The following is a 71,431-nucleotide window of genomic DNA, read 5'->3' on the forward strand; positions in this document are numbered from 1 at the left end:
GGCAAATTTAGCATTTTCAATGTGCAGATTTTTGTAATAAATACAAGAGGTTTCTGCCTTACTTTTGTTGAATGTCCCAGTCACAATTGTGAGTCAAAAATAAACTGGCAATCCACTCCTCTTGTCTCTCTTTCGGCTCGGTCCTTGTTCTCCCATTATTCCCAGCTGAATCGTTACTGGACGCTCTGCGTCGTCAGCCGACATCCAGAAGGGAATCGTTTAGAGCAAAATTCAGATGTTTCCTTTCCAAGCACGATGAGAGACCCGCATCCTCCACCAATTCTGTCGAAGTTTAGTCTATACAGACTGCGAGAGGCGAAGATCGTTCTCAAGTTCTTTATTTGAGGAAAACAGGGAAAAACAGGCAAAACAGCGGCATGTTGTTCGTCTTGCAGCTGAGATTCGACCCGTCACAAGAATTAGCTGTGTTTTATATCGCTGTTGCTTGGGTCTGATAAACATGGCCTGACCTTCGCTATGACGTCCGCTTTAAGATTGTTTAGACTAGTCCACAGATGATTAGAAAATACACAGAATAGTTAAAATACACAGACTAGTTCATTGTGACCCATATGCAGCAAGATCGTCTTGACTCATGATAAATAGGACACAGACTTGACAATAATTTGATCAATATCCACATAACACGAGACGAAGTATAAAAATAATCTCCCTTTTAATAAAGAAAAATAAGAAATGTAACTTAAAATAAAGAGTAAATTAGTTTCCCCAGCACACACACAGAAATGCACAGCAAACACAACTGCACACAACTAAGGTTGATATGAATCACAAATAATAAAGTCCTAATGCCGGCATCTAAATACACCCTACGTTGCAGGCCTGTATCGATGCTTGTGTGCGGTGTGACCAAAAACTCGTGGCCACTTCACTCTGGGAGCAAAATAAAATAAAAGCAGAGTACCTCGTGTAAACGTGTTAATTCCACCAGAATCGACCGGTCCGTTCCAGCGTAGTCCTCGTCTCGTTCTCCGTCAATGCGGCTCGGTGCACCGGGCACAGCGTGGCTCCAATGGCGCTGCAGGTGCGTGGCCCGCACCTGTTCCAATGTGTCTCGCTCGTGCTTCCAACATGGCCAGAGGTACTCTGAGCGTCGCGGGCACTCAGAGTGCTGTCTGGATCTGTCTCACGTTGTCCAGTTCGGCAACGAGTCACTGTCCACTCGTGGTCCCGCGTGGTCAGCGAAACAGTCTTTAATGAGGTCGTTTTCCACGAGCTCACTTACCTAAACACGAGTGATGAAAACACTGTCCACTTGCTCCGTGTTGAAACTACAACAGTGTTCTCAAACACACATCACACACTTGTCTTAACGGTGGTTTCTCTTATGGACAAAACACGGTGTAAAACATTACAAAAGTCACGAAACTAGAGCGTTTTCTTAAACCTCGTGTATTCCGGGCAACTTCCCCGCATCTCCTCTCTTTTTTCTCTCCCCGCCTCACGCAGGAACCACGTGACATTCACAGACAACTCAAAAAATAGGAAAAACACTTTACAATCTATAGAGTATTGCAAATTAAATATTAATGAATATTACCTGGTTTATAACTTGCAAATATGTTTTAAACAATTAACTTTATCTATATTCAAAAAGGTTTTAAATGAACATGGATTTTCATCCGGGTTACACACAGATCCGGGAAATACATATTTTCTGTTGACAACAGCCTCATGCTGCTCAAAAATGTGTGAAATCCCCCATAAAGAGCTATCTTGATTGTCTTAAAAAATGGTCAAAGGTGTAAATCCAAAATGAGTGTCCATTCCAGTAAGTAATTTCACAAGATACAAGCTCATCTGAGCTGTTGCGGACAAAGACATGTATTCAGCTTCACATGTGGATAAAGCGACTGTAGGTTGTTTCTTTGACATCCAGGAAATAACAGGCCCATTATCAGACAAGCTAATGGGCTTGTCAGATAATGGGACTGGCTATCATTTTGGTCAGCCACCCAGTCTGCATCACTATATGCCACAAGTTTTAGATTTACGTGTTTCTTGTAACACAATTCCTGCACAGTGCACTTTAAATACCTCAACACATTGAGATATACACATGACAATTTACTGACGATAAAACTTAAGTCTGGGTGTGTAGATGTTGTTACATAGATTAAACTACCAATCCCTTCACGTTACATCATTGGATCAGCAGATTCGCCTTCATTGACACATTTCATTTTCAATTCACATGGGGTTGACCTAGGTTTGTGGTGGGTAATGTCAAATCTTTCAATTTGAATTTGTGTGATTTATTTTTTTGGATTCATTTTGACTTCCCTTTCTGTTTGGGTAAAATCAATACCAAGGAAATGTCTTAGTTTTTCAAGATCTTTAATTTTGAATGATGTCCTCAACATTTCCTTTACCTCATTGAGCATTCGACCATCACTCGCAGCAATAATGATATAAACCCAAATAATTAACATGACTCTTTCATATCCATTTGTTTTACTGTAAACACAATAGTCCAGCAGTATTTTGAACAAAACCATTTGCTAAAAGAAAATCATGAAGCATCCTACCATACAGTGACTGATTTGAGTTTACACCAGTGACATGCATTCAGGGGAAGCGGGGGAGGCAGAACCTCACTTGTCAATCTTGGGAGAAAAAATATTGTTCTTATAAAATATAATAATTGTTAATATTTGTCATCTGGTATGTATTTTAAACCCCCTTTCCCTTTAATCCAATATGGAACAATAATTTTCAATGTATTAGAATTTTACATGCTAACAAAGAATTCTTAAAAGAGATGTATAGCATAACTCATTGTCTGCTGTCAATTAAATTATGTTTAAGGTACTCTTTTGGGTTCATTCGCATTTGTAATTCTTATTAGTCCGGCAGCGCAGAGCGGCCCGCGGCCCAAGGCGCAGCGTGGACACCGGGCACGTTCAATAGACAACTGGCGTGTCACTATTGTGTAAATGAGACTTTCTTAGCCAGACCTGACTCACGAGTCATCATTATCTGGACCATATTTCTGTGTAAATATCTCATTTCACAACGTAACACTCACTCGATGAGTACGAGCTCAGGAGCAGATGATCCAGATGTGAAGACACAGGTAAATCAGCTCACACAGAGTCATCAAGGACAGAAGGGACACTAGAGACAGCTGTGATTTGTTCTAAAGCGGGTCTAAAGCAGGACTAAAGCGGACCGCGGGTGCGCCACGAGACCCCCGGTTTAAAAGACGCATAAAAACTGCGTTTATTTCTGTGTAAATATCTCATGTTACAACGTGGGCACCTGCGGTTTATGACAGGTGCAGCCCTGTTAGTTTATGAATAATATCATCTAGAAATGGTCTTGAAGTGGCACATTTTGGAAGGGTTGACGAGCATAAAGTCACATCAAGAAGCAAACGAAGCATCAACCTGGACAAAGTGTCCAACCACTGGAGAAGTGAGAAGGACAGAAGTGCAAAAATGTAACATTAAAGTCAAAATGTTTGCATATTCTGGTGACATTTATTAAGATTTTTTATTTATGGATATTAATCATTCCATGCTGTTACTACTAGATCATTTATGGGTAGAAGAAATGCTAATAAAAAAAACGGTACAACACTCTTAAACTTAACGACTTTTATGCTTCACTGAAAACAAAACCTCTGGAGGACGTACAGAAGATGCTGGTCTTGTTTGGCTCGACCTACATATGTGAGCAGACATTCAGTGTCATGAACATTAACAAAGCCAGTCACAGATCCAGCTTCACTGATCAACACCAAAAGATCGATCCTGAGAATTGCCACAACAAAACTTACACCAGACTTTGATGCAAAACAGGGAGATCAACAACACTGTTCCCACTGAAATTGGAGGTCAATTTTCCTGCTGTGTTTATTCAACTGAAATGTGATTAAATTAATCATTATTTAATGCATTTGGAAAACAATTTGTACATTGAGCCTTGCATTTGTTGCTTTGTTACAAGTTACAGGTCAAATCTTGCGTGTAATTTATAGTAATTCGTCATTCACACACCATATTTTCCTGGCCCGGCCCCTCGGTCAAATTTTAGAACCCAATGTGGCCCTTGAGTCAAAAAGTTTGGGGACCACTGATCTAGAGACATTGCAATTGAATAAATATTCCCAAAAAAATTGATATTCCTTACGGTCTCCGTGTAACACACCCTCGAAAAAGGCTCATTTTCCTGTTTTTTCAAGGACAAGTCACGCCTAATGGAATTGATCTAAGGAGCTCATATTTCACTATTTCACTAAACTTCGACATCACTAATGCGTTTTTATGGTCTGATTGGAAACAATTATACCCATGTAATAAATTTACTCTATAGCGACCCCTACCCATTGTGTGAAAAACTTAGAATTATTATTCTTTAGACTTTATTCTTTAGAATTTATTCTTTCTGCCACAACTCGGGTATTTTTGACCCCCTGAACATCAATGAAAAGTCACTGAGGCTCTCTCTTTCGCCCTGCTCAGGTCTGCGTTCAGCACGATCTTGCATTTTGTCACGATCTTGCTATTTGAATCGCGTCGTTTGGTATGCCGCAAAACGCAGCAGAAAACATGGACGGGCGGGAAGGCAGTCGCGCGGGAGGCGAGAGCCATCATCGCCGCTACCGCGGCTTTAATTTATATTGTGTTTTTTTTTTTTTGTAGTCTGATAGTGCTGTAACATTGTTTACTTAATTTGATGTGCATTTTTTGTTCTTCGAATTTATTGTTTAATATGAAGTGGAAATAAACTTAAGAATGTGCAAATATTTTGCTTGGTTTTGTTTCACCAAGAATAACGTTGATCTCACTCTCTTTATGAATCATCTCCTAAGGACATAGTCAATTCTGAGGGACAGACTTCAGTTCATTTTAATGAGGCAGCAAAATAAAAACATGATTTTTTTCATTTTGTCCACATCTTATAAAAAGGAACTCTCAAGCTGCTAGATATGGTGTACATAACAAAGCTGTAACCCATTTTTTCTATAAAATCAATCATTCCAAGAAGAATCAGGGTCAGTTTGTTACAAAAATATGTAATTTAATCAATTTTTTTTCCAAACCCACAAATAGAAAATTACCTTAAAAAGAAACTTTTATATAGATATACAGACTTTTATATAGATTCCGTGTGGTCAATAAATAGGCAAAATTTTAAATCTGAATCTCCTCTGTGCAAAACTTGTTTCTACTTATTCAATTCAATTCAATTTAATTTTGTAACGCCCAAAATCACAACAACAGGTGCCTCTGAGGGCGACAGTAAAAAAAATGAATCAAGCAATATCTGTGGTGGCCAGGGCCGGCCCAGCCTATAAGCGAACTAAGCAGCCGCGTAGGGCCCCGAGGCGTTAATAGGGTCCCCAATCTGGCAACCCGTCTTATGAGAAGTGCAAGCGCAGCGTGCGCCACTAGTGTAGAAGCGCTGCTGGCGCGGCAGCGCACACAGTGGTAACATATAACGCACAAACCGAATTTATTTGTAATGACAATCTGGCAACCAAGACACCAAACCTGCGCTGATTGGGCAACTTCATTGTGCGCGAGCAGAAGAGCAAAACATAAACACAACAGAACGTGGTCCCTGCGTGGCCCTCATGTCCAGAGGAATATATCTCCCGGTGCCGAAAAACGAAAGAAGAAACTTCTTGACGATGTAAAGAAACTGCAAACTCAACAACACTCTCCAGGTATTGAACTTCTCTTACAAAGAGACGGTTAATGCTGCTGTTTGAAACAACACGAGTCTGTCACGTTAGTTCGCTCAGACTGGAGGCGACGAGAGCTCTGCACCGCGCACAATAATGTGTCTGAATAAAAGATAATAAGCTTAACATTTACACCAGCCCCGTAGTGTCAGCTGCAGGTCAGGCCGGTGAGGGGCGTCTATGGCCCGGGTCACTAAGAGGCGGAGATCCGGTCCGGACCAGAACCTCTGACGTGAAACTTTGGAGTGAGCCCCTGTCCCGGGCCCCTGTCCCGGGCCCCTGTGCAGCCTCAGTCAGAGATGAGCGGGTTTGAGTTTGCGTCCCTCTCTCTCACATCACCATGTGTGAGATCAATCGTGACTCGTGATGTCTGTTTTACTTTGACTTCTTAACGTGGAATAAGAGGAACGTAAAGGTGCAGGAGTCCAGTGTGTGATGTTCTGATCAGAACAAACATTTATATTGTAATTAACTTTTAATAGAGCATTAAAACATTTCAATTTATTTAAAAAGCATCATTAGACTATTAGTTATAAATTATAATAAATTGATAGTGAAAAATAACCAGACATATTATGATTGCGTCTGTTATAGAATAATACTATATATTTTTATACAAAAGTGGCAAAGTTGCAGAAACGCAGTCTCTTCACTATAGCTAGGTTTGGACCTTCACTTCTAGCTCTGGTCATTCTCTGGGAATAACATGTTTGCACTGTTTTATCAGTGTTAATTGTTAATCAAGCAATGCTTATGCCATTTGTTTAATTTAATATAACTTGTGTTGTCACTTTGGCAAGAAAGAACAGTTGGGAGCAGTAAAAGATAAATTAGTAAGGATAACTATTACTTTTACATTTTCAGTTAAAATGAATCAATTTGACCATAATTATTTTTCATAGCCAATATTGTATTGAGTAATTAAGTACCATAATGTATTAATAACTGGCTTTAATCATTTTCTCCTGGCACAGTTTCATCACATCATCATTTTATAGCATTACAACCTCAACATTTTACTCTTACTTTAGCGGCTGGACCACATTAAAATGCAGCAGAAGACCCAAAAAAGGTCTGAAAATTTCTGGGGGAGGGCCCCCAGACCCCCCCTGTTCATTAATTTAAACTAATGTGCTAATGTGGCTGTCGACCCTTAACGCTCACAAATACGCCCAAAAACATATCTGGGACGTGTGTTATTTGTACAGGGAGTAGAGGTGATGTCAGCGGAATACCAAGTTGCATTGTGGGATTTAAGTTAGCAATATTTGAGTTTGTGAGGTGTTGAGAATAAACTAACTGGCAAACAGATGCCCTGGAGTTTTGGTGTGCTTCGTTTGCGTTGAAGAAATTTCCCATATGTGAATTGTTTACTGACAATGGCAATAAAACTGATTCTGATGACGTGGTGAGGGGCCCCCAAAAATGTTTTCGCTTAGGGCCCCCTGAAGGCTTGGGCCGGCCCTGGTGGTGGCGAGGGACGATGTTCCACAGTCCTCTGTCCTTAGACCCTCCTTCTCGGCCAGTAAAAACTACAAAAAACCTCCTTGGGAAAAAGTAGAAATCTGAAGGAGTTCCAGAGTGAAGGAGGGATCTGACTCTCACAGACGGACAGACGGACACGAGAGAGACTGGAACTGGACCCACTCTTCAGGCAGATGAGGGACCGTCGAAGTCAAGCTGGAACCACTCTTCAGGCGGATGAGGGACCGTCGGAGTCGAGCTGGACCCACTCTTCAGGCAGATGAGGGGCCGTCCATATGGGGCAGGGACCGCTTCACCAGGAGAGGAGCATCTGTGTCTACAGGTCCTCAGGAGTGAGAAAAAGAAAAAGAAAAGGCAATGAACAGTTTGCAAGTGGAATTAAATACTAAATATTGTTTGATGGAATAAGTAGTCAGAAGAAGAGGATATTGCTCCAGCATAGTTGCTCCTAGGGCAGCGTAGCTGAAACTGTAGGTTTTTATTTCTGTTCCTAACTGGCCTGACCATAAGCGATTTCAAAGACGAACGTTTTAAGCCTGGTCTTAAATGAAGAGACAGTGTCGGCATCTTTAACATGGACCGGGAGCTGATTCCATAACACAGGAGCTTGGTAGCTAAACGCTATACCCCCTACTGTGCTTTTAGGGACCACCAGAAGGCCGGCATTTTGAGAGTGAAGAGCTCTGTTTGGATGATATGGTACTATAGCATCTTTGAGGTAGGATGGGGCCATGTCGTTGGCTTTGTAGGTCACGAGTAGAATTTAAAATTTTATTCTAAACTCGACAGGGAGCCAGTGAAGGGACTTGAGCACCGGCGTAATGTGTTCTCTTCTTTTAGTTCCTGTTAGTAATCTTGCTGCTGCATTTTGGACCAGTTGAAAGCTTTTTATGGAGCTTTTAGGACACGCTGAGAGCAGGGAGTTACAGTAGTCCAATCTAGACGTTACAAATGCATGGATAAGTTTTTCAGCATCCCTTTTGGGCAGGATTCTTCTGATTTTGCGCAAATGGAAATAGGCTGTTTTACAGGCTAGGTTTATATGTGCTTTAAATGAGAGCTCCTGGTCAAATAAGACTCAGAGGTTTCTTACAGTAGAACTGGAGGCTACACTGACATTGTCCAGTGTGACTATCTGCTCAGATAGAGCGTCTCGTAGATGTTTAGGGCCCAGCACAATGACTTTTTCAGGGTTAAGAAGCAGATAGTTAAGTGTCATCCAGGTTTTTATATCCTTCACACAAGCACTAAGTCTGTCTACTTGATCGCGCTGATCAGGTTTCGTTGATAAATACAGCTGAGTGTCATCTGCATAGCAGTGGAAGTTAATGCCATGCTTTCTGATAATGTTGCCAAACGGCAGCATATAAAGAGTAAACAGAATTGGACCGAGTACTGATTCCTGTGGCACACCGTACTACTTTAGAGCAAGGTGAGGAGCTCTGGTTTACATTAACAAATTGGTACCTATCAGATAAATAGGATTTAAACCAGCTGAGGGCTGTTCCGCCGACACCTACATCACATTCTAACCTCTGCAGTAGAATGTTGTGGTCGATGCGCTGAGGTCCAACAGGACCAGGATTGAGACCAGTCCATCATCAGCAGCTAATAACAAATCATTTGTGACTTTAACTACACAGTTTCAGTGCTGTGGTGGGCTCCGAACCCTGACGGGAAAACTTAAAATAAGTGATTGTCCTGTAGATGGCGACAACGCTGTTTAACTACAACTTTTTCAAGGATTTTAGAGAGATTTGAAATAGGTCTGTAGTTTACCAATAGGTCAAGATCAAGTTTAGGCTTTTTCAAAAGAGGTTTAATGCCTGCATGTTTGAAGGACTGTGGAACATAGCCACTTTCTAAGCGAAGTATTTATTATATTAAGAATAGAGTCTATAATTAGGGGAGAATGTTTTTGAGGAGTCTGCTTGGAATCGGGTCTAGGACACAAGTTGAGGTTTTAGAGGACATAATGGCTGAAGAAGTTATCTCTGCTTGATCAACAGCTGTGAACCTTTCTAAGTTTACTGATGGATTTATATGGGAAATTAGTTTTACAGCTTCGGCTGTCAGGGTTAATGGCGGGAGTAAGTTCATCTAATTTATCTCTGATTGTTTTCATTTTATAGTTAAAAAATAGGAGGAAATCATCAGAGCTGAGAGAAGCTGGGATTGAGGGCTCTACTGCACTGTGACAGTTTGTTAGCCTGGTCACATTGCTGGAAAAAAATTTAGTGTTACTTTTGTTGACTTCTATTAGATTTGAATAGTATCTGGTTTGGGCCTTACTTTTGGGCCTGCTTATAGGACAGTAGGAAACTTTTCCATGCTTTTAGGGATTCTTCTGTGTGGGAGCGACAAAATGATCCTTCTAACTTTCTAACTCTTTGTTTATGTGAACGCAGTTCTTCGTTGTACCAGGGGGAGGCGGGCTTTGGCCTAATGACTTTCTGTTTTAACAGAGCTGCAACATCAAGAGCAGACTTCAGAGAATTCATGGTCAGGTCGACAAATTGATCATTTATACTGGGACTAAAGCTGTTCTATTATTGGCTCTATTATTTCTTTGAATTTTGAGATAGATTTTATAACTTTATTCTGTGGGGCTGGATGATCTTTAAGAATAAACTGAAAGGTAATTAGGAAATTGTAGGGGTCTCAAGCTACAGATATTCAGTTTAATGATTAAGGAGGATTTTTAGCAGAAACGAGACGACGGGGCACCAGGATAAAATCCAAAGCTAAAATTAGGTCCTTAATCGCGCTCGTTAAAAAGGTCTGAAGGGTGACTTCTCGGTTCAGGGACTTACGACAGTCTAATCAAACAAACAATAGTCAATCAAATCTTTCGTGTGGTTTATTTACCAAAACAATCAAGATGGCACCGCTACAGCTGATTCATGCAGGTAAATCACAGGTGATGTTCGTATCAGATTTAAACAGCAGATTCATGCAGGTATTCAGTTAAACCAGGGTTTTTGCCTTGAATAATCAAACGTGTCTATGCTAATCTATATCAAAAGAGGGAAAAAAATGAGCTTACGCTAGTGAGGAGGGGGTAGGGAGACCAGCCAGGTTTACCAAAATCTCGCCAATACTGCAAATTAAGACCACACGCTGTGATCGGCTTACGGTTTGTAGAATAGGTCCGAGGTCTGGTTGTTGTCCTCCGGACGGGATCCGTGGGGAAGAGGCGGCGGGACCGACGACCCGTCTCAGGTGTGTGTCAGCAGGGGGAATCCGCGTCGGAGGCGGAGGCTTCGGTGGCGCAGGGCGCGTAGCTTGAAACTGGTTTCAGCGTCCCTCTCGACCGATGGAACGTTTCCTCAGGGTTAGCGGCGTTTTAGCTCCTCACGCGGCACTTTACTCAGATGAGAACGTAGCGCTGATCCACGCAAACGTTGTAGGTTGCTTCAAAAATAAAATAAACGAGGTAGAAAAGAAAAAAAGAATCTCAATCCGGTTAGCGCTTAGCTTAATTCCAGGTGTTTTTCAGGGTTCAGAGGGCAACGCGGCTTGGCCTAGCTTCGTTTGACCCACGTGTCGGACCTTTGTTGAGAAGAGAAAGGGAGGTCAAAGCTTACGTCCTCCAGGACGTGTTTCAAAGAGAAGAAGGAAGAACAAAAGAGAGCGTCTTGCCCCGGAGCGTGTGTTTTCTTCCAACGCGCGCCGGAGCGCTGAGAGCGGAAGGGGCGGGCGCTACTGCGACTACTTCCTGTTTAACGTAGCTCTGGCCGAGAAAATAAAACCGCTTTAACGTAATTTTGTCAAAAATTTAAACCCTGTTTTAACATTTACACGTTAAACACTTTTAGCAGTTTGTGCACATTATTTCTTGAGGTAGATACATTTTACATCTTCTTTCACCTTTGATGGGCATACTCGAATTAAAGCGTTGAAAACATAAAACCTTAAACAGTGGAAAATGCATAACACAAGGTAAAACATGCAGTGTGTGGAGCAGATACAGACAGACATTCATGACATTATCACATAATCCATAATTTCATCGATGGCAGTCTCCCTGTAATACAATGTTCGTGAGAGGAGAATGTTATCACCAGAGCCATCCTGTGGTGAGAAGGGAAAAAAAAAACATTGTTCAGAGAGAGATTTTCTGTTATCTTGCAGTTGAGGAATGTCACATCTTCATTCCCCTACAAAATTATCTGACAATATAGGGTTTTGAGGGTAGACAATGAGGTCACTAATCTCTATTTCATATGTTAGGACAAGATCCAGAGTGTGCTTATGACTGTGAGTAGTTGTATTTACATTTTGAGTGAAACCGATGCTATCTAGCAGGGTGCTGAAGGCATTACTGAGAGAGTTATCACTCACGTTCATATGGCCTTGCCCCCTCCGAACTGTCACAAATTGGTCCCTATTCTGTTCCTGGTCTAGTCCCGGCTGCAGGGGAGAGGCTGAGGGACTGGGCTCGACCTTTCTGCTACTGCTAGTGCTAATGCTACACCCTGTAGCGCGGTCCAGGAAAACTTGATGCTACAACCTGGCTATAGCTAGACTTTAGCTCCTCTAAACAGCGGATCCGCGCTTCTAACTCCGAAACCCTGGCCTCCAAAGCTACCACTACACTGCACTTCATGCACCTATCGTCAGAGAGAGAGCCAGGGTTCTGAATCGACAACTTGAGCAGGCTAGGCTAGGCTAGTTCAGGCTGGAGCTAGAGAGCGAGGGGGGCTTTTAATCCACGAAATACTGAAAAGTGAGCTCTATGAGGCTCCGGATTGTTGGTGGAGCAATCAAACTTTCACTATTGTGTATATGATGCGAAAATAGTGTGTATAATTCGTGGATTAACGATAGAAAGTAGAGAACAAACAACTCTGAAAGCGCGATACACTCACCCTGGAGTGACGTCACATGTATAATTTATATAAAGTATAGTTAATATAGATAAAAGTATAGTTAATATAGATAAAATATAGTTATATAATAAAATATAACTTATAATTAGAGTAAATCAGACATCAGCATACAAAACAGAGTATCAGAGTCTCAAAAAGTCCAGCCATTTGTTTGTACTCCAAGGGTTCAGAAACAGCTTCAGTTTGAATTGAGGCTCATTTTATTCAAGCGGTCGAGGAAAAATATGCCCACAGCACAAGGGGGGCGTCTTAAAGGCGGTATGGACGATTTTTCGGCGATTTCGGCGCTGCCGGACTAATAAGACTAATTTCTCAGTGAATATGATTCTTATTCATATTCACCTCCACCGCCTCCAGCAAAGGAACAATCTTCAAAGGCCTTGGACCCATCTGTGACAAGCCCAACAACATCCCTGTCATCGCCCCTGCCTTCACACCAGCCCTGGGTTCCCCCTGCAACATCTACTCCCACTAAAGATTCATCATTCTCCTTCTCATCTCCACTCTCACCCATGGGCCTTCCCAGCCATTTTGAAAGTCTGATCAAATCAGGCATTAAGATGGCTCCACTCACGCCCAATATAGCAAGGGCTATGTCAATACTTATCAACTCTTCCCTGCACAAGCCGACTACACCAACAAAAGCCCCACCACCCATCCCCCCTCTCACCTGGTCCCAAACTCTCCTTGGCTACAAAAGACCCACCACCCATCCAACCTCGCCTTTCACCTGGTATCTCCCATAGCTAGGATGCACTGGGTCTCAGCGTTGCCGGGACTTATTGTCACATTAAAAATCAAACCAACACGGGGCCCTATGTAAAAAGAGCCCCCCCTAGTGCTATTTCTGTAGTCACATCATCACACAGATGGAAAAACAAAATGCGAGTCAGGCCCAATCTGAGAAATATGATTCATATTCCCTGTGAAAAGATAAAGCCCAGTCTCACTGAAACTAGTCTGAAACTTGCTGTGCTAAATGTCAGATCCTTATGTAACAAATCTCTCTTAATTAATCATTTTATTTCTTCTTATAATCTTGATTTTATGTTTTTAACTGAAACATGGCTTGACAAAAACACAGGAAATGTAGTTCTGATAGAATCTGCTCCACCCAACTTTAAGTTTGAATCTGAAACACGAGAAAACAAAAAAGGGGGTGGAGTCTGTGCTGTCTTTAGAGATGAAATAATTACCCGCAGGTTGTCTTTTGGGGTGTTTTCATCATTTGAGTATGTATCCTTTAAAATGGAGCTAAAACGGTCTCCATCCATTCTCTTCATTGTTTTACACAAGCCTCCCCAGCACTGCCAAAGTTTTATTGATGATTTTACTGAGATGCTTTCAGTCGTATGCACAGACTTTGATGGTTTGGTCATTACAGGTGATTTCAATGTGCATGTTGATAATATTTGTGACAGAAACGCTAAAGAGCTTGATGCTGTCCTTGAAACCTTCAGTCTTACTCAGCATGTGAGAGGCCCCACCCACAGCAAAGGACTCTAGATCTCATAATTACAAAGGGGGTAAATATTTCAAATGTTAATGTGATCGATGTTGCTCTGTGATCATTTCTGTGTCTTCTTTGACCTGTCTGTTTCTCCCAAACCACCGGTTGGTCCTGCAGTTGTTCAGAGGAGACACATAAGTGATGGCACAGGTGCACTGTTTATGAAAATGATAAACTTTGAAAATGTCTCATGTTCTAATGTAAATGATTTGTTGAACTCTGTTACATCTAGTGTTTTGAATGTTCTGGACACCATCGCCCCTATAAAGGCTAAAATGGTTAAAAATAAGCAGAAGGCGCCATGGAGAAATGGTGATTCGGTCAGGGCACAGAAAAGGGAGTGCCGTAGGGCCGAACGGAAATGGCGCAAGTTAAAGCTCCAGGTTCAAAAAGAGATTTACAAAGAGAAGCTGAACATGTACAACCTAATCTTATGAAGAACTAGGGAAAGATATTTTTCTGAAATAATTGGAAGCTGCAGTAACAACTCGCGTGTCCTGTTTGCCACAGTAAACAGATTAACAAACCCTCCAGCTCAGCTGCCGTTAGAACTCATTTCCACATCCAAGTGTAATGAGTTTGCATTATTCTTTAATGACAAAGTTCAGGGCATTAAAACTGCTATAAATCCCACAATGCAAAAAATTACCCTAAAACCACCTAGACTCTTAGAGCTAACTCACTTTGCACCAGTAACTGACAAAACTGTCCATGAGATCATCACCAGTCGAGTTCATCTACCTCGATGTGTTACCCACCAGATTTCTAAAGTCTGTGCTGAACAGTTTGTTAGCACCATTCACCCACATAGTTAACATGTCGCTTCAATCTGGAACATTCCCAATGTCTTTGAAAACTGCGGTCATAAAGCCTCTCCTAAAGAAGAGCAGTCTTGATGCCGCAGTACTGAGTCATTACCGGCCCATCTCTAATCTGCCATTTTGGGGCAAAGTCCTTGAAAAGGTTGTTTACCACCAGCTCACAGATTTCCTCTTAATAAACAACTCATTTGATGTTTTTTCAGTCAGGTTTTAGACCTCATCACAGCACTGAGACTGCTCTTGTCAAGGTGACAAATGACATCCGCCTGAACACTGACACGGGCAAAGCCTCAGTCTTAATTCTGTTAGATCTGAGTGCTGCTTTTGACACTGTCAATCATGGGATCCTCTTACAGAGACTAGAGGACTGGGTGGGCATCACTGGCACTGCCCTAAACTGGTTAAGGTCCTATCTGGAAGACAGGAAGTACTTTGTTGAAATTGGTAGCTGTGTCTCAGACCACATGACCCTGACCTGTGGAGTGCCCCAAGGGTCAGTCCTGGGTCCCCTTCTGTTCAACCTATACATGCTGCCGTTAGGTCAGTTGATACGCAGTGAAAATGTGTCCTATCACAATTATGCAGACGACACTCAGATCTATGTTTCACTATCGGCAGGTGACTATGGACCAGTAGATTCACTCTGTCACTGCATCCAACAGATCAGTTTGTGGATGCAAAACAACTTTCTCCAGCTGAACTCAGACAAGACTGAAATAATCGTTTTTGGCCCACAGAAACAAAGAGAAAGTGTTAGCGGTCACCTCCAGAGTCTCGCTCTAAAACCTACAAACCAAATTAGAAATCTGGGGGTAATAATGGACTCAGACTTGAACTTAAATAGCCACGTCAAATCAATAACATCAGCAGCTTTTTACCATCTAAAAAACATTGCCAAAATCAAAAATATAGTGTCAAAACCAGATTTAGAGAGACTTATCCATGCGTTTGTCTCCAGGAGATTAGACTACTGTAACGGCCTGCTCACTGGCCTCTCCAAACGAGCTGTAAAACAGCTGCAGTACATCCAGAACGCTGCTGCTCGGGTCCTGACTAGAACCAGGAAGTACGATCACATTAGTCCTGTTCTCAGGTCTCTGCACTGGCTCCCTGTGGCTCAGATAATAGACTTTAAAGCAGCTCTGCTTGTGTACAAGTCTCTCCATGGCCTAGCACCAAAGTACATCTTGGATATGTTAGTGCCATATGAACCATCTCGGACTCTGAGGACCTCAGGGACCGGCCTCCTGCTGGTGCCCAGTCAGGACAAAACATGGGGAATCTGCGTTTCAGTTTTATGCAGCTAAAATCTGGAACAGTCTTCCTGAAGATGTGAGACAGGCTTCTACTCTGACAATGTTCAAATCTAAGCTAAAAACAGTTTTGTTTAGCTGCGCATATGACTGAAAGGATTTTTTCTTTGCACTCTTCTCTTTTGTTTGTGATTTTATTAGTTTAGACAATCAGTTGGATTGATAATTTTTAATTTAGTTAATTTTATTGTATTTCTGTTTCTGTAATTTCTTTGTGATTTTAATGCATTTTTCCTGCTGTGAAAGCACTTTGAATTGCCTTGTGTATGAAATGTGCTCTACAAATAAACTTGCCTTGCCTTGCCTTGCCTTGATTGTAATAAAACACACAGCGTTTTGAATCTATAAATGTAGAGAACACGACGTGTCCCCTGGACAGTGCTTCTACTGTCCACCAGATCTACAGTGTGTCAAACACTTGTGCTTCCTGCTTGATTGGCCCCAGTGGCCGTTTGTGGTGAATTTTATTTTCTGCGCGCCATAGATCTTATGTGCGAGCAGTGCGCAATTGCGCAGGCGCAGCTTAGAGGGAACAGTGTCATCTCTTGGAGAAATGTGGGCATTACAGGCAAAAGGTAAAATAAACGGCCAGCCACAGTATCGTGAGTTTGACTCCGACATTTGCTAAAATATATATATATATATATATATATATATACATATATATTTGTATATATATTTTTTAAATTATTTTTTAATATAACTTGGACAAGCTTGGCGGGCCGGATTGAAAGGCCCAGCGGGCCGGATGCGGCCCGCGGGCCGTAGTTTGGGGACCACTGCTCTAGATGCAAAAAGTGTTGTTTTGAGCTCGATCAGACAAAAAAGTACAATTAAAAAAAAAAAAAAGTCAAACGTGGCGTTGCCACTTTGATTCAACATGGCTGACTTCCTGTTTATCATACAGCGATGCTGCCAGGTGTGTTTTACTCATCAAAGGTAGCTCTATCACTGTTCCATGTGTCATGTGCCTAGGCCAAAGATTAAGTATTTCATGTTTTTTCTTTTTTGAACTAGTTGGTACTGTTGCGACGGGCATTTTCGCAAGCTCCATTTTGTTCGAGCCGATCGCGTCTATGTCCCCATGTGTGACTTTTCATTGATATTAGGGCGATGACCCGTGCGACCTCCTTCCTGTGCGACCGCCTTCCCACGCGACCGCCTTCCCTTTGACGGGAACGTAATTTTGACGGGAACCATGAATAATAATTATAATAATAATAATAAGAAGAAACCAGGCAAGAACAAAGACTCGTCAGATTCCATTCCATGGAATGGCTCGAGCCAATAATCAAACATTAAGTTAGTTCATAGGTTTCATTCAGTTTACATAAACAAACGTTAACAAAATTGTTAATCTACAACAAACTTCAGAAAAGCTTTTTGTAAATAGCTAATTTAAAGGAATTGTTTGTTTGAACACTTTACAAGAAACATGAGAGGCCCTGAAGCATTTGGGGCCTGTACTACGAAGCTCTTTCATTTCAATTAAATTTATTCTCGTAGCGCCTGAACTCACAACAGCAGCTGCCACGAAGGGCGACAGTGAAAAGCAGATTAAACAATGTTCATAGGAACAGAACCGCCTTCTCTGGAAGGAAAAACTACAAAACCATCAGATTATAAACCTTGAGAAGACCCACGGTGAAGAAGAGATATGACTCCCACAGACGGGCAGGCGTACACGCTCCAATTACACGCTTCAACCTGGATACGTTTCACCAACCGAGACGTGAGCTCCTCTAGATACTACGCAGGTTCATAGCTCGCTCTCTCAACTCAAGATTTTTGGAATGAAGCTGAGCGGTTTCACAGAGCAGGGGGCGGGGTTAGCGCCAGCCGACCAATCAGAACAATGGAGAAGGTCATAATCAATCAATCAATCAATATACGAGGAAATAAGAAATAAATTAAAAAGCCAAAGGAATTCATGTGGAGTTCATGTGGAGTCGGAAGTACAAGTGGCCAAGCATGCCCATAATTTGAATATCATTCATCTGTATCACGTTTTTTCATAACATCATGTCAAAGTGCTCATTTTTCACAAGGAAATTCCAACTGCTGAAGAAACTGTGGCAGCCAGGAGGCAAACAATTACCATGTTTTTTGGGACCCTGTTGCTCAAGAAGTACTGGACTGAGATGAAAAAAGTGCTGCAGACCATTTTAGACATCAACATCCCACTGGATTTTAGAACTATGTACTATGGCCTCAAGAATAAAGAGTTACCTCTGAAATATACTACTGGCTGGGGCAAAAATGTCCTCTCTAAAAAAGGCCTGACATAAACTGCCCCGACAATCATGCATTGGACCTATGGACATTATAATGGACATTCGCAAAATGGAAAAAAATTACATTCAGTGGGATGTTTTGTTTGGTTTGTGTATGCCTTAATTTTCAGTTGTTATTGTGATTTTTTATGTTTAAACTTAATATTTGTAAAATAAAAAAATATAGATAAAAAATAAGGACATAATCAGTTGCAGTGCTAAAGTCATGAATAACCTATGTGCTGTCCCAGTAAGACTGTGTGTAACTCCGTCCACTAGAGGGCGCATGTTTTTCCGCACATTGCTTTTGTAGAGGAAGTTAGGCAGCGGCCATGTTTTGCTGTGTCACCAGTAAGCAGAAGTTGCAGCTCGTGTTGTTTTAATGCACAAAGTATCTTCCTCGGAGTTTAAGGGAGCATATGCTTGTAAGTTTGTCATTGTCATGTCATTATGACTTGTTCTACGTTTCTCTGGTCACAGTTCGAATAAATTCAAATGTATTCATATGCTAATTAGATCGCTAACTTATGCTAATCGCAGCTAGCTATGCTAACGATTTCCTATTGTCATTCTTTGGACCTCTGTTGTGAATTTTGAGCATATAAGCACTGCTAACCTGTGCTATACTTTAGTACTCATGCGTTTATGTGACTTGCTGTCTTTTATTTTCTGTATTAAGAGACTGATTGTTGTTTTTGTCTCTTTATGTTACAGTTTTACAAAAACTATTATTGAACTTGGAGCAATGGAGCAATAAACATGGCCCAAAGTCATTACAAAGTGTCTTCATTTCAAGTCAAGACTGTTCTCTATCTGCCGAACTAGACAGGCGTCTAGCGAGGGCAGAATAGTAAAAAAGCATTCATCCTAACAAGTTCCATCACGAAGATACCACCGCATCTACCATGGCTACTCCTCAAGACCAGGCATTGGAAGAAACTATGGACACCCGGTCAAGATGGACCAGAGCAAGCACCACTTCATCCGTCGCCGCTGCCAGGGCATGGGCAAAAGCAGAGGCTGCTAAGGCACAACTGTTATATGTGCAAAAAGAAGCTGAAATCTTAAAAGAACAAGCAGAACAGCTTAAAAAGAAAGCTGAACTCGACGCGGATCTGCACCTACTCAAGTCACAAAAGGAGGTTGCAGCAGCTGTAGCTGAGGCTCAAGCGTGGGAATCGTCTGTCCAGGAAGATGTAGACCAACAACAGCCCCAACTAGGTGCCATGCCACCCCTCGACCCGGAGCAGAGGACAAAGGACTATGTGCAACAACAAGCGGAAATACGTAAAGAGATGGAAACACCTGACAGATATGTTCCCAGCAAAACCAAACCTCTGCCGCCACCCACCAGAAAGAACAATGAAACAAATCATTACAGTGAGTTAAGTGATTACTCAATAAGCCAAAGATTTCAACCACTGCCACAAGTCAGTGCAAGTCCACTACAGTACAATATGGACTACAATCACTACCCATCAAAACCGGTCAGTGGTAACCCAGCCCACTTTTCTCAGTCTAATGAGCTTAGACACAATTATATTCCCAGTGACAATACAGGGTTAGCAAAGTATCTCATGAGAAGGGAAATGGTCAGCTCAGGTTTGCTCAAGTTTGATGACCAACCAGAGAATTACTGGGTTTGGAAATCCTCTTTTCAAAGTGCAGTACAAGAACTGAATTTGTCATCTCAAGAAGAGCTAGACCTGCTTGCCAAATGGCTTGGTCCTCAGTCCGCTGCACAAGCCCAACGCATCAGAGCCGCTTACATAGCCAACCCTAAAACAGGCCTTCACATGGTGTGGCAGAGGTTAGAAGATTGTTTTGGGGCACCAGAAATCATAGAATACGCCCTACTAAAGAAAATAGAAGATTTCTCAAAAATGTCAAGCAGAGAAAACCAGCGTCTAAGAGAGCTGGGAGACATTTTGACAGAACTTGAAGGTGCTAAGTTAAATGGCTTCCTACCCGGGCTCTTCCATCTGGACACAGCACATGGAGTTAACCCCATCTTATCCAAACTACCCTACCATCTACAGGAGAGGTGGGTCACAGTAGCTTCAAGGTACAAAAAAGAAAGGTGTGTCTCATATCCCCCTTTCTCATTCTTCGTGCACTTCATCAATGAAGAAGCTAAGACTCGTAATGACCCTAGCTTTGCTTGTGTTACAGGCTCCAATACGATGAATATAAAAACAGAAAAGACATTTAAACCAAAATATCAAACCCCAGTCTCAGTCAGAAAAACTGATGTGTCTCACGCAATAGGATCAAACCAAAGGGTAACCGATAAAGACAACCCCGATCCAGAAAAGGAGTGTCCTATTCACCACAAGCCTCACCCGTTAAGAAAATGTAGGCTTTTTAGAAGCAAGTCTTTAGCTGAAAGAAAAAACATAATAAAGGACAATTACATTTGCTTTAGGTGTTGTGCCTCAGTTCATCACATTGCCAAAACCTGTACCAAACCAGTAAAATGTATAGAGTGCGGTAGTGAAAACCATCCCACAGCACTGCATCCAGAACCCATTCCACTAAAACCAGAGAGCCCTGCTGCCACTGAAGATCATGGCGGGGAGCAAAAGGAAACAGGTGCTGTTGATGTGACATCTAAATGTACTGAGGTATGTGGAAATTCATTCAGTCCAAGATCATGCTCTAAAATCTGCTTAGCAAAAGTCTTCCCTGCTGGCCAGCCAAACAGAGCAGTCAGAATGTATGTAGTCCTTGATGAGCAAAGCAACCGCTCGTTAGCAAAATCTGAATTCTTCAACACATTCAATATTGTTGGACTGTTAGAACCATACACACTTAAAACTTGTGCAGGTGTCATGGAAGTCACAGGAAGGCTTGCTAACAACTTTGTTATTGAATCGCTTGACAGCTCAGTACAAGTCTCCCTTCCTGCTCTTTTAGAATGCGACATGATACCTGATGACAGATCAGAAATCCCATCTCCAGAGGTAGCCATTCAATATTCTCATCTGACAGCAGTTGCAGACAAGGTACCTGCTGTTGACAAAAATGCAGACATCCTCCTTCTCCTCGGCAGAGACGTTCTTCAATTACACAAGGTTCGCGAACAGTGCAACGGGCTACGCAACGAACCCTATGCTCAACGTCTTGATCTCGGATGGGTCATTGTGGGAGAGGTTTGTCTCGACAAAAAGCACAAAACAAAAGACATCAATGTTTACAGGACTCACATTCTTCAAAGTGGACGTGCCACTCTTTTCAGCCCATGTGAGAATGTTTTTAATGTAAAAGAGGGTCCAAAAGACACAACTCCTCCGGTGAACCTCAATGCCTCTATGTACCCCTTTGAACCAGAAACAGACATAATTGGCAGTGAGGTATTTTAGAGAACACGGGATGACGACAAACCTGCACTCTCGATCGAAGACAAATGTTTCTTGGAGACGTTAGACAAACACGTGTACAAAGATGATGACAACACTTGGGTCGCTCCCTTGCCTTTTCGTTCTCCACGTTGCCACCTTCCAAACAACAAACCACAGGCTCTAAAAAGACTTCAGTCTCTACGATACACACTAACCAAAAAACCAACAATGAAGGAACATTTCATTGACTTTATGCAAAAAATGTTTGATGCAGGTCAAGCGGAGCCAGCCCCTCCCCTAAAAGAAGACCAGGAGTGCTGGTACCTGCCCATGTTTGGTGTGTATCATCCACAAAAGTTGGATCAGATTAGAGTAGTTTTTGATTCCAGCTCCAAATACGAAGGTGTCTCGCTAAATGACACACTTCTCAGCGGACCTGACATGAACAATACTCTTCTGGGTGTTTTAACCCGCTTTCGCAAAGAACCAGTCGCTATCACAGCCGATGTTCAACAGATGTTTTACTGTTTTACAGTTAGTGAGAAACACCGTAACTTTTTAAGTTTTTTGTGGTTCGAAGATAATAACCCACAAAAACCCATCAGAGAATTTAGGATGACAGTGCATGTGTTCGGGAACAGTCCCTCGCCAGCCATAGCCATATACTGTCTCCGTCGTGCCGCCCTGGAAGCTACAAACTCCTCGCCAAGAGCAAAAGAGTTCATCCTCCGCAACTTCTACGTTGATGATGGCCTTGCATCATTCCCCACTGCAGAAACGGCTATAACAACCCTGCAAACTTCACAAAAAATGCTTTCCGAATCCAACATCAGGCTACACAAGGTGGCATCTAACAGCAATGATGTCATGCAAGCGTTCCCGCCATCAGACAGAGCCAAAGATTTAAAAGATTTGGATTTCAGCGCTGACCCGTTGCCTCTACAAAGAAGTCTGGGTCTCTCGTGGAACCTAGAGTCAGACTGTTTCACATTCCGTGTATCTCAAGAAGAAAAACCCATAACAAAAAGAGGTATACTCTCTACAGTTAACAGTCTCTTTGACCCCCTTGGTTTCGCTGCACCAGTTACACTTGGAGGAAAGCACATGATGAGAGAACTGACAACTGAACAGTACGAGTGGGATGCAGAGCTTCCAGCTGAAAAACAAGAGCAGTGGAAAATGTGGAGAGACTCAATCAAAGACTTGGAACAGTTGCAAATTCCCAGACCGTACGTTCCTGTTTCGCTGTCCACTCAAACTCAATATAGAGAACTGTGCGTCTTTTCAGATGCGTCAAACACCGCCATCGCTGCAGTAGCTTACTTGAAAACGGTGTCTATTTCTGGAGACTGTCATGTAGGCTTTATCATGGGGAAATCCAAACTTGCACCTCGCCCAGCGCACACTATCCCACGTCTTGAACTGTGTGCTGCAGTGCTAGCTGTTGAAATGGCAGACTTTATTAGAGATGAAGCAGACATTGACATTGACCAAGTAACATTCCATACAGACAGCAGAATTGTGTTAGGCTACATTCATAACACTTCACGGCGTTTCTATGTTTATGTGTCCAACAGGATTACAAGAATCAGAAAGTCTTCTCACCCAAACCAGTGGCACTATATCTGTACTGAGGAAAACCCAGCAGACCATGGGACCCGTCCAGTCAACGCCGCTGCTCTCAAAGACACAAACTGGTTTTCTGGACCTGCACTTCTGGTAAAGCCTTTCAACAACCACTCGACGCAGGCAAGTTTTGACTTGGTGCAACCTAACGCAGACATGGAGATCCGTCCAGTAGTCACCACAATGAGTACAAACGTCAAAAAAGACAAACTAGGGGCAATCAGATTTGAGAGATTCTCCACCTGGAAATCCACAGTCCGTGCCGTTTCCAGTCTTATCAAAAAGGCAAAAAATATGTCAAGTCTACAAAATGACATAAACGACAGGGATGTCAGTGTGCAGGCGACAATAGTGATCCTAAAAGCCTTGCAACAAGACTGTTTTGCAAAAGAACTGCAATGCATCTCAAAAAAGGAACAACTCCCAAAACAAAGTTCACTCAAAAAGTTAGCTCCATTTCTTGACAAAGATGGACTAATCAGAGTAGGTGGGCGCATATCCTCATCCGAACTGAGTTTTGAAGAAAAACACCCACTCATCATTCCAAAGAGCCATGTTGCCATTCTGTTGATAAGACATTACCACGAACAAGTTGCCCACCAGGGGCGCCATTTTTCTGAAGGTGCAGTTAGATCAGCAGGAATATGGCTCATCGGAAGTAAAAGACTTGTGTCAAGTGTCATACACAAATGTGTCACATGTAAAAAGTTAAGAGGCAAACAAGAAACACAACAAATGTCCCAGTTGCCTTCTGACAGACTGACCCCCGAACTGCCTTTTACACGTGTAGGATTAGATGTTTTCGGCCCATGGACTGTGACCTCCCGCAAAACAAGAGGAGGTCATGCTGAAAGTAAAAGATGGGCACTCATGTTTTCTTGTCTCAGCACTAGAGCGGTGCATATAGAAATAATCGAATCCATGACAACAGCAAGCTTTATTAATGCGCTCAGACGTTTCACTGCAATAAGAGGACCAGTCAAAATGCTCCGATCAGACAGAGGAACAAACTACATGGGTGCATGTAAAGAGCTCAACCTCAACTCGGATGATTCAAATCTAAAAACGTATTTGCAGGACAACAAGTGCACATGGTCATTTAACCCTCCCCACTCTTCTCATATGGGTGGAGTGTGGGAGAGGATGATTGGCATTGCAAGGCGTATTCTAGATGCTCTTCTGCTCAAAACAGGCATGACTTCCTTGACACATGAAATGCTTACTACTCTAATGGCAGAAGTCACTGCTATTATGAACTCCAGACCACTAGTGCCAATATCTTCAGACCCAGAATCTCCTGCTGTCCTCTCCCCTTCTATGCTCTTAACCCAAAAAACGGACTCTCTTGCCCCTCCTGCAGGGGACTTTGACATGCATGACCTGTCCAACAAACACTGGAAAAGAGTTCAGGGATTAGCAGATGCATTCTGGAAACGATGGAAAATGGACTATCTATCAACACTACAGCCACAAAGGAAATGGAACACTGAAAAAGACAATCTACAAGTTGGAGATAATAACGTTCGTAAAGTTGAAGTCAAAGTTTCTAGACAGGGTACTGCTAAAGTTTATTTGAGACCAATTTCAGATGTGATTCTGTTGCTGCGTAGTCAAGTGTAATAGTGTGGTATAATATGTTATACCAGGCGGGGAGTGTGCTGTCCCAGTAAGACTGTGTGTAACTCCGTCCACTAGAGGGCGCATGTTTTTCCGCACATTGCTTTTGTAGAGGAAGTTAGGCAGCGGCCATGTTTTGCTGTGTCACCAGTAAGCAGAAGTTGCAGCTCGTGTTGTTTTAATGCACAAAGTATCTTCCTCGGAGTTTAAGGGAGCATATGCTTGTAAGTTTGTCATTGTCATGTCATTATGACTTGTTCTACGTTTCTCTGGTCACAGTTCGAATAAATTCAAATGTATTCATATGCTAATTAGATCGCTAACTTATGCTAATCGCAGCTAGCTATGCTAACGATTTCCTATTGTCATTCTTTGGACCTCTGTTGTGAATTTTGAGCACATAAGCACTGCTAACCTGTGCTATACTTTAGTACTCATGCGTTTATGTGACTTGCTGTCTTTTATTTTCTGTATTAAAAGACTGATTGTTGTTTTTGTCTCTTTATGTTACAGTTTTACAAAAACTATTATTGAACTTGGAGCAATAAACATGGCCCAAAGTCATTACAAAGTGTCTTCATTTCAAGTCAAGACTGTTCTCTATCTGCCGAACTAGACAGGCGTCTAGCGAGTCAAACATTGCTTAAGACACAGCTGTTACATTCAATTCTGTCCATATTTTAATTGCGTGTTTAATGTAATGCAGTATTATTGAGATATAAGATTTTTTCTGAGAATCACCTGCAATATGTGTACCCTATTTATTATGATTACTCCTCTTTTTAAATCCATGCACATTGAGATACTGTAAGAAATATGTGATTATGCATTTCCTCATTTCCTGTGCGTCCCTCTCTCTCTCCTTACACCATTTGCTCTTACAGCTGCTGTTTTCTCGTCTCCTATTGGTCAAAGTATCGTCTTCTTATTTTATTTGGCAACAATAGAAAATGAACCAGCTTTGTAGTACCACTGAACCAGGGTTAAACCCGAAGTTACCAAACTAACCTTCTAATCCAGCTTTGTAGTACAGGCCCCTTGTGTGGGTGCGGGCGCTCGCACAGAGAGCCCCGGAGTGCCCAAGCATGTGCATACAACAGTATACAGAAAGTGACCGGAGTGAGGAAACAGGGCCCGCTCCTCAACAATGCAATATGCACAACAAGAACCCAGTTTGGACTTCTGCCTGAGCACAGAAGTCTAGGCTCAGACCCGGCCTAGTCCTGGTCCACTCCCAGTCCAGTCCTGGTTCTGGTGTAGTCTGAGTCACTGGCCATGTGGCTGAAGATGGGCAGGCGCATGCCATCGCAGGGTGACTGGGAGCGGGAGATGCGAGAGCCACTCGAGACGTAGCCTTCTTCACTCACACTGTCGCTCACAGAGTCCTGAGAAGAACAACGCCACAGGACCCCGGACCCCTGCTCAGTCACAGCAGAGAAGTGAAGATCCAGGTCGTCCCCTGAATCCAGCACGAAGGACAGAGGGCAAGAGAAATGTTCGAGGGCCATGGGCTCTGGCAACAAAGGGGACGTGTACAGAGAGTCTGGAGAAGCGGTGCACAGGGGCTCCGGGGAGACGGAGCAGGCTCGGCTCAGTAAAGGAACGGCCCTTGAGGATACACCAGAGAAGCTGATGCTGTGGCGCAGCTGAGGGACCCCTGATCTGCGGGCCCCGGGGCACAGCTCGTCTGTGTTGTGGATGAAATGGCAGCGGGCCCCATAGGGACAGAAGCCGATGGTGTGGAAGGTACGGCAGGGCTCTGTCTTGTACTTGGGATGTCTGCGGAGGCCCCGCAGCTCCTTGGCACTGTGGGCAAACTGGCACTTGGCCCCGTACTTACAGGCCCCACACTCTTGGAATGTGCGGCACAGCTCTGTTTTGTAGCGTGGGGACAGAACAGGGGACAAGGGCAGAGCGCATTGCAGCTCAGGGGCCAGCTCATGGGCCAGACTGCTGATGGCCAGGCCTCTGTGGCCCAGGCCTGGGGGTGGGGGCAATGGGGGGCCCTCGATCATACTGATCATACTGACAGAGCGGTCCATTCTAAAGGGGATGTGGCTGAGGACTGAGCAACACAGGTCTTGACCCCACTGCTGCTGTACCAGCGGGGCATCACCGCTTTTAATCCTGGAGTTTGGTAGGGTGATGGGGCAGTGCGAGTGTCGCCGCTCGAGCCCTGCAGGTCTACCCTTAGGGGCCAGGTCCCGAGTCTGTCACACAAACATATGAGCACAAGATCAACACGAGAACAAGATTGAGTTGTGGCCCCTGGGAACGCTCAAGTTGGACTCTAAACACAGAATTAGTTTTTGTTGATGTGAATGGTAAAGTTAGACTTTTTACTTGTCTGGGATGTAAAACGTAAAGTTTGACTAACCTCTGTAAACTGACTAGTTTGTATGAAATGTTTAGCTGCAGAATAAAGATCTCACCGAGCAGAAGTCATCCTCCAGCTCCATAAACGGTGTGAGGAATTCTGAGTTCATGTCTGGTCCTGGTAGCAATACAGCCCCGCTCCTCTGCTGCAGATGCCTTTTGTACCCCACAGAGAGGGGCTGCCCCCCTCTTTGGGGTATTAAGCTCATTCAGACACAAGTCCAGCCTCTCTTTTGTTTTTTTATTTGTCAAAGCTCAAATCAAAATATATGCCACGAATTTTGCTTAAAGTTTAGTTTTTCAGCTTGGTCCACATAGACTTTGCATGTAAACTCAATGTCTTTGATGGCACAGACTGAGCACAGCAGGATGAACTTGTGAAACTGAATTATGTGCTGCAGTGCATGTGGATTTGTTATGTATAATTCTAATCAGCAGAAGTTTAGTATTCAGTTACATTTACTTCTTCATAAAATTGTACTTCTCAGAGTAGTTTTCAGACTGCATACTTTTCCTTCTACTTGAGTAATAGTGATGTGTGATACCAGTGATCTTTGATCCATAATCAAAATACATTTTACCTTGACATTTATTATTTTCGCTCTACCTCAGCTTGAACTAATAGGAAAAAAATAAAAAAGTATGATAAAATAATAATATAAAATATAATAATATAAAATATAAAAGTTCAATTATTGATATTTTAGCATGTATATCAATACTTTTTAATACATGTCAGTATTGCTATATCGATATTTCATATTCAGTATCACTATTTTCAGTCATATATTTTCAATCATATATTTGACCTTTGCACAGACATTTGGTGGACAGGTGCTCCACCATGAAAAAAGTTTTATGCTTCCTTAGAAAACACTTTTAGTCGTGTGGCTAAACTAAAGTTCCATCAGTGAAGCTTTGTGCCAAGGTATTGCCTATAAGCTGAGGGGTCTGGGACAAATATAAAACAATATAACAAAAATCCCAAATGAACATGTGACATTTAGCTAAAAATGCATGTAAGTATGTATGTAATTTGGGGTATTTTCAGCATTCCAATACATATACAATATAATCAGTTGTTTAAATATCAACTATATCAACTTTATGAACTTCTTCTTATTGGTATTAGCATACATTCTAGAAATACTGATCACTTTTGTCCAACTCCTCTGCCAGTGATTTCCCAGTGGAGCACCAGCCCTCTGTAGTCTTCCTGTGCTCTGCCTTGCCCTCACATTAGCAGAGGGGCCTCTGAGGCTGCAGTGTAAGGGCCTGTGGCTGGAAGTCAGCCGCCAGGACCCTCCCCCTTGTCCCAGCATTTCTCTGTTTCCCCTTGGGGTGACCCCCCACAGCTGCTCTGCTACCACACATCCCACAGTGCTTTTCTCCCGGCAAACAGAGTATGACCATCTCCAAAGCCAGAGAAAGACAAAGGATGTTTGAACCACTGTTTCATGGGAATAGTGAGACATCACTGACATGCTTACACAAAATAAATTAGGTTTATGGGTACATTTAAACATGGGCTCCAGTATGATCTCACCTGTCACACATTCACTAAAACTCTTATCAATGTCTGTAGTGTTACTTTAATAATTATGTCCTATCTTAAAGGATATCTTTTTACAATTAGTGCTTAGCTTAGAATATCTTAGCTGCCAGACCAACATGCTTTCATTCAGGATAGACTCTGGGGCCTGCTCCCTAGTTAGTTTGACCCTTTTTGTCAGTGGTCCCCAAACTACGGGCACCCGCTGGGCCTTTCAATCCGGCCCGCCAAGCTTGTCCAAGTTATATAAAAAAAAAAATAGAAAAAAAATAATAATAATATATATATATTTTTTTTAGCAAATGTCTGAGTCAAACTCATGATACTGTGGCTGGCCGTTCACTTTACCTTTCGCCTGTAATGCCCACATTTCCCCAAGAGATGACACTGTTCCGTCTAAGCTGCGCACCGTTCGCAAATAAGATCTATGGCGCGAAGAAAATAAAATTTACCACAAACGGCCACCGGGGCCAATCAAGCAGGAAGCGCAAGTGTTTGACACTGTAGAAGACTCTTGTGGACAGTAGAAGCACTGTCCAGGGGACATGTTGTGTTCTTTACATTTTTAGTTTCAAAACGCTGTGTGTTTTATTACTATCAGAATCATATTCACTGAGAAATTAGTCTTATTAGTCCCGCAGCGCAGCGGACCGCCGGCACGTTCAATAGACAACTGGCGCGTCACTATTGTGTAAATGAGACTTTCTTGGCCAGGCCTGACTCACGAGTCAAAAGACACATGTGCATCATTATCTGGACCATATGTGACTCGCCACGGCAATTGTCGGACCATGTCGGCCTCGGTGAAACTGAGAAAAACAGCATTTTACTTTTTTTCCCCCAAATTTGTGATTTTACTTTTTTTGCAGAATGTGCTAGTTGAAGTTATGAATAAGCCCCTGTGTGCTTCAGATAACACTATTGGTTGTCTTAAACGTATACATTAAGCTGTTAAAAATATGGAGTTTTCGGGTCTTTTTCCTGCTCTCCTGGGGGGCGTCACCTTTTTCTAGCCAACGTATTGTTTACATTTTCCACCAATCAGCTGTGATCCGCATGGCCAGCTGCGTAGTCTGCGTGCTCCGTGTTTTCCTCTCATTACTCCAGACCGTCTGCAGAGCACAGTCTTCAGAGCTTACATTTCCTGGACTACATTGCAACGGAACTGTTTACTCAGGTACACTTTTACTTTACTACTAAATTATTGCTTTAACGCTGTGTTTTAAGGCGGTCTCGTGATCACTTTAGAATCTTACTTGTCTGCTCCGGTGGAGCTAATGCTAAGCTAACATGTTGCTTCAGTGCACTCTGCAATACGGGCTTAATGTGACTACTTGCTGTTATCACCATGTTATCGGGTTATTTTTCGGCGTGGGTTGGCCCGTGGGTTGTGTGGGTCGTGCTTTGTGTCTGTTTTATGGTGCTAAACCGGCTGTTACCCCCACAGCCCGGAGCTAAACGCAGCTATTCGGAGCTAAGTTGTAAGCTAAACTTTGCTATGTTATCGGGTTATTTTTTGGCGTGGGTTGGCCCGTGGGTTGTGTGGGTCGTGCTTTGTGTGTGTTTTGTGGTGCTAAACCAGCTGTTAGCGCCACAGCTCGGAGCTAAACGCAGCTATTCGGAGCTATGTTGTAAGCTAAACTTTGCTATGTTATAGGGTTATTTTTCGGCGAGGGAAGAGAAAAAAACTACAACTCCCGATACCACTTCTGGTCACGTGGCTTACGTATGTTGCACGTCACGCACGCACTGCGTCACTCGAACCAATCACGCGCTTGCCTGGCCATTATCAGCTTCCTGTGTGTCTCTCTGTGCACGGTGTTGGGAGAGACAACAGGACGGCTGAACTAGGTAAGCTTTGCGACTAAAACACCCGCTTTTAATCACTTTAATGTGCGCCGGTTTTAAACTCGAGTGTATGTTTATGTTTTGGTGTGCTGTTCTGCAAGTGTTTTGGTTTTACGAGCAGTGTTATCTCAAGTGAGCTAGCTAGCCCCGCTAGCCGAGGGCAGATGTCCCAATATCTCCGCGTTTTGCATCTTAAATACACCGTTAACGTCACAATGTGAACTGTTATCTGTGAAGCGTGTTATTCCCATATTACTGTTAACCCTAATCCTTTTATCCCCCTTTTCAGAATTGGCAAAGACACCCTGACTGACATGACCTGTCTCTACGTGAAGTCTGCTAAGGAGCGTGGTAAGTGTAAAACATTATTTTGGTGATTTTCATGTTTTAATGATTAGAGTATAATTAACCATAAGCAACATCTGTTTTTCAGGTGAGCCTGCAGTTTGTACATCAAGCTTCAGATCACTGTGGAAACAGCTTCTCCAACACATCAGAAGCTGCAGGCCACGCACAGATCTCTACAACAGAATCTAATGTGCTGTCTTTCGGACCCTCACCGCCAGCAAGCAAAGACATCAGGATGCATTACAGCTTTGACTTTGCACAGCAGGTACTAATAATAGTGCAAATGCAGAATAGCAGTTATAGAGACATATACGTCTTAATCAAATGTCATATGTATTAATCTAATCTCCTTTTCTCTCTCTGTCTACTACCCTCTGCAGACGGGGCCAAGCTTCACTACACAATGGACATCCACTTCCTCATTGCTGGCCACACCAAATTCTCCCCTGATTGCGGCTTTGGACTTATCAAGCGAGCATACATGAAGACCAGGGTTGACACTTTGGAAGACATCGCTGAGGTTAGTTTATATTATTTGACTACTGTAATGTGTAAACATTAGCCTGGCAAAACTTCAGTGCTGCTCTCTGCTTAAGATATGTTTCTTCTGTTCTAATTTTTTTACAGTGTCGCCCTTGTCATCGGGTAGTGGAAAACAGCTCTCCTGAGTCTCACCTCAGTATCCCACAGCTTGTTGGAACGGCGGATGGCAAAGTGTTTGTCAAGAACTTTGACTGGCAGAAGCATCTGAGTCCCTTCTTCAGACGGCTTCCAAAGATCAAGAGTTATCAGCACTTCAGGTATTTATATTGAAACTCTCACATTGTGTTAAAAAAATAAATAGTTAATGAGTGTTTTATGTGAAATAGTTAGCCATTTCTTAAATGTCACAGCACAGAAGAGTGCACAGACGAAGAAGAGGATGAGGATGTGATCTCTGATGTAATTGGACTCTGGTGGTGTACATATCATATCTATTATCTCATATCTCATATATTCAAAGCCATGGACCCGTTGCAGTTCGTATACCTGGCCCTGGCATCTGTTTATAAGAGTTCTTCTATTAAGAGTGTTTTTTAAACTTCCTATAAGTTACTGTCCTTTCCCCCTGTATCTACTGCGTTGTAACATTAAAGGCTATCTTATCTTATCTTTTGTTGTTTGTGTTGCACTGAATCACCTGTGAATTATGTTTATCGACAAATGCAATGAACCCTATTCTCATTCTGATTCTTTGATTCTATTCAGGGCCTTTTGTAATCCAAGTATTTCCATTTTAATATAGTAACTTCTAATTCTGATTCAAGTCCAGTTACCATCAATAACAACACTCCTCTTGAGTCTTCAGTGACAGCTGTAGGGGGAGGTGGTGTCAGTGTGACAGGGGGGAGGGCTTATCTCAATGAGATGCAAATGAGCCCCCCTGTGACTCTGGGCTCACTAAGGTGAGAAACTTTGGAAGCCGTTTTCTCAGTGAATGGGTTTGAGAGTTGTATACATTCAAATGACCACAACTTACTCAAATATTATCAGATCTACATGAGTGAGACATCATTGGAAAGCTTTGAATTCCCACTTTCAGAATCTGTGAATAACTCAAAATGTCTCCGGGTAGACATGTAACTGGATTAGCCACGTTCTGTCACATATTTCTGTGTAAATATCTCATGTCACAGTAACACTCACTCGATGAGTACGAGCTCAGGAGCAGATGATCCTTATGTGAAGACACAGGTAAATCAGCTCACACAGAGTCTTCAAGGGGACACTAGAGACAGCTGTGATTTGTTCTAAAGCGGGTCTAAAGCAGGACTAAAGCAGACCGCAGGGTGCGCCGCGTGCACCACGAGACCCCCGGTTTAAAAGACGCATCACTACTGCGTTTATGTATGTGTAAATATCTCATGTTACAACGTGGGCACCTGCGTTTATGACAGGTGCGGCCCTGTTAGTTTATGAATAATATCATCCAGAAATGGTCTTGAAGTGGCACATTTTGGAGCAGTTGATGAGCATAACGTCACAGCAAGAAGCAAACGAAGCATCAACCTGGACAACTTGTCCAACCACTGGAGAAATGAGAAGGACAGAAGTGCAAAAATTTAACATTAAAGTCAAAGTGTTTGCATATTCTGGTGACATTTATTAAGATTTTTTATTTATGGATATTAATCATTCCATGCTGTTACTACTAGATAATTTATGGGTAGAAGAAATGCTAATAAAAAAACGGTCCAACACTCTTAAACTTAACGACTTTAATGCTTCACTGAACGAAACAAAACCTCCGGAGGACGTACAGAAGATGCTGGTCTTGTTCTGTTCGACCTGCATATACACCAGACTTTGATGCAAAACAGGGAGATCAACAACACTGTTCCCACTGAAATTGAAGGTCAATTTTCCTGCTGTGTTTATTCAACTGAAATGTAATTAAAATAATCATTATTTAATGCATTTGAAAAACAATTAGTACATTGAGCCTTGCATTTGTTGCTTTGTTACAAGTTACAGGTCAAATATTGCGTGTAATTTATAGTAATTCATTAGTTCACACAAACACACCATATTTTCCTGGCCCGGCCCCTCGGCCAAATTTTAGAACCCAATGTGGCCCGCGAGTCAAAAAGTTTGGGACCACTGCTTTTGGGGCTTGGCCAGTGCCAAAACTTGGCCCAGAAAGGACGGCTTTGATACAGGCAAGCCTCTGGGGAGATTTCTCTTGTCCTTTTAGGGACATAGTTATGCCAAGATTTGGACAAGAAAGGAGTGATTTGATAAAGGTTTGACTCTGGGGCTATTTCCCTAGACATTTTTGCCCATTTGATAAAGGCTGGACTCTTTGGACTCTGGCCCGGTCCTTTTGGCCCTTTTGGGGCCAGGCTGGTGCCAAGTCTTAGCCCAGAAAGGCGGGCTTTGATACAGACTAGATTCTGGCTAGAAACAGGCTCAACTCTTAGGACTCGGGTTGGTCCTTTTGACCCTTTTAGGGCCAGGCTGTTGCCAACCTAGCCCAGAACGGAGGGCTTTGAATTAGACTGGACTGCTGGGACTCTGGCCCGGTCCTTTTGGCCCTTTTGGGGCTTGGCTGGTGCCAAGACTTAGCCCAGAAAGGAGGGCTTTGATACAGACTAGATTCTGGGGCCTGTTCCTTGGTCCTTTTGGACCTTTTGGGGAAAGACAGATCCCAAGTCAGGAAGGCTTTGATACAGGCTAGACCAAACAGGCTCTGGCCTGGTCCTTTTGGCCCTTTTGGGACCAGGCTGTTGCCAACCTGCTCCAGAAAGGAGGGCTTTGATACAGGCTGAAATGGCGTTACTCTGGGGGCTCTGGCTTGGTCCTTTTCGACACTTTTGGGGCCAGGCTTTTGCCAACCTCGCCCAGAACGGAGGGCTTTGATTTAGGCTCTGGCACGGTCCTTTTGGCCCTTTTGGGGCCAGGCTGGTGCCAATTCTTAGCCCAGAAAGGAGGCCTTTTGATACAGGCTTGAACCACATGGACTATTGGGACTATGGCTTTGTCCTTCTGACCCTTTTGGGGCCAGGCTGATGCCAACCTAGCCCAGAACAGAGGGCTTTGATTTAGGCTGGACTGCGCGGGAACTAGCCTCTGTCTTTTTGGCCCTTTTGGCGCCAGGCTGGGGTCAATTCTTCGCCCAAAAAGAAGGCCTTTGATACAGGCTATAAAAAGCTTGACTCTTGGGACTCGGGATGTTCCTTTTGACCCTTTTAGGGCCAGGCTGTTGCCAACCTAGCCCAGAACGGAGGGCTTTGAATTAGGCTGCACTGCTGGGGCTCTGGCCCGGTCCTTTTGGCCCTTTTGGGGCTTGGCTGGTGCCAAGACTTAGCCCAGAAAGGAGGGCTTTAATACAGGCTAGAACTAAAAGGTTCTGGCCTGGTCCTTTTGGCCCTTTTGGGACCAGGCTGTTGCCAACCTGTTCCAGAAAGGAGGGCTTTGATACAGGCTGAAATGGCGTTACTCTGGGGGCTCTGGCTTGGTCCTTTTGACACTTTTGGGGCCAGGCTTTTGCCAACCTCGCCCAGAACGAAGGGCTTTGATTTAGGCTGGACTGCGGTGGCTGTGACCTTCTCCTTTTGGCCCTTTTGGGGCCAAGCTGGTGCTAAGACTTAGCCCAGAAAGGCGGACTAGATTCTGGGGCCTGTTCCTTGTCCTTTTGGTCCTTTTTTGTCCCGGCTGGTTCCAAGACTTGGACCAGAAAAGAGGACTTGATTCAGGCTAGTTCCAGGGAGCTCTGGTCCGGTCCTTTTGGCCCTTTTGGGGCCAGGTTGGTGTCAAGACCTAGCCCAGAAAGGGGAGCTTTAATAAAAGCTAAACTCGCCAAACTCCCTGTTTGCCGGAATGCTGGTTCTTGGACTTAGACCAGAACTGATGGCTTTGATTTAGGCTGGACTGTGGGGGAACTGGTTCGGTCCTTTTGGCCTTTTTGGGGCCAGGCTGGGGTAATTTCTCTGCCCAGAAAGGAGGCCTTTGATACAGGCTAGAACAGGCTTGACTCTTGGGACTCGGGCTTGGGCCTTTTGAATCTACTGGGGCCAGGCCGTTGCCAACCTAGCCAAGAACGGAGGGCTTAGATTTAGGCTGGACGGGGGGAGCACTGGCCCGGTCCTTTTTGCCCTTTTGGGTCCAGGCTAGGGCCAATTCTTTGCCCATAAAGGAGGCCTTTTATACAGGCTATAAAAAGCTTGACTCTTGGGACTCGGGATGGTCCTTTTGACCCTTTTGGGGCTTGGCTGGTGCCAAGACTTAGCCCAGAAAGGAGGGCTTTTATACAGATTAGATTCTGGGAGGTCTGGCCTTGTCTCTTTGGCCCTAGTGGGGAAAGGCAGGTGCCAAGTCTTAGCCGATAAAGGAGGGCTTTGATACAGGCTAGACAAAAAAAAGGCTCTGGCCTGGTCCTTTTGGCTGTTTCGGGTCCAGGCTGGTTCCAAGACTTAGCCCAGAAAGGAAAGCTTTGATACAGGCTAGATTCTGAGGCCTGTTCCTTCGTCCTATTGGCCCTTTTTGGTGGAATACTGTTTCCAGGACTTTGCCCTGAAGGGAGGGATTTGATTAAGGGAAGACTCTGGAAGCTCTGGTCTGGTATTTTTGGCCCTTTTGGGGAAAGGCAGGTGTCAAGTCTTAGCCCAGAAAGGAGGGCTTTGATACGGGCTCTGGCCCGGTCCTTTTAGCCCTTTTGGGTTCAGGCTGGCGCCAATTCTTATCCCAGAAAGTAGGCCTTTTGATACAGCCTAGAACCGCCTGGACTCTTGGGACTATTGATTTTTCCCTGCTGATCCTTTTGGGGCCAGGCTAATGCCAACCTAGCCCAGAACGGAGGGCATTGATTTAGGCTGTACTCCGCGGGGGAACTGGCCTCTGTCCTTTTGGCCCTTTTGGCGCCAGGCTGGGGTCAATTCTTTACCCAGAAAGGAGGCCTTTGATACAGGCCTGTTCTAACAGACGAGTCGAGCCTGTTCTAAGAGGCGTTTTGAACCTACTGGGGCCAGGCCGTTGCTAACCTAGCCTGGAACGGAGGGCTTAGATTTAGGCTGGACTGGGGGGGAACTGGCCTCTGTCCTTTTGGACCTTTTTGGGGCCAGGCTGTTGCCAACTCATACCCCAGAAAGAGGAACTCAAATACAGGCTAGTCTTGGGGGCCTGTTTCTTCGTCCTTTTGGAACGCTGGAATGCTGGTTCCAGGACTCAGACCCAGAAAGAAGTCATTAGACTCTTGGAGCTCTGGCCTGGTCTTTTTGGCCCTTTTAGGGCCAGGTGGTGCCACGACAACCCAAAAAGGAGGATTTTGATTCAGGCTGGACTCTGGAGCTGGTTTCTTGGTCCTTTTGGTCCTTTGGGGGTCAGGCTGTTGCCCAGTCTTAACCCAGAAAAGAGGGTTTTGATTCAGGCTAGACTCTGGGCGCTCTGGCTTTGTCCTTTTTGCCCTTTTGGGCCAAGGTGGTCTAAAGGCTGAGCTATGATAGAAATGTTTTGATACAAGCTGGATTCATTTGCTTATTCCCTGGTATTTTTGGACCTTTCTGGGCCAGGTTGGTAACACGACTTAGTCCAAAAACGTGGGCTTTGATACAGGCTTGATTATGGGGACTGTTCACTCGTCATTTTGGCCCTTTGGGGCCAGATTCGTGCCCAGTCTCTGCCCGGAAATCAGTGCTTTGATTCCAGCTAGACTCAAGGGCCTCTGGCCTTGTTCTTTTGGCACTTTTGGGGCCAGGTTGGTGCCCATTCTTAGGCCAAAATAGATTGCTTTGATACAGACAAGACTCTGTTTTTTTTTTCTGTTGTTCTTTAGCCCTTTCGATACAAGTTACCCAGACTTAGCCCAAAAAGAAGGGCATTGAATCAGGCTAGATTCTGGGGTCTTTTCCGTTAATTCTTTTTGCACCTTTGGGGCCAGGCTGGTGCAGATACGTAGCACAGAAAAGAGGGCTTTGATTCAAGCTAGACTCCGGGGCCTCTGGCCTGGTCCTTTTGGTCTTTTTAGGGCCAGGAAGTTGCCCAGTGTTGGCCCAGAAATAAGTGCTTTGTTTCAGGATAGATTCTGGGACCGTTTCCCTGGTCTTTTTGGTCCTTTTGGGGGTCAAGCTGGTTTGAATACTTAGCCCAGAAGGGAGGGCTTTGATTCCTGCTAGACTCTGGAGGCTCTGGTCTGGTCCTTTTAGGGTTCAACAGTTGCTCCTTACTGAGCTTCAAGTCTTGACACCAGCCTGGCCCCAAAAGGACCGGGCTAGAGGCCCTACTTTCTAGCCTGAATAAAAGTCCTCCTTTCTGGGCCGAGTACTGGAACCAGCATTCTGCCCAAAAGGGCCAAAAGGACAAAGGAACACGCCCCCGAGTCTAGCCTGTATTAAAGACCCCCTTTCTGGGCTAAGTCTTGACACCAGCCTGGCCCCAAAAGGGCCAAAAGGACCGGGCCGGAACCTTTTTTGTCCAGCCTGAATCAAGGCCTCTTTTCTGTTCTAAGTCTGGGAACCATTCTGGACCCAAAAGAAAAAAAGGACCAAGGAACAGGCCCCAGAATCTAGTCTGTATCAAAGCCCTCCTTTTTGGGCAAAGTCTTGGCACCAGCAAGGGAAAAAGGGCCAAAAGGAGCCGGCCATTTCCCCCGCAGTCCAGCCTAAATCAAAGCCCTCCGTTCTGGGCTAAGTCCAGGAACCAGCATCCCGGGAAAAAGGGCCAAAAGGACCAGGCCCGAGTCCCCGCAGTACAGCCTAAATCAACTCCCTCCGTTCTGGGATAGGTTGTATCAAAGGAATCCTTTCTGGGCAAAGAATTGGCCCCACCCTGGCCTCAAAAGGGCCAAAAGGACCAGGCCAGAGCCTTTTTGGTCTAGCCTATATCAACGCCCTCCTTTCTGTGCGAAGATTTGACATCTGTCTTTCGCCAAAAGGGCCAAACGGACCAGGCGTGAGTTCCCTGAGACTAGCCTGAATCAACCCTCTTTTCTGGTCTAAGTCTTGGAAACAGCCCTGACCCAAAATGGCCAAAAGGACCAAGGAACAGGCCCCAGAATCTAGCTTGTATCAAAGGCCTCATTTCTGGGCAAAGACTTGGCACCTGCCTTTCCCCAAAAGGGCCAAAAAGACCAGGCAAGAGCTCCCAGAGTCTACCCTGGGCAAAGACTTGGCACCTGCCTTTCCCCAGAGTCTACCCTGGGCAAAGACTTGGCACCTGCCTTTCCCCAAAAGGGCCAAAAAGACCAGGCAAGAGCTCCCAGAGTCTACCCTGAATCAAATCCCTCCTTTCTGGGCTAAGTCCTGGAAAAAGCATTCCGCCAAAAAGGGCCAAAAGAACCAAGGAAGAGGCCCTAGAATCTAGCCTCTATCACAGGCCTCATTTCTGGGATAAGAATTGGCACAAGCCTGAACCCAAAAGGGCCAAAAGGATCGGGCCAGAGCCCCCGCTGTCCAGCCTAAATCAAAGCCCTCCTTTCTGGGGAAAGTTTTGGCACCAGCCCGGCCCCAAAAGGGCAAAAGGTCCAGGCCAGAGCCCCTAAATCAAAGCCCTCCGTTCTGGGCTAGGTTGACAACAGCCTGGAACCAAAATTTTCAAAAGGACCCTGCCAGAGTCGAGCCCGTTTTAGTCTGTACCAAAGCCCTCCATTTTGGGCTAAGATTTGGCATCTGTCTTTCCCCAAAAGGACCAGACCAGAGCTCCCTGAGACTAGCTTGAACCAAGCCTTCTTTTCAGGTCTAAGTCTTGTGACCAGCCTTGACCCAAAAGGGCCAAAAGGACCAAGGAACAGGCCGCAGAATCTAGTCCGTACCAAAGCCCTCCTTTCTGGGGAAAGTTTTGGCACCAGCCCGGCCCCAAAAGGGCAAAAAGTCCAGGCCAGAGCCCCTAAATCAAAGCCCTCCGTTCTGGGCTAGATTGACAACAGCCTGGAACCAAAATTTTCAAAAGGACCCAGCCAGAGCTCCCAGAGTCGAGCCGTTCTAGCCTGTACCAAAGCCCTCCTTTTTGGGCTAAGATTTAGCATCTGTCTTTCCCCAAAAGGACCAGACCAGCGCTCCCTGAGATTAGCTTGAACCATGCCTTCTTTTCAGGTCTAAGTCTTGGAACCAACCTGAACCCAAAATAGCCAAAAGGACCAAGGAACAGGCCCTAGATTCTAGTTTGTTACAAAGGCCTCCTTTCTGGGCTAAGTCCTGGAAAAAATATTCCGCCAAAAATGGAGAATGGGAAGGAGCCTGGCCCAAAAATGGCCTCTAGGATCGGGCCAGAGCCCCCGCAGTCCAGCCTAAATCAAATCCCTCCTTTCTGGGCAAAGTCCAAGAACCAGTATTCTGCCAAAAAGGGCCAAAAGGACGAAGGAACAGGTCCCCCTTTCTGGACCATTTCTTGACATGGCCCATAACCTCGCATGGCCCAACCTGGCCCAAAAAGAGTCAAAAGGACCAGGCCAGAGCCTTTTTGGTCTAGCCTATATCTAAGCCCGCTGCTCTGGGCTAGGTTGGCAACAGCCTTGCCCCAAAAGGGTCAAAAGGAACAAGCCCGAATCCTAAGAGTCAAGCTAGTTAAAGCCTTATATAAAAGGCCTCCTTTCTGGGCAAAGAATTGGCCCCAGCCTGAACCCAAAAAGCCAAAGATGACCGGGCCAGAGTCCACGCAGTCCAGCCTAAATCAAAGGCCTCCATTTTGGGGTAGGTTGGCGACAGCCTAGCCCCAAAAGTGTCAAAAGGACCAAGCCAGAGTCAAGCCAGTTCTAGTCTGTATCAAACTCTTCCACTCTGGGCTAAGACTTGGCACCTGCCTTTCCCCAAAATGGCCAAAAAGACAAGGCCAGAGCTTCAAGAGTCTACTCTGAATCAAATCCCTCTTTTCTGGGCTAAGTCCTGGAACCAGCATTCCACCAAAAAGAGCCAGGCCCGAGCCCCTGCAATACATCCTAAATCAACTCCCTCCGTTCTGGGATAGGTTGGCAACAGCCTGGCCCCAAAGTGGTCAAAAGGACCAAGCCCGAGTCCCAAGAGTTGAGCCTGTTTTGGCCTGTATCAAAGTAATCCTTTCTGGGCAAAGAATTGGCCCCAGCCTGGCCCCAAAAGGGCCAAAAGGACCAGGCCAGAGCCTTTTTGGTCTAGCCTATATCAACGCCCTCCTTTCTGTGCTAAGATTTGGCATCTGTCTTTCCCCAAAAGGCCAAACGGACCAGGCATGAGCTCCCTGAGACTAGCCTGAATCAACGCTCTTTTCTGATCTAAGTCTTGGAACCGGCCTGGAACCAAAATGGCCAAAAGGACCAAGGAGCAGGTCCCAGAATCTAGCCTGTATCAAAGGCCTCCTTTATGGGCAAAGACTTGGCACCTGCCTTTCCCCAAAAGGGCCAAAAAACCAGGCCAGAGGATCAAATCACTCATTTCTAGGCTGATTCCTGGAACAGGCATGCCGCCAAAAAGTGCCAAGAGGACGAAGAAACAGATTAGATTAGATACCCCCTTTCAGGGCTAAATCCAAAAGGACCAGTCCAGAGCCTGTTTGGTCTAGCCTGTATCAAAGCCCTCCTGCGCTACGACTTGGCATCTTTCTTTCCCCTAAAGGACCAAAAGGACCAAGGAACAGGCCCCAGAATCTAGTCTGTATCAAAGCCCTCCTTTCTGGTCTTAGTTTTGGAACCAGTTTGGACCCAAAAGGGCCTAAAGGACCAAGTAATAGTCCCCAGAATCTAATCTGTATCAAAGCCCTCCTTTCTGGGCGAAGACTTGGCATCTGTATTTCCCCAAAAGGTCCAAAAGGACCAAGGAACAGGTCCCCGAGTCTAGTGTGTATTAATGTCACCCTTTCTGGACACCAAGTCTTGACACCAACCTGGCCCGAAAAGAGCCAAAATGACCAGGCCAGAAGTCTAGCCCGTATAAAAGCCCTCCTTTCAGGGCTAAGACTTGCCATCTACTTGCCCAACAAGTATGGTTTTAGTATCTCTTGTACTTTTTTCAGAACTCACAAACAACTGTTCATGGGCTGAAAAGACTTTTGGAGCAATAAAAACAGTAAAAAGTGCTATAACTCAAAACGGAAATATGATAGGTTCAAACTTTCAAAGATATGTTGTGCAGATGTACAAGCCCTTCTTGTTCAGAAAGTACGGGTAATATAGCTCTTGTATTTTCTTCAGAACTCACAAATTGTCTGAAAATGCTTTTGAAGCAGTAAAAACAAAAACAGCTATAACTCCAAAACATAATATGATAAACTCAAACTTTAAACTATATATTGTTTGGATTTACAAGTCCTACTTGCGTAGCAAATATGGTTTGAATAGCTCTTTTACTTTTTTCAGAACTCACAAACAACTGTTCAAAAGGCTTTTGGAGCAATAAAAACAGTAAAAACTGCTTTAACTCAAAAATGCAATAAAAACAGTAGGGACAGAAGTTGAAAATTAGCTCTGGCTATAATCTTTGTGTGCATCACATCAGCTGCAAGCTTTGTTTGTAACTATGCATGATACATTGTCCCTGTCAAATAAATAAATAAATAAATAAATAAATAAATAAATAAATAAATAAATAAATAAATAAAATAAGTAAAAACTGCTTTAACTCAAAAAGGAAATATGATAGGTTCAAACTTTAAAAGATATGTTGTGGAGATGTACAAGCACTTCTTGCTCATAAAGTATGTGTTAGATCAGGGGTCCCCAATCACCGGTACCGGTCCGCAACGTGTTTGCTACCGGGCCGCAGAAAAACTGGAAATAATCTATCAGTGACAGCATCTTCTCCGACGTAACTTTGGCCTGTCCCTCATGACACACTAATAAGCTTGTCTGTAGATATATAATGAAAAGCCTTATAGGAAATTGCCAATGAAATCCATTAAATATAATGGCAAGTATATTATATCTTTGCTCTTGTCCTGCGTGATACCATTTCTGATACGTGCATTATACGCAATACGTCATCACGGATGCGTCGCATCAAACGCGCAGAAAAGTAGACCCTCAAGCCAGCGAAAATGAGTAAAAAACAAAAGTCTTTGGAGAGCATTTTTGCAAAGGGGAAAAGGCCAAGTGAGGAGCAGACGAGGAGCCAGCGAGGATTTTGGAGGACACGTCCCCTGGGCCAGCATTCTGCAACTGCTACGCGATCACCTGTTTTTACTTTCACAAGAGTTTGAGCACTACGTCCCGTGCGCAAAAGATCCGCAAACTGCGTGTCAATGGATCCACGACCCATTAAACCGGGCGAATCGAGCATGTGCAACAAGAGGATAAGCTGTCGGAGATTGAATGCAACAACTCTGCTGACATTCTGGATGAAAATCAAGCCAGAATACCCTGACATCGCCACAAGAGCACTAAAAACCTTACTACCATTTCCAACATCCTCTGTGTGAAGCGGGCTTTTCTGCAGTTACGGCAACAAGACAAAACTAGAAACACACTGCGGGGGTCATTGTCTCCCATCACTCCTAGATGGGACCATCTTATTGCACAGAAACACACTGATTCAGCGTGTGGTGAGTTGTAATTTGTATGCACTTATTTTTGACATATTTATCTGATGAGCTTCCAGCAGTCAGAAGAATAGTGAGGACACGTGTAACTGTACGTTATGTTACTCCAATTCCAGGGTTCAGAATAAGCGGTATCGCATCGCAAAATGCGATGCAATTTCTCTCAAATGTGATGCGTTCGTCAGAAAAAAGTGCTTTTGTATCGCAGCTTTTGCGATACAAAAATGTGTGTTCCATTGTATAACCAAAGCGCCTAAAAGTACTGATCACTCGTCAATCGATTGTCAATAACGGCATGCTGTTGACGTGACGAGTCCCGCTGCTGTCTCAGATCGCGAGTCTGAAAGTGGGAGGAGCCATGTGCGGTAAAGTTAGTGTCACAGATTCGGATTTCCGAGGTCAATAGCTCCTAAACGCAAAAGCCTTTGCAGATTATTCACATGCCAAAATACTCATATTTACACTGCCAAGTGACTACAACCTCGTTTTAAAAATCAGATGCGTATTTTGGGCGCAGCGAATTACACGGCTCCGAGTGCTTAGGGACCCCGTCATCAAATGTGCAGCCGAAGCCGAGACGAAGTACTTAGGGACCGTTATCAAATACCAAAACGAAAAATGGAAACGTTTTATATCTGGAATGGAACGTCAAATAGAGCGGTACAATTTGAATAACATAATAAATACACTATGATGGACACTACAGCAACCTTTATTTTTCCATCAGAAGCGTAACACATATTTTTTGTGAGTGTAAAGACAATCAATATGTAAATGAGACTCCTGCAAATAGTCATCTGATTGATGATGATATGGAAGAAAGTTGTAAATAAGTTAATCTAACTTGGTGTTAATTAATTTGTTCAACAACAAATTTTATTTGCAAGTTTTCTGGGTTTTTAATTTTTTTTTTTTAAAAAGTTCTTAAAAGTTCATTTGTTTGGAGTTTTTTTTAATAGAATGTTTACAAATACATTTTAAATAAATAATCTTGTTACATCAATGGAAAATATTGATTGTTAGTCACTTTCGTGTTTTGCTATGCAATTATCAAATTGCTATACAAATTTCAAAAAATGAACGGATTGTTTAGCAGCACCGCTATACAAGTGAAAATCCTTAATCTGAACCCTGAATTCGGACCTTTTGGTATGGTACACTTAATAATGTACAAACGCGTCTTTTCTGAGCTGAATCGAATGGAAGCCTAAGCCCTGCCCACTTCCGCGCAAGTTAACCTGACCGCATAAACATAAACTGGCACACCGGTCTGTGAAATAAAACCTACATTATTCCGGTCCGTGGTGCAAAAAAGGTTGGGGACCCCTGGGTTAGATATCTCTTGTATTTTCCATTGTGACCATTGTGAGTTCTAAAGAAAATACAAGAGATATCTAACCCATACTTTCTGAACAAGAAGGGCTTGTACATCTGCACATTATATCTTTTAAAGTTTGGACCTATCATACTGCATTTTTGAGTTATAGCAGTTTTTACTGTTTCTATTGCTCCAAAAGCCTTTTCAGCCCATGAACAGTTGTTCGTGAGTTCTGAAAAAGGTACAAGAGCCAAACCGTATTTGCTGGTGAAGTAGACGCTAAGTCTAAGCCCAGAAAGGAGGGCTAAACTTCTGGCCTGGTCCATTTGGCTCTTTTGGGGCCAGGTTGGTGTCAAGACTTAGTCCAGAAAGGGGGGCCATAATACACGCTAGACTCGGGGAACTGTTCCTTGGTCCTTTTGGACCTTTTGGGGAAAGACAGATGCCAATTCTTAGCCCAGAACGGAGACCTTTGAATTAGGCTTTACTGCCCGGTCCGTTTGGCCCTTTTGGGGTTTGGCTGGTGCAAAGACTCAGACCCAGAAAGGAGGGCTTTGAGACAGATTAGATTCTGGGGACTGTTACTTGGTCCTTTTGACCCTTTTGGGTCCAAGTTGGTTCCAAGACCAGCTTGGAAAGGAGGGCTTTGTTATAGACTAGATTCTGGGGCCTGCTCCTTGGTCCTTTTGGACCTTCAGGGGAAAGACAGATGCCAAGATGTAGCCCAGGAGGGCTTTGGTACAGGCCAGACCAAACAGGCTCTAACCTGATCCTTTTGGACTTAGCCCAGAAAGGGGGGCTCTAATACACGCTAGTTTTGGGAGTGATTTGATTCAGGGTAGTCTCTGGGAGCCCTGGCCTGTTTTTTTTTGGCCCTTTTGGGGAAAGGCAGGTGCCAAGTCTTTGCCCAGAAAGGAGGTCTTTGATACAGGCTAGATTCTGGGACCTGTTCTTTGGTCCTTTTGGCCATTTTGGTTCCAGGCTGTTGCCAGCCTACTCCAGAATGGAGGGCTTTGATTTAGGCTGGACTGCAGGGGCTGTGGCCTTCTCCTTTTGGCCCTTTTGGGGCCAGGCAGGTGCCAACTCTTAGCCCAGAAAGGTGGGCTTGAAAGGTGCCATAACATGCTTTTTTTCACGTTTCGTAGTCTATCCTAAGTGTATAATTGATAATAATAAGTGTTGTGCAACACCCTTAACATAATAGTTAAGAAATATCACCCAGACCTTGACCCCCTCACCAACCCGGAAATGCAAACGGCTTGGTTTGATATTCGCCTCCACCCTTGCGAAGAGCGATCTGGCTCCCCCGCCCAACCCGTGACGTAGTCTCAGAGCGCGTGTGTGCCCCGCCCACCCGTGACGTAGTGTTTGCCCCACAGCTGTCTGCTCCGCGCTGCGCCGCGCGACTGAGTGAGAAACGATAGAACTTCAGATCAACACTACTTTGAGACTAAATAAATCTGGCGTTTATTCTACAGCGTGCGCAGAACAGATATATATATAGATATATATAAAAGTCTTATGTCCATCGCGCTCTTATTTCCTGTTTTTTCGGTATCGGATAGAACTTCTCTCCGTTTATTTTCCCGGTTGCTACATCAACTGCCTCATAAACCTTCACCATTGTGATAATAGTAAAGAGTGCGATATCATTAATGACGTTTTAGGCCTCTTTGAACCGTGTTTCGTCGTAAATCGAAGCAGAAAAACTCCAGAATGGGCTTGTAGGGAGACAGCAGCGCGGAGCCGGGGGGAAGGGGGCGGGAGGCGGGAGGCGGGAGGGTGAGGGGGGATAATGACGCATGCTTGCCCTTATGACGCGGTCTTGCCCCACCGCCCGTCCGTTTGGAGATTCGAGGAAAGGAGATAGTCTGTAATATAGCTACACACTGCCTTTGACACAAGCTAAAACAGGCTCGACTCTTGGGACTTGGGCTTGGGCCTTTTGAGCCAGGCCGTTGCCAACCTAGCCTAGAACGGAGGGCTTAGATTTAGGCTGGACTGGTGGGGACCTGGCCTTTTGGCCCTTTTGGGGCCAAAAAGTCGGGCTTTGATACAGACTAGATACTGGCTAGATTAGGCTCGACTCTTAGGACTCGGGCTTGTTCCTTTTTTGACCCTTTTGGGGCCAAGCTGTTGCCAACCTAGCCCAGAATGGAGGGCTTTGATTTAGGCTGGACTGCGGGGGCTCAGGCCCGGTCCTTTTGGCTCTTTTGGGTCCAGGCTTGGGCCAATTATTTGCCCAGAAAGGAGGGCTTTGATACAGATTAGATTTTGGGGCCAGTTACTTGGTCCTTTTGGACCTTTTGGGTTCAAGCTTGTTCCAAGACTAAGACCAGAAATGATGGTTTTGATACATAGATTCTGGAGCCTGTTTTTTCGTCCTTTTGGCCCTTTTTGGCGGAATGCTGGTTTCAGGACTCAGCCCAGAAAGGAGTGATTTGATTCAGGGTATACTCTGGGAGCTCTGGCTTGGTCTTTTTGGCCCTTTTGGGGTAAGGCAGGTGCCAAGTCTTTGCCCAGAAAGGAGGGCTAGACCAAAAAGGCTCTGGCTTTGATACAGATTAGATTCTGGGGCCTTTTCCTTGGTCCTTTTGGACCTTTTGGGGAAAGACAGATGCCAAGTCTTAGCCCAGAAAGTAGGGCTTTGATTTAAGCTGGACTGTGGGGGGGCTCTTGCCTGGTTCTTTTGTGTCTTTTGGGGCCATGCTTGAGCCAATTCTTTGCCCAGAAAGGATTCCTTTGATACAGTTTAGAACAGGCTTGACTCTTGTGACTCGGGCTTGGTCCATTTGACCACTTTGGAGCCAGGCTGTCGCCAACCTATCCCAGAAAGGAGGGCGTTGATTCAGGCTCCCAGAAAGGAGGGCGTTGATTCGGGCTCGGGCCTGGTCCTTTCGGCCCTTTTAGGGCTTGGCTGGTGCCAAGACAGGAGGGCTTTGATACAGATTAGATTCTGGGGCCTGTTACTTTGTCCTTTTGGACCTTTTGGGGCCAGGCTGGTGTCACGACTTAGCCCAGAAAGGGGGGCTCTAATACATGCTAGTCTTGGGGGCCTGTTTCTTTGTCCTTTTGGCCCTTTTTGGCGGAATGCTTTTTCCAGGACTTAGCCCAGAAAGGAGGCCTTTGATACAAGGTAGATTCTGGGTCCTGTTCCTTGGTCCTTTTGGCCATTTTGGGTCAGGGCTGGTTCCAAGACTTAGACCAGAAAGGAGGGATTTGATTCAGGGTAGACTCTGGGAGCTGTGGCCTGGTATTTTTGGCCCTTTTGGGGAAAGACAGATGCCAAATCTTAACCCAGAAAGGAGGGCGTTGATATAGGCTAGACCAAAAAGGCTCTGGCCTGGTCCTTTTGGCCCTTTTGGGGCCAGGCTGTTTTGGCCAATTCATTGCCCAAAACAGAGGCCTTTGATACAGGCTAGAACAGGCTCAACTCTTGGGACTCGGGCCCAACCCAGCCCAGAAATGAGGGATTTGATTCAGGGGAGACTCTGGGAGCTGTGACCTGGTCTTTTTGGCCCTTTTGGGGAAAGGCCAAGTCTTAGCCCAGAAAGAATGGCTTTGATTTAAGCTGGACTGCCGGGGGCTCTGGCCCAGTCCTTTTGGGCCTTTTGGGGAAAGGCAGGTGACAAGTCTTAGCCCAGAATGGAAGATTTTGATACAGGCTGGAACTGGCTCGACTCTGGGGGCTCTTGCTTGGTCCTTTTGACACTTTTGGGGCCAGGCTGTCGCCAACCTAGCCCAAAACAGAGGCCTTTGATTTAGGCTGCCCTGCATAGACTCCATCAGGCAGTCTTGGGCCTTTTGGGTTCAGGCTGGGGCCAATTCATGGCCCAGAAAGGAGGCCTTTTATACAGGCTAGAACTGGCTCGACTTTTCAAGTAAAAGGTAACCAAGAAAAAACATGAAACAGAAAAAGGTTTATTCACTCGTGCACAGTGTATAAACACCCTCACTCAGTAAAAAATCTGAGGAGGAAAAAACTACAAAACCTCTTTGGGATAAAGTAGAAACCTGGAGGAGTTTCACAGTGAATGAGGGATCCGACTCCTTCGGACGGACAGGCAGATGCTGACTTCTGGAAAATAATGCTCGATTAATATCATCAAATAAAGGTTTTAGTCTACCTCTTGTCTTAATTTAACAATCTCATTACAATTTCCTTTTAAATCAGTAAATTCTAAAATAGTTTAAAAGAAATTAATAAAATTGTTAAAGATTGGCTTAAGGTTTCATTCCCTTAATGATTGAATCATCATCTGAATCACTAATGTAGACCGTGTCCCACATAGAAGCATCTCTATCTGGCCCTGTAACCTGACACATATTGAGCAGATAACATTTTACCAATCACTTTGAACAAACACGGGAGAACACAAGAAAACAGAATCAAGATTACCCCTACAATAATGCCAAAATTTATGAGCACGTCAGGCCAGGAAGTAAGAACCCATCCTAACACAGAAAAAGGGTGAGTGGCTGTGACAGTTTCATATTCCATGAGATTACGGAGTTTGGTCAAGTTTGTGAGTCCCTGTTGGATCGCACCCCCATCCTCATCATTAGCAGGAATGTAGGTACAGCAGCTCCCCTTTAGTAAAGTGCACACCCCCCCCACTGGAGGCTGTTATCTGATCGAGCATGATACGATTTTGAAGTGCTACTGCGCGAAGTGCCTGCATCTCCTCTCTCTCTGCCTCAATAGTAGCTAGTGTTGTGTTGATAAAAGCAGTAAATCTATAGCTAAGAGTCTCTACACACACCTACACTTGGGAACAACGCAAAAAGAACCTTTTCCCCCGTAGTCAAAATGTTAGGGTCATCTGGCACGTCAGACCCCCAAACAGCGTCATGAGATGGCAGATCCCTTTGTGCCCTGTGTGTGAGATGTGGTACGCCGGATATTATGTATGAATGATCTGAAGGGGTCACGGCGGCGCATCGGCCCACCCATCCCGCCGGAAGACATTCATTCATGTAATATCCACAAAGAAACATGTAATTGTAAGGTAACATACTAGTACAAGTACTGTAAGGTTATGAATGTCCTCCCACTTGTGAAGGAGGGAGGGCATTCAAGGTTGATATTGATTAAAGAATTGTTCAAGAATTCAATTACCCACACTTGGGTACTTGGCACTTGAAGTCTGAATCATATTTTTAAGAGAAGAATGGGGCACCAGCTGGTTAATTGGCAATTTTAACAACTCTATAATCAGATATCTAAATTAATTAATTAATTAGAAATGAATTTGCTCGTTGATGTAAAGGTTTGAGAACGTAACCGTGACATTGACCCCTTTTATGGAAATGAAGGAACACTTAACCAAATGTGGGTTATGAAGATTTAATGACCAAAGAATTAAACAGATGAATTAGGAATATGCAAATTAGTTGATAACAGATGGAAAACACTAGACATGATGGTTCTAGATCTATCTAGGTGTGTGCAAGAGTTAACTCTAAGATGAAATTCAGCCTGTGAAGTGCATTCATACGAACGGAACCAGAAGCTGTGATCCTGAGACGGGCCTGCGTGGGGTACAAGGGCCTGCGTGGGGTACAAGGGCCTGCGGCTCAGTCCACACGCTGGCCAGAGCAGGGCTGCTCTGGAGCTCGGCTCTGACGTTGTCTGGCCAAAGAAGGACTGGGTCAGGTTCTGCGATCTGCGTTCTCATTGGCTCTGAGGCGTTCCCAAATGAAAAGGCTGTCGTGCTGCTCCACTGATGTGGCTGGTCTAAAAGGCTGTGGACTTGAAAAAGTTGCAAAAGGTCCTCGCTTGATTTTGCGTGATGCAGCATCAATCACGTTTTTAAAAACGGGCACAGGTTTCTTAGTTCCGGGAGGGAACATTAGCTTCTCTTGGAAAAGTCTTTGTCCCGTAGCGTAGCATCGCTCACGCTAACTAGGCCCGAGGCCTGTTCCCAAGGCCTCATGGACCTTGCTGGTGGGACCCTGGATGGAGGGTCGAGCTTCGAAAGAAACTCGGATGGAACTCGCTCTGGAGCTCGGATGGTACTAGTCTGTAACTCCCTGCTCTTTACTTTGTCTTCCCTGCGGGGGTTTTGGCGCCGTGGCTTCAGCAAATCAGCATGCACGCTGGAGTCAGAGTTGATAAGGGGACACGAGGTCTGGCTTTAGCCACAAGAGTTACACAAAAGGTAAAATTGTCCACAAAACAAGTTATGAAACAATCAAAATGACATGTAAAACATGATATCACAATATGTACATGTAAAGTCATCTGGTGGACACATTTTTGCAATCTGATGATTGTCTATTAAAACCACTAAAACCGCATAGTCTTTCAGCGTTTGAGCGTTTGTCTTGGAGAGATCGTTACTCTCTGTAATCCAAAAGGAGTCATTTGATGAAAAGTTATTTTCAAAGTTCAGAGCGTCTCTGTTGTCGCTATCACGTCCTCTTTCTTTTGAGGGCCGGAAAACTCCAAACGGACAGCTGATAACACCTTTACCGCATTACTATCACCATAGCAACATGGGGAGGACAGCTGCATATCCTACATAATCCTATCGGAACGGTCCCTAAAATGTCTGGAACAGTGTAGTACGGTACACATGTTTCTCCGGGGCCCGCCTGAGAATCATTCAAGTGGGTGCCGTCCGCCAGATAAGTGCACGGGACATACACTGTGGAACAATATAAATCAGGGATTTGCCCTACGTGGTGTGGTTTAAGTTCAGATCCTGGGCCGACAGATAAGGTGGATGCAATATTCTGTGCAAAGCATGTAAATTTAGAGCCAGGTTGAATGGTCAAAAAAGCGGCCCTAGTTCTAAATTTTTTGGAGGTCTGATGTGAATCTGAGGTCGGATCTTAGTCTTGCGTGAGACAAGAGGAATCACCGCTCTCCACGCAGACCAAACTATCCTACTCAGAAGTTTAACATTATCTTGAGAAATTAGAGTGTCAGGTAAAATGTTGGATAAATCAGGCACAGGGAGAGGGAGCACGTGTGGAGAGTTGGTTGCTATGGGCATATGTGTACATACTTAACAATCTTTCCGCTTGTGACTGTCAGCTACATATTAAGCATATCGATACCTATAGTTTAGTGTGTAGGCAGTGGAATGGTTATAAATGTATGTGAGAGACTCGATCTTGGATGTGTCGTCATAGTGCAGTGTACGAGTGTTACGGTCTAATCTGTGTTCTCTGTGGGGCCACATCCAGCTAGGCAGAGTGATAAATCACACTATTCCCAACGCCAGAACAATTGACGCAACCAGTGCATAAATCATTATTCTATAATTCAGCAACCTGATGTTGAGCTCGACCTTTCTGTCGGTCAGATACCATTTAGAGCCCTGACGCTCCGGGGGACTCCTCTCCCCAGGAAGAGCCGGGTGAGCCTCAGGAATCATGAAGACGATGAAGACAGTATTTGTGTAGCTATTACCAAACGATGCAGAGGACCGTGGAGCTTTAAACCGTGCCAGGTTTTGGCAACGTGCCACGTGCTCGGAGCACTCGATCGGTGGGCTCTGGTGCCTTTCGAGGTTTACGACCTGCTCGGCCCCCGACTTTCTCTAACTTGAGATCGTTGCAATTCAAAGGTCCCACGACGTCCTCAGTGGTTGCCCCTTGTGTCTGACCCACGAGTGGACCGACACCCGCGTTGTCGTTGATCTCTGCAGGTGAGCTGAAGATGGCTCGGCAGTGAGATGCGTGAACCCAGGTGCCCCGTTCTGTGACTTTCACTGCGGTGTGAGTGATGAGGAGGACCTGGTACGGGCCAAGCCAACGTTTAGACCTCCAATTTTTCCGCCTCGGCTCTCGGACCAGGATCCAGTCCCCTGATTTGAAGTTGTGGAGGACAGCTTCTGCTGCCTTTGGGAGAGCGGCTTTCACCTGTGCCGAAATTGAGGACAACAGGTCATCCAATTCTTTACAATAGGCAAACATAGAGTCATCGCATAGGGAGGAATCGGGCAGATCTCGTGGCGGAGGTGGGCCTAAGCCTATGTTAGGTGGGCGAGCAAACAGGATTTCAAATGGACTCATGTTACATCTTGCCTGTACCCGCATTCTCATGTACATCAACACAAGTGGCAGTGCCTTAACCCAGGAGAGTCCAGTTTGCTCACATATTTTGGTCAGTTTTGTTTTGAGTGTCCCGTTGCATCGTTCTGCACGGGCTACAAGATTCTGGGTGATAAGAAGTATGTTTTCGGAGAACAATGCCCAGAAATTGACCCACCTCCTCTACCACTTTTGCTACAAAATGGCTGCTGCCATTGTCACTTGAAATCTTTTCAGGAACCCCCCAGCGTGGTACAATCTCTGTGATCAGAGCTTTAACCACTGCGTTGCTGGAGGCATGTTTACAAGGAAACGCCTCGACATAACGTGACCAGATGTCAACAAACACTAAACAGAATTTTTTGCCTTCTGATGGATTAAGCTCAATGAAATCCATTTGCATATGCCCAAAAGGTCTTTCTGGTGGTGGGTGTGCTGCCTGTGGGATTTGTTTTGCTCTACCTGGATTGTTGTTTAAACAGATAGCACAAGATTGACAAAACTTTCGGGCATAAATGATAAAACGTTTTGTGAACCAATTCTGTCCCACACCCTTTGATGCATGGTGCCGTCCTTGTGAGATCAGCGCCATCTGCCTGAAAAAATGTTTAGGTAAACAGGGTTTTTCATTAGGCTCAACCAAAATACCATCACACTTCTCAGCCCCAGCCTTCTTCCACACAGAGATTTCCTCTGACATGGAAAATCCCTGCATGGCTGATAAGGATTCTGGAAGAGAAGTGTTATTAGACACAAAACATTAATTTCGCTCTTGTCTGCAGAGATAAGACGCGGCCTTGGCTGCTGCGTCCGCTCTGCTGTTTCCCTGTGAAATCGGGTCAACTTTGTTAGTATGAGCTTGACATTTGCATATAGCAATATCAGATGGCAGCAATATTGCCTCCAGGAGTTCTGCAACCTGCGTGGAGTTCAGAATAGGCTTACCATCTGATTTCAAAAAGTTCCTGTGTCGCCACAACCCCGCCCAGTTGTGGCATACACCAAACGCATAGCGAGAGTCTGTGAAAATTGTGACGGACTGACTCTTCGCCAATGTGAATGCGACTGTCAGAGCCAACAATTCAGCAGTCTGTGCGGAGAAATGAGAGGGCAGTGGCTCTGAGGCCGCCACATCCCACTCAGAGCATACAGCAAAGCCAACACGGTTCTGTCCCGTGTTGACGTCTCGAGATGCTGATCCATCTACATAAAAAACCAAGTCAGAGTTAGCAAGTGGCTCTTCTTTCAGATCCGGTCTCGGGGTGCACACCTGTTTGATTGGAGAAATGCAACAGTGAGCTTTGCCCTCTTCAGGGGTGGGCAAGAGGGTGGCAGGGTTAAGCTGTGTGCATCGTTTTACTGTGACGTTAGGTAATTCAAGCAAAACTGTGTTGTATCTGAGCCATCATGAAGCAGAAAGATGCAAAGTTTTCTGTTCCAGCAGGATCAGAGAGACAGCATGTTGCACCAGCAGTGTTAGCTCAGCATAGCCCACCAGATCACGTGAGGCTAGAACCGCTTTTTCAGCAACTGCAACCGCACGTAAACATCGTGGCATGCCGCTGCAACGGGGTCCAGCTTAGCAGAGAAAAAAGCAGCAGGTCGCAGGGAGCCCCCGTGTGGCTGTAATAGTACAGAAGTCATGCAGCAGTTGCGGTCGTCGACAGTCTGTGTGAAAGGTCTTGTTGGGTCAGGTAACCCCAGAGTTGGCGGCTTTTGTAAAGCCATTTTAAACTCACAGAAAGCTGTGTCTGCTTCCTCTGTCCATGTCAGCTTGTCATTAGTCCTAAGGCCTTTTCCATGGATGAGTGGACCTAAAGGAGACTCCATTACAGAATAATTTGGAATGAACTGTTGACAATATGAACACATTCCTAGAAATTACATCAATTGTTTCTTAGTTATTGGTTATCTGGTGACAGTTGTAAAGGAGCCAATGAGTCCCGCAATGCCGCATTGTACCACGTTGGAGAGTGCACGAACCCCTGACACAGACGTGTCAGAGTCCAGAGTCGGTTCTGGAACTCAAACGCGAACCAAAAGTGCAAATCCTGGTGAACAGGGACAGAGAAAAAGGCATTAGCTAGATCCACAACTGTGAAATATTTTGTCTCTGGAGGGATCTGAGATAAGAGAGTGTATGGATTTGGCACTACAGCAACGACTGGTTCGACTGCATTTGTAAACCTCCATTTCTCTGGTATCCCAGGTTCGCCTTGTTTTTTAATCGGAAATATGGGGCTCCGTACTCCCCTCGATTTACAAGGAACTATTACTCCCGCCTCCCTCAGGGCTTCATACACCGGAGTAATACCTTCAACGGCCTCTGGGCGCAGAGGATATTGTGGTCTACAGGGGCGAGCGTCAGATTTCGGGGTGATCACCACGGGTTGACAACCTTGAATCAGGCCTATGTCAGTTGGACTCTTGGCCCAGAGGTCATCTGCCACCTCTCTAAGTTTCGGGATCGCCTCTGCCCCTGCCTGAGACAAAAAACTGCCTGCTCCTAGAGCAGCGTACCTCTTATCAGTGAAAACACAGCGGAAGAAATGCAGAGGCGACTGTAAACACACCCGCCATGTGCCAGAAGACCGTGAAAATTACAGTTTGGAACACTATCCCAATCCTCTGCCATAAAACATTGATGGACAAAATCCTGTACCTCCCCCCAATTTGCATTCTTTGGTTTTGATAATGCTACGTACAGATTTGAGTTTGACAGGCTAAATTCTTTAAGTGATTCGGGGAGCGACACGGAGACAGCAGAGAATTGTTTACCCCAGAATAAATGTTCAGTCTCTAACAAGTCCTCACAGCATTCATTCCAACAAGCATCAAAATCACATTCTATTTCTGTTACATCTGTGGGCAAACAAAACGAGCACTGCAATTCTCTCACATCCTTGAAGTCAACATTCTCAATGTGTGTCACTTTGTCATAGGCTAATGAAATTAGCTGAATTGAGGAATTTGGGGACAATTTCCAAAAACAGTCATATTCAGGAGTCTCTTTACGCTCTGCCAGAAAATTTAAACCATGTGCCAATTCTCTGTTATTTGTGACCTGCAGGCCGAAATTCCTAATCGACACATCAGATCACGTCCTATCAAGTTCACTGGACACAAAGGGGAATAGAGTAATGAATGCTTAAACGAGTGACCCCCAACTTCAAAACATGTTAAAGGAGATGCGCAATGCTCCTTCGTTGTCTCACCAGAAGCTGATAATGAAAACGTATAACGACCACCCAGCCAAGGTTTTTTTGTTAGTGCAGAACTTTTAATCACAGAATTTGTAGCCCCGGAATCCACCAAAAAATGTATTGTTTCCCCGTATACTGTTAATTGGTACTCTGGAAATTTAGTTTTCGCTTGACTAATTTTAGAATAGGTACCCTCCGGTACCACTGCACATCCCTCAAGATAGGTGATTGCATCTGTGAGTTGTGTCAGGTGCATGTTACCCTCTTGCAGGTGTTGTTGTGGGTGTTGTTCCGGTGCGTGTGTCGTTGAGCCAGTCGTTTCTGCTGCGTGCTCGGACCTGCCCCCTTCCGCCTCCACCAGTCAGTCCGACCCCCCATGGTGTCCAGGAGCTGGAAGAGCTAAAAATGGTTGAGTGGGCAGAGCTTGTTGTGGTCTGAGTCCGTGATTGGCCATGGGCAGTTGTCCGTTAGCATAGTAAGGTCCAGGCTGCATAGTGGGGAGGAACTGTTGTGGTCTGGGTACGTGGTGGGGAGGTGCGTGATTTGCTGTTGGAAGTTGACCGTTAACATGAGGTCCGGGCCGTGTCCACATATGTAACACGCCCCCCTACGTTGTTCTCGTCTCCCACGCCCATGCCCACGGCTGCATTGGTGATGCCCCTCTGGTCTACCGGCAAAAAGTGTCAGTGTGGCCTTGTGTTGTTCTGTAGCCCGTTTCTCTTCCTTTCTTTTTTGTGTCTTTGTGATAAGCTTCTGCGCATGACGTGCATATGTGCGCAGGTCATCGAGCTTGGGCTGGTCAAGTCCGCCAATATGTAACTTTTCCACTTTGGCAAAAATGTCTGGCAGGAGACCAGAGCAGAGGGCCCGACAAAGGCTTTCTTCATATGTTGAGCCCGGTGTGTCTACCATGCCATTCTTTTCTTTATACAGAACGGAGAAGTTTATAGCCGCAATGTATCCCACATTGTGTTCATAGACCGGTTTGTCGGCCCGCATGTCATTAGGTGGAATGTCTCCTTTATTTTTTGCAAAATCACTTGTCTTCAAAGCAGATAATAAAAAAAATCTACATTCTAACCCGGAATGTCTTAGCTCTTGGCAAAATTCTTCGAATTCTTTAGCAAATGTAGTCCCATTGGATACTGGGTTGGGCAGGGCTTTGGAGTTGGCCAGGACCTCCTCTGGGCTCCAGGGTCTATAAACAAACAGTTTGTTTATAGACCCTGGACCCTCTAGCCAGAGGAGGCCAGAGGAGACAGATCTGTCCCTCCGGGACTGCCACCTCCACCATTGGCAAAGACACGTGTGGTCCGGTATTCTGTCCTGTCCATAGAATGTCACCCCAATGTCAGTCCTTTTTCACTTCAACAGGTTTTGGTCTTTTGTTTTCTACTTGCGTTAGCTCGATGCCCCCTATGGCTCCGTCCTCCTTGAGTTCTGGTGGTGGGATAGGGTGGGGTCGACTGCTGGGGTAGGCGTCCAGGTCGGCGTCGAGCTGCACCGCAAAAAGACCGGTCAAATCTGGATAAAGATTTGTTCTCCCAGCTGTGACGGTGTGAGTGCGAGTGCGTGTGTGCGTGGGCGCGCACCAGCGGTGTGTGTGCTGGTGTCAGCTATGAGATAAGGGTTGGCAGCAGTGTGTGAGTAGTACGGAGTTCTATTTCATCCCTACTGACCGCCAGAGGCGGTGCATAAAGCACTGGATGATCATCCTTGCGCATACACAGGTCGAGAATTAATAACAAAAAAGTCACCTTTGACCCCCCGGTGGCTCACGTGAGTCTATATAGTCACGTGACACCGGGAGCTCAGTCCCTTTTCACCTTCTCGCATGCAGGTTGTATACGTGGTTGTTCGGCTAATATTGCTGTTTTCCCACAAAGTTTGGTTCGTTTTGCCGCTTGTAGCCTGTTAGCCCTGTGACTGTGGTGCAGTCGGTGCAGCGAGTTCGCTCGCCCTCCTGGGGCTGCACAAGTGTGTCGGACCTGTTGCAATAGGAGGTATATTTACGTTGTTTTCTACGACTGGTAAGTACCCCTTTAATGCATTTCGCCGTAGCCGTGCGCTCGGTAGTTTTTTGTAGAATTTGAACCGTACAATTGTACCCGGTTCTGTGTTTATCCGTGCTAAAGCCGGTTGTTTGGTTTACTGATACAGCCGCGTGGCTCTAAGTTCTAACTATAGCCGTGTTCGGGTCATTAGTTCTGAACTGCTTTGTTTTCAGCCAGTTACACACCAGCAGTGGCGTTTTTGGCTCGACCTGGTGGTTACGTGTAGCTGGTTTTGTGTTCACATTGGGTCATTAGTGGCGTGCTCAGCTCGACCTGACCCCGCGCGTCTCATTCACATAGCGGGTCATTAGTGGCGTTCCCTGCTCGACCTGACCCCACTGCGCCCCTCTTACCGGGGTAGGTAAGAGAATTTACATCTTAGAGTCGCTGGTGGCGTTCCGCTCGACCCGACTCTATTGGCTCCGGTCTTATCATGCTGGAGTCCCTGTGCTGCCGGTCCTGCCTGGCGCCGCTGCAGCCTGACGATGGGCATGATCTCTGCCCTGCTTGTCTTGGAGTGGATCATCTGTGCGCGTGGCGCGCTTGGCGGCTTTCGAGGACGCTTCAGACTGGTTGTCTGTGGCGCCTCCGAGTCAGTTACCAGCTGGCCAGACTGGGGGCCTCAAGCGGCCGTCCACGGCTACTCAAGGCGGCCCCCCATTTAAGAAAAAGAAGGGCCCCGGGAAGTTAGCGGCTCAAGTGAGCACGCTGACATCTGAACTGGCCCAAATGCGGGCAGTTATCCAGACTCTCCAGACTGATGCCAGTCGTGTGGTGGCACAACGGCATGAGGGGCATGGCACAGCCTCAGTATATGATGACGTCATATCTGTGGCTGCTTCAGACACGCAGTTTCAGCTGGAGTCTGACCTTCTGAGCTCCAGAGTTTCAGAATCTGGCTCACTGGCCTCTGCCTGCTCAGGCCGACAGTGATGACACTGTCACAGCGGCTTTGCGGACAGCACTTTCCCGCTTAAAGCTGGATGTTCCGCGGGATGAGGCGGCACCCTCGAGCGCCTTCTTTCGGCGCCAGGCTGCAGCGTCCCACTTTGCAGTTCCTCCCTCGGAGGAGTACATTAAGGAACTGCAAAGGCATTTTCGAGGCCAACTTCAGATGGCAGGGTTTTGGCACTGATGCAGGATCCTCAGAAGCTTGGCCTGGGACATATGCTGGCAGTGGAGCCGGCTATTGCCTCCCTCATCGTCCGCCCAGAGAAGACTTTACGGACTAATTCCCGGTGTCCACGACCACAGTGCCGGGTTACAGACGACCTTCTGTGTAAGGCGTACGACATGGGAGCTCGTATGGGTCGCATTGGGAACTCATTGTCTCATTTAATGCTTTGCCTGTCGGTTTCCCTTGAGACGGTGCCAGTGGACCAACCAACACATGGGCTGGTTGATGCCTCCTTGCAGGCTTTTGCCCTCATGTCAAGGGAACTAGGGCGACTGTTCTCTACATTAGTGCAAGCTCGCAGCCAAGTATGGCTGGCACAGTCTCCGCTCTCTGAGGCCAGTAGGAAGACCTTGAGGGGTGTCCCAGTTCTTCCCGGAGAACTATTTGGCCCGGCCGCCCTGGAGGCTCTAGAGCGCACGGCCCAGGCTTGCCGTACACGGCAACAGTTGGCGGGGCTTCATAGGCGGAGGTCTCATCGACCGGCTCAGGCCGCCCCTCCCGTTTCTTCACGGAGATACACACCACCGCCCCATCATGGCTCAGACTTGCAACAGGCCCCAAGATTTGGATTTCGCCCGTCCCGTTCCTCACAGCCCGGCCGTGGCCCCCACAAACCCGGGCGGGGTCGAGGGGCCTCCAGATGAGGCCACAGGGCCGGCGGTAGGACATTTTTCCCCAGGACAGCTGGAGTACTGGACAGCTCACTCCCCAGATATTTGGGTGCTGGCCACGCTGTCCGTAGGGTATCGTCTGCAGTTCCGCCGCCGGCCTCCTGTTCCTGGTCGGATCCGAATGACTGTTATTCAGGATTCGGCCAAGGCGCAGGCGCTCTCTCAGGAGATTCGCACCTTGCTGGACAAGGGGGCGATAGTTCCTGTGGACCCCCTGCTGGATCCAGGGGGCTTTTATTCCCGATATTTTTTAGTACCCAAGAAGACGGGCGATTTACGCCCAGTTCTGGACCTCAGGGGTCTAAATATGTTTTTAAAGGTACTCCCTTTCAGAATGTTGGCGGTCAGACAAGTGCTCCAGGCGATCTCCCCAGGCGACTGGTTCACAACAGTAGACCTGAAGGATGCATATTTTCATGTCCCCATTGCACCGCCACATTGGAAGTTTCTCCGCTTTGCTTTCCGGGGAGAACACTTCCAGTTCAGGGTCCTGCCATTCGGGTTATCTCTGTCCCCTCGAGTGTTTACAAGGTGCGTCGCTGCAGCCTTGTCCCCCTTGCAGGCCCAGGGGTTGCGGATTCTGCCCTATCTGGACGACTGGCTCATTTGTGCGCCCAGCCACGAGCAGGCGCTTCAAGATACAGAGACTGTGCTCAGGCACGTGGCCAACTTGGGGCTGCGGGTGAACTTGGCAAAGAGCTGCCTTGTGCCGTCACAGGTAGCAACTTTCCTCGGCATGGTCCTCGACTCCCATACAGCGACTGCACGCCCTTCGCCCAAGCGGGTGGACGATATTTTGGGAATGTTGCAGGACTTTCGACAGGGGAGTTCTCTTCCCTACGTCTTGTTCCTAAGCCTCTTGGGCAAGCTGACTGTGGCCGCAACGGTGGTTCCTCTGGGGCTGCTGTCTTTGCGCCCCCTTCAGATGTGGCTCAACAGCCTACACCTGGACCCCACACGTCAGGATCACAGGCGGCAGCGGCTACCCGTATCTCCCCAATGCCGGGTGTCTCTATGCAGGTGGCGGAACGAGGCCTTTATGACACAGGGCGTTCCGCTGGGGCCTCTTCCTTCCAGACGGGAGGTTGTGTACACTGACGCATCCCTCCTAGGCTGGGGTGCGACATGGCAGGCACGGATGGTGCAAGGGTCATGGTCCCAGAGGCAGAGCAGGCTGCACATCAATGTGCTGGAGTTCTTGGCTGTCGAGCTAGCCCTGTGCCATTTCTTGCCACACCTGCGCGGCCGTCATGTCATGGTACGGTCCGACAACACCAGTGTGGTTTTTCACATAAATCACCAGGGCGGCACTGGGTCGGTGACCCTGTTCAGGATTGCACAACGGGTCCTGACTTGGGCCACCCCGCGCCTTGCCAGTCTGAGCGCTGTTCACATTCCGGGGGTTTGGAATGTGTCCGCGGACTTCCTGTCTCGCCATCGGCCGCTGCCGGGGGACTGGCAGCTTCACCCGGAGGTGGTGAGGGACATTTGGGAGACCACAGGTGGATCTTTTTGCCTCCCGCGACGCGACACACTGCCCTCAGTGGTTCTCGCTGGCGGACAGGGCCAGCCCACTGGGTCAGGACGCACTGGCTCACGACTGGCCGAGGACGATGCTTTATGCATTTCCCCCATTCCCCCTGATTCATCAGACGCTTCTCAGGGTCTTTCAGGAGGGCCACAGTCTCCTGCTTGTGGCCCCGTTTTGGCCAGGGAGGACATGGTTTCCTTTGCTGCGCGGGATCTCCTCTCTCAACTAGGGGGTCAGATTCTGCACCCCAATCCCAAGCGCCTGAAGCTCTGGGTATGGCCGCTGCAGGGCCCGGCCTGACCTTCTCGAGGTACGCCGGGGAGATTGGGAACACAATACGCAATGCTCGTGCCCGGTCTACCCGTCTTCTGTATTCCTGCAAGTGGAAACTGTTTGACGCCTGGTGTCGCAAAAGCGGGGAGGATCCAGTGCATTGTGCTGTGTCAACGGTGCTCGCATTCCTGCAGGAGCTACTTGGCCAGGGGCGCTCTCCATCTACCCTGAAGGTATACATTGCCGCAATTTCTTGTGGGCAGGTGGGGTGGAATGGTTTCTCGGTTGGCCGTAACCAAGATATTTCCCTTTTTCTAAAGGGTGCTCGGCGTTTGCATCCGCCGGCCCGGTCTGTGGCTCCGGCGTGGGACCTGTCCCTGGTGCTGGAGGCGTTGCGATCCCCTCCATTTGAGCCTCTGTCGCAGGTTGACCTTAAATGGCTGTCAATAAAGACGGCATTCCTTCTGGCGATGGCCTCTGCGAAGCGGGTGAGTGAGCTCCAGGTTTTGTCCGTGGCAGACTCCTGTTTTCGTTGGCACCCCGACAACTCTGGGTTTTCCCTTTGGCCGAATATAGATTTTGTTCCAAAGGTGATTTTGTCGGAGGGGCACAACCGGCCGCTACAACTTGCACGTTTTGGTGCGGGATCTGCCGTCGAACAGCTGTGTCCTGTCCGTGCGCTTGAGGCATATGTGCGTGCTACAGCGCTGATACGCAAATCTGAGAGCCTGTTTGTTTGTTTCGCCGGCCCGCGCAAGGGCCAGGCTCTGTCCAAACAGCGTCTCGCGCGCTGGATTGTTGATGTAAACACGGAAGCCTATACTCGACAAGGGCGACCGTTGCAGTCCGGGGTGAGGTGCCACTCCACAAGGGGGCTCTCAACTTCGTGGGCCGCTATGAACGGGGTGTCCTTGGACGTGATCTTTGCGGCGGCCTCTTGGACATCCCCAATACCTTTGCAAGATTCTACAGAGTGAATGTGGTTTCTCCACAACCGCTGGAAGAGGTTCTCCGGCAACACTCTTCTGCGTCCCATTGAGGTATGGTTTTGTCGATTCCTCGGGACCCTGCTGGTATTCGTCATCCAGTGCTTTATGCACCGCCTCTGGCGGTCAGTAGGGATGAAATAGAACGAAAGTTACGACTGTAACTACGGTTCTATGAATCCCGGATGACCGCCAGAGCATCCGGTCCCTCGGAATTCTCGTGCTTTGCGAGAAGGTTTCTAGGGACTGAGCTCCCGGTGTCACGTGACCACCGGGGGGTCAAAGGTGACTTTTTTGTCATTAATTCTCGACCTGTGTATGCGCAAGGATGATCATCCAGTGCTTTATGCACCGCCTCTGGCGGTCATCCGGGATTCATAGAACCGTAGTTACAGTCGTAACTTTCGGTTTCTGACTTTCTCCTTCATCACATTCAACCTTCACAGTCAATTGTTTACATAATCTCTTTCGCTCACGTGACTCAGCCTCAGTTTCCCACACTTTTACCCACTTCTCGTGTTTCCGCACCCACTTAAGTGTTTTTTTAGATTTTAAGAGCTTCTCTTGTGCTTCCTCTAAGTTTGTTTTAAGTTTTGCAATTTGACTCATGCTTAAACCCATGAACCGTGAACCCATATTTTTCAGTCCAAATTGGCAGGCATTCTAAACACTCCGCCCCATACTTGTTTGACATTATCAACATCACTGGTGTCTGGGACATTTACACACAATCACACGTCAAAATCACACGTTTGTGTTATGCTAAATCGTATCTTCCACTTTTCTTAGCCTAGGGTTCACCACTTGCTAAGACTATTTTTACCCCAGGCAAAACTCAACTAAAAGCCAACTTTTAAAATTGCTTTAGCTAGTGAAATAAGTGGGCTCTCTCCACAGTGGCCTTCTGCCTTCTGCCTACTGATTATGGATATCTCGAGTGTGTTATAAAAAACAAACAATGTCCTCCTACAGACACCAGTAAATGTAACTTTAGCAAAATATCACTTGGAATATTCAAAAGAGATCCGGGAGGAAAACAAAGTACAAAAAAATTACAAAAACAAATTAATTCCCTATTTCTCGACACAGTTGAGAGAGACAAAAAACTCGAATCCGAACGCCGGCGCTCCTCTCCCCCGGGCCGGTGACGCAGGCCTCTCGTCTCAAACCGTGGAGAATGGAGGCTGGAAATATGTGATGTTCCAGGTGGCCAAGCGCTGCCTCACACGAATCCTGAAAAGATGGACCGCCGGGCGAAGGATCCGTCGTTCGTAAGACGCCAATTTGTCACGGAAGATTCCTGCAAACAATTTTCAAGTAAAAGGTAACCAAGAAAAAACATGAAGCAGAAACAGAGTTTTTGTCTCATTCGTACACGGTGTATAAACACCCTCACTCTCCCTGACAAATCCGTCTGTCCCTACCTGACATTACAGTTACAGAGTAAGCCTTTTAGGCGGTAACAAACATTTGACACATCTGCACATAATCACAATCAAATTGGCTCCAAAAGAGATCGACCAGCCATCACGTCTGTGAAGGTTCCAGCTATCTCTTCAGAGGTTAATCGGAGATGTTGTCCACACAGAATCAGGTCCTGACACATTAATTGGCCTGATCCTTGCTGATTAAGAGGCGCCGGACACTATAATCAGGAACCAATATTCTTATATCATCTGTGTAGGGTAACATACTAGTACAAGGACTGTAAGGTTATGAATGTCCACCCACTTGTGAAGGGGGCGGGGCATTCAGGTTTGATATTGATTAAAGAATTGTTCAAGAATTCAAACATGATACACTGCCTAAGTGTGGGTAAGTTTGAATCGTATTTTTAAGAGAAGAATGGGGCACCAGCCGGATAATCGGCAATTTAACAACTCTAAAATCAGATATCTAGATTAATTAATTAATTTGAAATTAATTTGCTCGTTGATCTAAAGGTTTGAGAACGTAACCGTGACATTGACCCCTTTTCTGGAAATGAAGGAACACTTAACCAAATGTGGGTTATGAAGATTTAATGACCAAATAATTAAACAGATAAATATGAATTAGGAATATGCAAATTAGTCGATAACAGATGGAAAACACTAGACATGATGGTTCTAGATCTATCTAGGTGTGTGTTAGAGTTAAGTCTAAGATGAAATTCAGCCAGCCTGTGAAGTGCATTCATACGAACGGAACCAGAAGCTGTGATCCTGAGGAGACGGGCCTGCGTGGGGTCCAAGGGCCTGCTTGGGGTCCAAGGGCCTGCGTGGAGTCCAAGGGCCTGCTTGGGGTCCAAGGGCCTGCGTGGAGTCCAAGGGCCTGCTTGGGGTCCAAGGGCCTGCGTGGAGTCCAAGGGCCTGCGTGGGGTCCAAGGGCCTGCGTGGAGTCCAAGGGCCTGCGTGGAGTCCAAGGGCCTGCGTGGAGTCCAAGGGCCTGCTCTGGAGCTCGGCTCTGACGTTGTCTGGCCAAAGAAGGACTGGATCGTTCTGCGATCTGCATTCTCCTTGGCTCTGAGGCGTTCCCGAATGAAAAGGCGTCGTGCTGCTCCACCGATGTGGCTGATCTAAAAGGCTGTGGACTTGAAAAGTTGCAAAAGGTCCTTGCTTGATTTTGCGTGATGCAGCATCAATCACGTTTTAAAAAAAACGGGCACAGGTTTCTTAGTTCCGGGAGGGAACATTAGCTTCTCTTGGAAAAGTCTTTGTCCCGTAGCGTAGCATCGCTCACGCTAACTAGGCCCGAGGCCTGCTCCCAAGGCCTCATGGACCTTGCTGGTGGGACCCTGGATGGAGGGTCGAGCTTCGAAAGAAACTCGGATGGAACTCGCTCTGGAGCTCGGATGGTACTGGTCTGTAACTCCCTGCTCTTTCCTTTTGTCTTACCCTGCGGGGGTTTTGGCGCCGTGGCTTCAGCCAATCAGCATGCACGCTGGGGTCAGAGCTGATAAGGGGACGAGATCTGGCTTTAGGCCACAAGAGTTACACAAAAGGTAAAATTGTCCACAAAACAAGTTATGAAACAGTTAAAATGACATGTTAAACACGATATCACAATATGTACATGTAAAGTCATCTGGTGGACACATTTTTGCAATCTGATGATTGTCTATTAAAACCACTAAAACCGCATAGTCTTTCAGCGTTTGAGCGTTTGTCTTGGAGAGATCGTTACTCTCTGTAATCCAAAAGGAGTCATTTGATGAAAAGTTATTTTCAAAGTTCAGAGCGTCTCTGTTGTCACTATTACATCCTCTTTCTTCTGAGGGGCGTAAAACTCCACACGGGCAGTAGATAACACCTAGCCCGCATTCCTGTCACCATGGCAACAGGGGGAGGACAGCTGCATATCCTACATCCCCCCCTTTTGTGGCAATCTTTGCCCATGATACGAGGTTGGCACAACTTGGCGCTGATGAAGATGTCCATGGTCCGTTGTCACAGAGGTGGCTTGGTTCTACGCTAACTGTGTGGCAAGTTAGGCTAGGATGTGCCTTACTAAAGCTAAGGTGTACGTAGACTAATGTTGGTTGAAGTCTGTAAATGCTAAAATAAATTTGCAAAATCAAAGTTTTGCTGGCAATTTATTTGGACAAATTTAAGCAAACTACCTGTCTTTGGAGGTGGTAGCTAATGCTAAGCTATTAGCTGAAAGCTGATAAAGGCTGTGTCCTTAGCTGGGAGCTAACTTAACTGCTATTAGCAATGGCTAATAGTAGAGAAGTTGTGGCTATGCACATGAATTTATCAAAATTTTGAGATTCATAAATTTTGAGATAGCTGTTGAGCGATTTACCGAGGCAGTCTTATCAAAACAAAAACGAGGTTGAAAACTAAGCCTATGAAAGCTAAGGTTTACATCAATACAAGAATATTTTGCAAAAATTGATAAGAAAAAGATTTTTGGAGCAAAATCTGTGAATTGTTTGTTTGCTGACTGTATTGAACTCCGTTGTTCAGAGTTTTGTTGCAGTCATATTGAAAACATTAACCTCAGTAAGAGAAAGGTGCATAGAAATTAGTTAGAGGGTTGGAAAAGAGGTTAGTAGAAGTTAGAACAGCTCCCCCCGTGGTTGAAGAAGGGATTGTTGTTCAAGCAGCTCAGCGTTGCTTGTGTAGACACTAAAAGGTTTGTGGGTTTAGGTTCACAAAGACGGGCTATTTTGTTCTATTTACAAAACAGAAACTGTACGTTTCATGTTTATGTACAAGAGCGCAGCTTGAGCTCTAAATAAAGTCCGTTGTTCTGGACTTTCGTTGGTCTGTTTCAGGTTTTGGGGCAGTTATGAACTAACCATTGTACCTGGCAAAATACTATGCTGTGCTGGTATTGTTAAAGCAAGTATTTTGTTTTTCTGCGTCCGCAGGATTGGCTACAGATGCACCTGTTTCTCGTGTCTTTTATCACATGCTCCTAAGCATGTAGACAGCAGGGTTCCTCCTAATGCCAATGTCTTTGTCTTGTTTGGGTGCCTTTGGGACTTGACAGAGGACTTTACTCACTGGTTAGCTAACCCCCTGTGGTTTTGACACATCACGAGGGCAGGCAAAGTGAATGTGTCTTGGAACACAAAGAGCAGACACTGTGGGCAGGACCAAAGGCCGAACATGTGCATTAAGGAAATCTCACGAGCAGCGTTTGTATCAGTGATGACAAGAAAGGAAGATCAGGGCTGATGCAGGTGTGACATTGGCCGACAGGGAAGATAAGGAGTGGGTGGAGGAGGGGCCATGGTGGTCACAGAGGCTGCAGCAGAAGGGGTGGGATGGGTGGGTCTGGGTTGAGCAGAACCATGAGTTGTGAGCTTAGGTTCTGAATCAGCCTGAAAAGAGAGTGTCATAAGTGATAACTGCTGTGCTAAGACGATTCATTTTGAGATTAGTCTTGTTTGTCAGGTTAGTCTTGTCTAAGTCTGTCTGTGGGCGTTTCTGCTCCAGTGGAGTAGTATCCCGGCACAAGACAAGTTGATTTGGGCTCTTAAAGACATGTTTTGTGTCAATTTGAGGCCTGTTTTTCTATCTTTTTGATCCCTGTGGTTTGGGGAAGATCTGTGTGCCACTGAGGCGGTCTTAAAACTGTGACTCTTGCTCTTTCCGTTCACAAAATTGACCTTCCTTCAGATAGGAGTCAATTTCAGGAAGCGACCCGTCAAATTTGGGTTCAAAGCGTGGAATTCTCTCTGTCATGCGACAGAGATCTTTGAATGAGACGCTGTAAATAGTGTCATTTCTGCCACCATTTTCTGGAGTTGACGTTTCTGATTTAAAACGTCTCAGCTCTAAGTTGTTTTGATCAAACTCCTTTAGAGCTGTCTTGTTTAGCTCAGCGCGTGCTTCGGCTAAATCCTGTTGTTGTTTGGAGATGATTTCTCCTGCTTTGTCAAGATCTGAATATGCAGAATTCAGTTCTTGTTTGACCTTTTCATGTTTTGATTTCATGATCTTCAGGTCATCTGAAAGAAAGTTCTTTTCCTCTTTGAGAGATGCAACTTGTGTGGCAAGTTCATCCTTTTGTTTCTCTGCATAAATCAAAGCTTCTTCTTTCTCCTGAAGTTGCTTATTTGATTTTTGTAGTTGTAAGTTCCTTACAACTGCCATTTGTCCTAACGGCTGGGTTAGGTTATGGTCTTGTTGACTTTCTCTTACAGCCCCATTTACCAAAGGCGATGCTTGGTATTTTAATTCAGAGCGGTCAGGTGTTTGCAATTTACCCAAAAAGAGTTTTTCAGCTAAAATCTCTAAAACTCGGTCAAGGACGTCTCCCTGACCAACAATAGAGGGCGCTAGGACTTCCATTTTGTATGGAGATTCTAGTCTGCTGCTTTGTTAAAACTCATGTAGCAAGAACCTTTGAAATCCGCTTAATTAGGACAAAGGTTGATATTTAGCGGTTTATAACTGTCCAGCAGTCATGCAGCTTAAGGGTCCCAGGAAGTGGATGAAGTTTCACAAGTTGCCTAATCGTTAATGAGTTGGAATTAACTATTTAGGTTTTGTTTGTGAATTATCAAATTGGTTGGAATTGCTTGGATGGGAATTTATCACAACTGAGGCTTGAATAAGCTTGTAACGTGGAGTCGTAAACAAGCTAAAATAAATCAAATCAGATTAACTGATAAGATTAGAAAGGGTTAGAGAAAAGTCAGATAGTGAAACACTGAGGAGAGGTTTGTTTTCAATAAACCTTTAACCAAACTCACAGAACGTCTCCCCTTTTTCCTTGGTGGGAGGAGCACACGGTGTTCACCAGAAGCGGCGCCGGTAGGCGGGCTTAGGGAAGTGACGTCATTGAGACGTCCCACTCTCCGAATTTGAATCTTAGACCCCCCTCTGGGTCTCTGGTTCTGATGGAGGGTAATCTAGCTCAGAGCACAGACAAAGGGTCGTAAAATCAGCAGGGGTCTGTGACGTGTCACAGAGGAGAGGGATTTTGCAGTTAGTATTTTATAATTCCTGGATACTCGCAGACAAATTAGTAATCAATACTTTGCAAGAAATATCGGTAATATACTATAATACTGGAAACTCGCAGCTATTAAGTATTCACCTAAAAGGCCTTAAAAAAAATTCTATTCAGCATAGAAAAATAATGTATGCCTGTGCAATACATTAGACTAGTCAAAATAAAGAAAAATGTGGCACCTTTTTCGGTATCACAGCGATCGCATAAAAAGGAAGCTAGTTGGGAAGCTAGAAGCTAGAAGACTGCTCAGCAAATCATGGACTTTTGGCATTATTTCCGTCACAACAGCTTTTGTTTGCTTAGGTCAATAACTCATCATTAGTGATTCAACATTTCCAGAATAAGTTTACTCACGGCCTCGCACGGGGGCATCAATTATGTAGGGTAACATACTAGAACAAGTACTGTAAGGTTATGAATGTCCACCCACTTGTGAAGGGGGCGGGGCTTTCAGGTTTGATATTGATTAAAGAATTGTTCAAGAATTCAAACATGACACACTGCCTAAGTGTAGGTAAGTTTGAATCGTATTTTTAAGAGAAGAATGGGGCACCAGCCGGATAATCGGCAATTTAACAACTCTGGGAGCCTACAGGAGGACTAATAATGGGATCATGGATAAACGTGACGTGAAGACAATGATGTGGACAATGAAGATGCTTGCCATCCAAACTACATACCTCAGTGTCTTCATAGGTGGTTGAAAAGAAAATTCAGTAAATATTTTTTTTTTTTTATATCCTACATCTGCACACAGGAGAACAACACAGATATTAATTTCGTGACATGTCATGGCCTAAAACAACATCGGAATGACATGACATGACCCATTTTCTCCATTACAGGCTTCTTCCTTTAGACCCTTTTGGTGCCAGGCTGTTGCCAACATTGCTCAGAGCAGAGGGCTTTGATTGAGGCTGGACTGCGAGGGCTCTGGCCCGGTCCTTTTGGCCCTTTTGGGGCCATTCTGGTGCCAAGACTTAGCCCAGAAAGGAGGCCTTTGATACACACTAGATTCTCGGGCCTGTTCCTTGGTCCTTTTGCCCCTTTTGGGTCCAGTCTGGTGTCAAGACTCAGACCAGAAAAGAGGGATTTATTCAGGCAGCTCTGGCCTGGTCTTTTTGGCCCAGAAAGCAGGGATTTGATTCAGGGTAGACTCTGGGGGCTCTGGCCTGGTCTTTTTGGCCCTTTTGGGGAAAGGCAGGTCCCAAGTCTTAGCCCAAAAAGGAAGGCTTTCGTACAGGCCAGAACGGGCTCGACACTGGGAGCTCTGGCTGGGTCCTTTTGAAAATTTTGGGGCCAGGCTTTTGTCAACTTAGCCCAGAACGGAGGGCTCTTATTTAGGTTATATTGCGGGGGCCCTGGCCTGGACCTTTTGCCCTTTTGGAGCCGGGCTGGTGCCAAAACTTAGCCCAGAAAGGAAGGCTTTGATACGGACTAGATTCTGGGGCCCGTTCCTTGGTCCTTTTGGCCCTTTTGGATCAAGGCTGGTTCCAAGACTTAGACCAGAAAAGAAGGCTTAGTTCAAACTAGTCTCAGGGAGCTCTGGTCTGGTCCTTTTGGGGAAAGACAGATGCCAAATCTTAGCCCAGAAAGGAGCGCTTTGATACAGGCTAGACCAAAGAGTCTCTGGCCTGGTCCTTTTGGCCCTTTTGGGGCCAGGCTGGTGTCAAGACTTAGCCCAGGGTCGACTCTGGGAACTTTTGGCCTTTTTTGGGGAAAGGCAGGTGCCAAATCTTAGCCCAGAAAAGAGGGCTTTGATACAGTCTGGAACTGGCTCGACTCTTGGGGCTCTGGCTTGGTCCTTTTAGGTTCAGGCTGCTGCCAACATAGCCCAGAATGGAGGGCTTTGATTTAGGCTGGAATGCGGTGGAACTGGCCCTGTCCTTTTAGCCCTTTTGGGTCCAGGCTGGGGCCAATTCTTAGCCCAGAACGGAATGCTTTGATACAGGCTTGACCAGAAAGGCTCTGGCCTGGTCCCTTTGGCCCTTTTTGGCGGAATAATGGTTCCAGGACTTAGCCCAGAAAGGAGGTATTTGATTCAGTAGACTCTTAGTAGCTCTGGCCTGGTCCTTTTGGCCCTTTTGGGGCCAGGTTGGTGTCAAGACCTAGCCCAGAAAGGGGGGCTTTAAAAAAGGCTAAATTCGGCGGCCTGTTCCTTCGACCTTTTGTCGGAATGCTGGTTCCAGGACTTAGCCCAGAAAAGACAGCTTTGATTCAGGATAGATTCTGGGGCCTGTTCCCTCGTCCTTTTGGCCCTTTTTGGCGGAATGCTGGTTCCAGGACTTAGCCCATCTAATTCAGGGAAGACTCTGGGAGCTCTGGCCTGGTGTTTTTGGCCCTTTTTGGGAAAGGCAGGTGTAAAGTCTTAGCCCAGAAAGGAGGCCTTTGATACAGGCTAGAACAGGCTGGACTCTTGGGACTATGGCTTTTTCCTTCTGACCCTTTTGGGGCCAGGCTGTTGCCAACCTAGCCCAGAACGGAGGGCTTTGATTTATGCTGGACTGCGGGGGAACTGGCCTGGTGTTTTTGGCCGTTTTGGAGCCAGGCTGGGGTCAATACTTTGCCCAGAAAGGAGGCCTTTGATGCAGGCTAGTACAGGCTCGACTCTTGGGCCTTTTGGTGCCAGGCCGTTACCAACCTAGCCTAGAAGCGAGGGCTTTGATTTTATGCCGCTTATTTGTGACGATCGTTACATCGTATGCAGTTTTATCAGCCCAGACATTAGTCTGTTGTGTGTCTGCTGTGCGGGTTTATGACCGTGGCGCACTTTTCCGCATCAAAGCGACGATGGAGTCACTTTTCGACACATGGGACAGGTACAAACAAGCCTTTCCGCCACCTCTTGTTTGTCCACCCAACTCACCTGACGTTTTGCTGCTGTCCCGAGGCCCGGGGAAGAGGAGGAAGCAGAGGAGACGAGGCACAAGGTCTGGTGTGCAGGTCAAGCGCAGACGAGCCTTGTGTTCGGAGCACACGAGCCTGGGCTTTGGGAGACGTGCTCGGTGCTTGCGCCTGGTCCCGCTCCTCGATG

The 71,431-nt window shown here is 45.8% G+C and overlaps 2 protein-coding genes and 1 pseudogene across 2 annotated transcripts; 2 read left to right on the plus strand and 1 right to left on the minus strand.

Moving 5' to 3' along the window:
- Positions 1 to 18,912: 18,912 nt before the first annotated feature.
- On the plus strand, positions 18,913 to 25,022 carry LOC140372394 (uncharacterized). The gene is made up of 3 exons (XM_072459488.1): positions 18,913 to 19,501; positions 20,276 to 20,362; positions 21,929 to 25,022. The coding sequence occupies exons 1-3, from the start codon at positions 18,913 to 18,915 to the stop codon at positions 24,592 to 24,594; spliced, it is 3,342 nt and encodes a 1,113-aa protein (XP_072315589.1). The 3' UTR covers positions 24,595 to 25,022.
- A 786-nt stretch (positions 25,023 to 25,808) lies between these two features.
- LOC140372403 (mRNA decay activator protein ZFP36L1) lies at positions 25,809 to 27,077 on the minus strand. The gene is made up of 2 exons (XM_072459501.1): positions 27,024 to 27,077; positions 25,809 to 26,801 (listed from the first exon to the last, which is right to left on the minus strand). Exons 1-2 carry the CDS (start codon positions 27,075 to 27,077, stop codon positions 25,809 to 25,811), a joined length of 1,047 nt encoding a protein of 348 aa, XP_072315602.1.
- Positions 27,078 to 58,440: 31,363 nt separating this feature from the next.
- On the plus strand, positions 58,441 to 60,985 carry LOC140372410 (uncharacterized; annotated as a pseudogene).
- The last annotated feature ends 10,446 nt before the right edge of the window (positions 60,986 to 71,431 follow it).

This window comes from Eucyclogobius newberryi, unplaced genomic scaffold, assembly GCF_026437365.1.
Source record: "Eucyclogobius newberryi isolate DKJ021-1_F unplaced genomic scaffold, fEucNew1.0.hap1 SCAF_10, whole genome shotgun sequence".
In the NCBI taxonomy this organism is placed as follows: domain Eukaryota; kingdom Metazoa; phylum Chordata; class Actinopteri; order Gobiiformes; family Gobiidae; genus Eucyclogobius; species Eucyclogobius newberryi.

Bases quoted from the DNA above. Each gene is read 5' to 3' on its own strand.
- LOC140372394 (XM_072459488.1), top strand. From the start codon at position 18,913: ATGGCTACTCCTCAAGACCAGGCATTGGAAGAAACTATGGACACCCGG. The intron at 19,502-20,275 runs GTAACCCAGCCC...CTCACGCAATAG, and splicing joins CCCATCAAAACCGGTCAGTG to GATCAAACCAAAGGGTAACC. The intron at 20,363-21,928 runs GTAGGCTTTTTA...TGTGGTTCGAAG, and splicing joins GCCTCACCCGTTAAGAAAAT to ATAATAACCCACAAAAACCC.
- LOC140372403 (XM_072459501.1), bottom strand. From the start codon at position 27,077: ATGAACTCAGAATTCCTCACACCGTTTATGGAGCTGGAGGATGACTTC. The intron at 26,802-27,023 runs GTGAGATCTTTA...TTTGTGTGACAG, and splicing joins TGGAGGATGACTTCTGCTCG to ACTCGGGACCTGGCCCCTAA.